The sequence below is a fragment of the Scardinius erythrophthalmus genome (assembly GCF_964197995.2).
Source record: "Scardinius erythrophthalmus genome assembly, chromosome: 15".
NCBI lineage: Eukaryota > Metazoa > Chordata > Actinopteri > Cypriniformes > Leuciscidae > Scardinius > Scardinius erythrophthalmus.
The window spans coordinates 13,145,497-13,217,585 of NC_138235.1; the positions used below are offsets into that span (position 1 = coordinate 13,145,497).

Consider the following 72,089-nt stretch of genomic DNA (forward strand, 5'->3'; position numbering starts at 1 on the left):
AGTCCAACGCCGTGGTACAACGAGCACACTCGGGCCCTTAAGAGAGCAGCCAGAAAAATGGAGCGCAACTGGAAGAAAACAAAACTAGAGGTATTTCGCATTTCATGGAAAGAGAGCTCAATTACTTACAGAGAGGCTTTAAAAGCTGCTAGATCTGCTTATTTTTCAACCCTATTAGAAGAAAATAAACATAATCCTAGGTATTTATTTGAAACGGTGGCTAAACTAACAAAAAATAAAGCTTCAAGCACCGAAGTTTCCAAGCAACACAGCAGTAATGACTTTATGAACTTCTTCACTTATAAGATTGATAATATCAGGGACAAAATTATAACTATGCAACCGTCTACTACAGTATCGCATCAGGCAGTGCATTGTAGTCTCCCTGAGGAAAAATTTGATTCATTCGTTGTTATAGGAGAGGAAGAATTTACTAAACTCATTAAATCATCTAAATCTACAACATGTATGTTAGACCCTATACCGACTAAGCTACTGAAAGAGATGCTTCCAGAGGTCATAGATCCTCTTCTTAATATCATTAATTCGTCTTTGTCTCTAGGATACGTACCAAAAAACTTTAAGCTGGCTATGATTAAACCGCTTGTTAAAAAAACGCAACTTGATCCTTCAGAATTAGTCAATTACAGGCCGATCTCGAATCTACCTTTTCTGTCAAAGATATTACAAAAGGCAGTATCCTCACAACTGTGTTCCTTTCTTGAAAGAAATGATATCTGCGAGGATTTCCAGTCAGGATTTAGACCGTACCATAGTACCGAAACAGCTCTCGTTAGAGTCACAAATGATTTGCTCTTATCATCCGATCGTGGTTGTATCTCGCTATTAGTGTTACTCGATCTTAGTGCTGCATTTGACACCATCGACCACAACGTTCTTTTAAATAGATTAGAACATTATGTTGGCATTACGGGAAATGCACTAGCATGGTTTAAATCATACTTATGTGACCGTTATCAATTTGTAGCAGTAAATGATGAGATGTCTCATCGATCACAAGTTTAGTATGGCGTACCAAGGCTCAGTACTAGGACCGCTGCTGTTCACTCTGTACATGCTACCCTTAGGAGATATCATTAGGAAACATGGCATTAGCTTTCACTGTTATGCCGATGATACTCAGCTCTATATTTCTTCAAAACCTAACGAAACTTATCAATTCACAAAATTAACGGAATGCATAGCGGATATAAAAAATTGGATGACTTGTAATTACCTACTTCTAAATTCTGAAAAAACAGAGTTTCTAATTATTGGACAAAAAACTTCCTCACGTAATAATCAAGAATACTGTCTAACACTCGATGGCTGCTCTGTTAAGTCTTCGTCGTCGGTTAGGAACCTGGGTGTGCTCTTTGATACCAATCTTTCATTTGAAAGTCACGTGTCTAGTATCTGTAAAACTGCATTTTTCCATCTTAAAAATATATCTAAATTACGTCATATGCTCTCATTGACAAATGCGGAACAATTGGTTCATGCGTTCATGACCTCAAGGCTAGATTACTATGCTCTACTGGGTGGTTGCCCTGCACGCTTAATAAACAAACTACAGCTGGTTCAAAACGCAGCAGCTCGAGTTCTTACCAGAACCAGGAAGTATGACCATATTAGCCCAGTTCTGTCAAAACTGCATTGGCTCCCTATTAAACATCACATCAATTTTAAAATATTGCTGATTACTTACAAAGCACTGAATGGTTTAGCTCCGCAGTACTTGAGCGAGCTCTTAACGCATTATAGTCCTTCACGTCTATTACGATCTCAAAATTCCGGCCTGTTGATAATACCTAGAATATCAAAATCGACTGCTGGCGGTAGATCCTTTTCCTATTTAGCACCAAAACTCTGGAACAGTCTTCCTACCATTGTCCGGGAAGCAGACACACTCTGTCAGTTCAAAGCCAGATTAAAGACAAATCTCTTTGACCTAGCATTCACATAATACATTATAGACTTCAATAATTTAATGTTAGGCTGCATATAGTAGGTCAGCCGGAACCGGGAACACTTCCCAAAAATCCTGATGTACTCGTTACATCATGAGAAGAATGGCATCAACGCTAATTTTAGTGTCTGTGTTTATCCCGAGGTTTTTTTGCAGCCTGCCGGATCCAGGCCGTATCCAGATCTGACGAAGGACCTTCGCCTGGACCGATGACAACGCAGTGCTGAAATGCCAACTAGTCTCTCCCTATGGAGGATCCCTCTACCACTATACAGATAAGGCGTTGTCGGGAAAACTCGTCTCGCGGTCCTACCCCAAAGCAACAAATAAAATATAATTCCTTATCAAAATTTATAAGGAAAGACAAGTATTTTGTTTAGGCTTGGCTTGTAGGGAATTCCAAACCTGCGTATATTCAAACGCACATAACTATAGAACCCATTCTAAATGCGCATGTGAACGCCATCAGCGTTTCTCACAGGTTCGCGTTTAAAGTCTGTGTAGAGGGAATGGTGTTGTCTTAGCGGCCCCTAATTTGATAACAAATGATCATTGTGACAGAAGCAAATCAATTAAAACTAACTTTAGATGGAAATAACTTAACTCTGCAATAAAGCCAAAACAATCTCTGTTACCTTAAATTATACGCTTATCTCTGTAAAGCTGCTTTGAAACAATCTACATTGTTAAAAGCGCTATATAAATGAAGATGATATGCTTCCCAGTGTACCTTGGTATTCCTGTGTTAAGTAGGACTCCTTCGTTCGTGCTAGTCTCACAACAGGGAGCTCAGACTTAAGGCCCTTTCACACTGGACGCGATTTTGACGCACGAATAATTCGCGCGATAGGTTTATTTTTTGATCAGCTGTTTGTGTAATGAGTGCTTCCACACCGAACGCGAATGTGCTGCGGCGAAAAAACGACTTTTATTTTTTTCGCTTCGATGTCGATTTTTTTTTACTTTTGCTGCGACAGAAAAGGCTTCGGCCAATCACATACTACAAGGACAACGATTTGAAAGACAATGTGTGGCGTAGCATTGCCAACCAACTCGGTTATCTTGACTGTGAGTATACTGTGTGATAGTTTTAGTCGTTGTATAGTCCTGACTCCTGTGCTGTGTAGGCTAGCAGGCTAAACTACATTTGGGATAGAAAGCTAACACTATTATCGTCAAAGATAGAGACAGAGACCGTGTTTACTTTGAACACGTAACAAAATGTAGTGAGACTATTTAGGGCTGTTTTTACATTCTTTGATATCTACAGTTTCTAGTCGAATGATTTTTAACTTATGATGTTTTATAAACAAAGTTCGGGAGGAGCACATTCAAATAATCAATCCAATCTACTCGTCATCAAACAATTATGTCTACCCTAATCAGCATGACAAGAAGTATATATATATCCACTCTGTCAACTCACCTAATACTCCGTGACAGTTTTCCAGCATCCCTCCACCACCCCGACTCCTCACTCTTGGCTCAATCTTTTACAGCCAGGAATACGGGGGGAGTACTCTGGGTTCGGGCCGAATACCGAGCCCGGAGCCCTCTCCTCGGACAGCACGCCAAATACGCATCTATTTCTATCTGACTTATTTGTAAGTGTGAACTAGTGAAACTTACGTCGTGTGTTACATGTAATGTGTATTTACATTACAAAACGAACTGTGTTTAGTTGAAGACGCAAAAAAAACTGTGCACATAAGCATACTCCCCTTCAGACTCTCTGTTCTGTAAGATTGGCTGCACCCAAAACCTTCTTTTCTGTCTTTTAAATAAAATGAAAAGCTCGTCTTCACTGGATGCTATGACTATGACTGGATGATGATGATGAAGTGTCCATGTTTTCTCAGCTGTCGGCGCGATTCGCGCGAAAGTTTTGGAATGTTGAAGCTCTCTGAACGTCACAAACATCGCAAATTCGCGTCGCGGCTGATGTGAATGGTTTTGATGCGAACTATTCGCACACGAACTATTCGCTTTTTCGTTTCGCTTTTTCGTTACGCATCCGGTGTGAAAGGGCCTTTACGCAGGGCACTGGATGACAGCCGAGGTGGCGTGATTAGACTGGAACCCCAATCGTCGGCATCCGACGTAACTCGGAGTGACCACGAAAGGGAACGTCTCGGTTACGGATGTAACCCTCGTTCCCTGAGTAGGGAACGGAGACGTTACGTCTTCCTGCCACTTCCGCTGTATCGCTGAAAAACGCCTGAGTTCAGTCTCGGCTCCTCAGCGAAGACATATCTGCATATTGCAGCGGTACTTCCTTATATACCCCCTGCGGTGGGCGGAGATACGCTATGCAAATTCCGCAGACCCATGGCACTTCATACTCAGGGAACGAGGGTTACATCCGTAACCGAGACGTTTTCCTGCAAAATGTCTGATACACTTTGTTTTGTTAACGGACCTTAGTATGAGGCTGGATTGAACCTGGTTAAGTGGCACTTTAAAGCTAGCACTAGATTATGTGAATTGTTGTCAGCTTAGTGTCAGGGTGCAGTGCAGGCAGAAGAAGATGAGGAGTCAAAAGTTCCAATGCAAAATGTTTATTAATAATATAATTCAAACAGGTACAGACAGGCTGAAGGTTCACACACACCTAAATACAACGGAGAACGGACAAAGACTGACTGAACGGGATGACGAACTAAACCCAGGTGATACAGATGAACTGATAATGATGATACGTGACATGGAGACAGGCAGACAAGTCCAATGAATACAAACTAAACAGAACACAGCTGTGACATTACTCTGTCCTCGCACCATAGATATACCAACTGCGGAGGGAGGGGAGCAGGTGGCCAGGGCGGAACCGGCTCTGGCGACTGAGGTGCAGGCAGGGACACAGAAGGGCACGGTGGAGACAGAGGGAGTGAGGACCAAGGTGGAACTGTTGGGAGTGATTCGCACACGAACTATTCGCTTTTTTGTTTCGCTTTTTCGTTACGCATCCGGTGTGAAAGGGCCTTTACGCAGGGCACTGGATGACAGCCGAGGTGGCGTGATTAGACTGGAACCCCAATCGGGGGGGGGGGGGGGGGGATGACAGGGTACATCGGTGTCTATTAAGTCTATTTTCTCTGGATTCTGGACAAGGACAGGAACAGTGGACTCTGGACAGGCAGTCTCGGCAGGACGAGACTCTGGTTTGGCAGGCATGACATGAGGATTTCCCGGGTCTAGCTGTGTTTCGGATCAAGGCACAGCACTCTCCAGACACTGGATGACGGTCTCCCTCCAGTCCGGTGGTGTCTGGGAGGTCGATTTGATGGTTAAATGTGGCCCCGATCCGGAACAAGGTGCACAGGCTCTCGTCGTGATGTAGATGATGATGATGAACTAAACCCAGGTGATACAGATGAACTGATAATGATGATGATACGTGAGATGAAGACAGGAAGACAAGTCCAATGAAAACAAACTAAACAGAACACAACTGTGACACTTAGTGGTTAAAACACCAGAAGAAAACAAGACGTGGCGCTGAGAGTCACAACAAAAAATGTATCTACACTGACACAAAACCTAAAACCTGAGCTTACATTAACATCAACACTATTAAACAGTAGAAAACAGTAGAATCTTTGAAGACCCTCGTTCCATTTGTCCTGAACTCAGCATCGCTGATCATCCAATATTCTGTATCAATATTTTTGATTGAAGTTTTCACTCAGATCTTGTTTTCAAAAAATCTGCTACACTTCTTAAGATAACTGTTTCCTTTGCATTAGGTCAGGTCTGGAAATTTTTGCTAGTTGGCAGAACCTGTTGTCCAGATTGATAAGCATCTCTGGATGAAAGTCATTCTCTGGAATAGAAAGTGCATCCAGTTCAGCATTGTCCATAGCTTGTCCTTCATCCGCGTAGCAGTGCGGCTCATAAACAACAAACTCCTCATCACGGGTTTGGAGAGCAAGTAGTTTCTGAAGAGAAGAGAGAGGGGGGGGGGGATGAAATGAAAATGGTTGACCATCCTGTCAAACATTTGGACGTGTTTCTTATGATCTAAAGGTTCTAAATGCTTCTAAATGATTAATGATAAAGAATGAGTAGATATGTTCAATCCTCTGATTAGTAGTCTATGTTGAAAGAAGCATAAAATCACCTTGTTGATGATAACAGCAAGGCTGTTGCTCAGGTAAGCCGCATTGCCGTAAGAAGCACTTGATCTGATACTCGAACGCTGCTTAAAAAAAAACACAGATTATGATGTAAGAAAGGCTGAGCTGAGCCAATGTTTGCATATGTTATTAATTATTACTGTCACTTCATTCTTACTTTGAAATTTTCTCTGTATAATCTTGTGGAACTCTAGAAAACACACATAGCAGAAACAGTCCATCACAAAACCAATGAAATGACCAAAACATTGGTAACTTGCTGTGGTTGTAATACTCACCCTATGCATTGAGCGTTTGAACATCTGGTCGGGGAAGTCTAGCTTTGGAGCCTCCAGTGTTTTATGTATCACCTGGATATTTTGAAGCAAAAAGATAATTTAAAAAAAAAGTTACATCTCCTGTATATGATAGCAAACAAGATGCAGAATTTCACTTGAAAGGAGTAGAAATAAAATTGAACTATTTTTTAAATAAAACATTTAATTTTTCAGTTTGAATTACTCATGAACAATTACTCATACACATAACATACAGAAACATTTCCAGAAATGTTAGATGATATTATTTATGTTTGAAATAATTTTGAAACAAAGATTATTTCCCAGAATGCTCTAATTAACCCCAAAGACAAACATGAAGAGTTTTATTGTTACTCACGGTTTGTGATGTGAGCTTGTGGCTTGAATTTACATTTGCAGACAACTTTAAGCTGGTATTTACGTTAGAGGAATCTGTTTTCTGAATGCCTATACTGGAAGGAACCTTTCTGAAGACATCCTGATGATTTAAATTAAAACAATCATTCAAGGCAACAATGAATGTTTTATATAAATATGAGTTACACTTATCAATACTTTATACTTTACAATAAGGTTTGGTTAATTATTATTTGCTAATGAATTAGGTAGCATGTACTACTGTATGAACAATAGTTTTTACAGCATTTACAAATCTATAAAGTTAATGTGGTAACATGTTATTTTACAGTGTTTCTTACACATATCACATTACTGTAAGTATATTCTTCAAATAACAAGAACTATGCATCATTTCAGTCTTGTCAAAAAATGTCACATCAAGTACTTTTCAAAAGTTTTGGGTTCATTTGAAAGAAATTACTACTTTTATTCAGCAAGGACATATTAAATTGACCAAAATTGACAAAGCCCTTTACAATGTTACAAAATCTTTCTATTTCAAATAAATGTTTTCTTTTCATTAATAAATAAAATGTAAATATGTCTCATAATGCATTGATGTTTATTGAGCATTAAATCAGCATATTAGAATGATTTCTGAAGGATCATGTGACACTGAAGACTGGAGTAATGATGCTGAAAATTCAGCTTTGATCACAGGAAAAAAATACATTGTAAAGTATAACAATAGTCATAACTATTAAATGAACAAATGCTGTAAAAGAACTGTTCATTATTTCATGTTATTACATAATGTTGACATATAGAACCTTGTTGTAAAGTGTTGCCAAAAACTGAATAAAATGCACCAATTCAAATATTACTGAAGGGCCGCTACTGTGGGTTGTGTTATGAAATTACCACGCAGTCTGTTCCTGGAATTTCCGTATTTGTTTTGATGAGATGACCAATGTCATCGTCCATTTCAATCATTTTTTTTTCTGCCTTGCAGGAGATCAGAAGGACCATCAAGCACATTGCTGAAAAAAGAGAGAAATTTCTGTCTACCTTGGTGCAACCATGGTTCGATTAACAGTGGAAGACCGCCAGAAATGGTTAGTCATAGTGGGAATGTTGAGTGTTTATGTACCATACAGAGAATCTTGCATTGATTCAGTCAGTACTGGAGCTCCAGGGTCCAGACACACAACTTCAATCTCTCCCGGAAATGGATACTAGCTTGTTTTTTCATAATGGATATTAGCTTGTATTGGAGATCTGACCACACGTGAGCTAGGTCTTGTACTTGAACAAGTATTTGATTCTGCTCAACCAAAGGGAACAATGTGTTAATGTCCTGCTGGCAAAGAGGTCCACTGACACCATCCCATATCTCTCCCAAATTGATCAAGCCACTGGTCTGTGGAGACACCTATCCACTGAGCTCAGGCTGCAGCAAGAAAGGGAATCCGCCACACTCTTGCTCTGACCAGGAATGTGCATTGCTCTAATTGACAGGAGGTGTCTGTCTGCAAGAAGCAAAAATGCTGAAGATCGATGAGAAACACTAATGTGGTATTGTCTGTTTTCATTAGTATCTGCTTCCTGCAGGTCCCTGTCTGAAAAGATGAAGGGTAAGAAATACCACCCATAACTCAAACAGATTGATATGACATACCCTCAGCCATGAACTAAACCTCCCCTGTATGCCACAATTCTGCCACAGTTCTCCCCATCCTGTCAGAAAAGCATCCGTGGTTTCCACTTTTCTGCATGTGGGAGGCAGCCTCATCTACACACCATGCCAGAGAAACCGCAACTGTGAACAGCTGACAATCACCTGGCTATTAACCAGCATTAAAATGGCTGCAGGTGTAACCACAGTAGATGAATGACTGCTGAGGTAGCAGTTCAGTAACAATAATTCAATGTAGGGTTTCTGGAAAATTGGAACCTTGCTACCACTGCTTGAGTTCTCTCATTGATATTGAATTCAGGTGCATACCCAGAAAACACATTGACTGATGAAGAACAAACAGCTTTTCTGCAGATTCATCTTCAGCCCTGAAGCTGCAACATGCTTCAGTAGGTGCAGTGTGTTGTTGTTGACTGCTTGTCGATGTGTAGAATCAACAGGCCGTCCCACTTCAATGATAACTTCCAATGCTACCTGAATACATTGTGTGATCACACATGGGAATAGAGAAAGTCCAAAGGGAAGGACACAGTATTGGTCTGTTCTGCCCTGGAATGTCTGAATGTAATCTGGATGTGCAAATATGCATCATTTAGGTTTACGAAGGTGAACCACATGCCGGGTTCAACAGCACACAATACATCTACCACATTTACATTTTTAGTCACATGACATAACATGCAGAAAGGTAGATGTTTGAGGTGACTGTTCAAGCATCTGAGTCCGAGGATTGGTCTGAAATTCCCATCCTTTTACTGAACAAGAAAGTATTTTGAATGGAAGCCCCTGGGGTCAGGGCCGGTTCTAGACATTTGGAGGCCCTAGGCAAAATTCATGTTGGAGGCCCCCCACCCCCAATAAAAAACACTTGAAACAAATATGATTCCTAACCTTTTTATTTATACAACATTTAATTTTAAATTTAGTATATTTTTACTTACACAGTACACAAGTTTGGACAAATGACTATTTTTAATGTTTTTGAAAGAAGTCTCTTATGCTCATCAAGCCTGGATTTATTTGATCAAAAATACAGAAAAATAATATAGTGAAATATTATTACAATTTAAAATAATGGTTTTCTATTTTACTATACTTTAAAATATATTTCTGTGATGCAAAGCTGAATTTAGTGTCACGTGATCCTTCAGAAAACTTTATAATATTCTGATTTATTATCAAATGTTAGAAATGGTGCTTAATATTTATTTTATAACATGTGATACTTTTTTTCAGGATTTTTTGATTATTAAAAAGTTGTTTTAAAAAAGTCTTCACTATCACTTTTATATATTTAACACATCCTTGCTGAATATTCCTGTTTTTCTGTATTTTTGATCCAATAAATGCAGGCTTGAAGAGCATAATAGGAAACTTCTTTCAGAAACATTAAAAATAGTAATGGGTCCAGACTTTTTACTGGTAGCCTACTACATCAAACTTTATCTAAGGTAATCTCTTTTTTGTTTAATGAAGATGTTATTGTTCTTCTTGTTATTTTGCTGTTTTATTCAGTTTATTCACAGTTCCAGAATAGCACTTCAGTAGATGAACATGAACGTGCTTTTATAAATGTTTTCATAGCTACGTTATGGGCAGGATGTTTCCCTCCCATTTAATCAATATTGACTGCAGATATTGTCATATTATTAATATCAGTAATATGATATTATGTATTGCATTGCTACCTTAAATATGCTATACACAAATCAAGTGGAAGAGAAAGATACGATCGCTACTGAGCAGAAAAAAAAATCTAAACTAATATTCGTATAGGCTAGGATGTCAGGGTATTATCTAATCATCAGCATCAGAATATAGAAGATAGACCCATAGATATGAGATCTTTTATTTGAAACATTTAAAAATGTTGCAGTGTGTTGGTTTTTTAACTTTGAATACAAACGTCTTGTCTTTTACTTTTGTAGCTTTTTTATTAGTCAGCTCCCAACGCGATGTTATTCATTGTACGCGCAAATTCAAAGCGTCGCGTCTGGGCACGTTAATGACGCTCGCGCTCTTTTAAACTCGTAGACTAACAAAGCGATGAATTATTTTTCCAGAAATGACGCTGATCTACAGTAGCCCACAAGTTTATATTTAAAATACATTGCAATCACTCCAAAATCGATGACCTGCATTACGAAATGTGCTTCTTTGCGTGCCTATTTAGGCTTTTGCTTCGCACTCGCAGCACCTGATGGATGCGTTCGTTGACCGCCCCTGACCGCCGCTGACGTCCCCTCGGACTTAACTGGCTGGCGCCTCGCGTTAATGTGATATAATGTAACAGTCTATGGTTTAGATAAACATCGTCACTATTTTTAGTTATTTAATAAATTTTGAAATAAATTGTAGATAGGAAATTTGAACATTTATTTATTTTATTTTTTTTATTTTTTTTGTCCCTCTGTCTGGGCCCCATCCCGCCAATCGGGCCCTAGGCACGTGCCTAGTTTGCCTTTGCGTTAATCCGGCTCTGCCTGGGGTGGATCTGAAGCAAGAGCCTGGCAGAGGTCCCAAACTACTGTGGGCCAATACAGGTACATATATGGATTCCGGTATTGTCACAATTATGTTCTGTCTTGTCTGCACCTGTTCTTGTTAGTCCCTGATTAGTTAACCTTCATCCACCTGTGTAGTAAGTTCCCTCGTTTACCCTGTGTTTATATTCTCTCCGTTCAGTTTAGTCCCTTGTCGGTTATTGTTCGTGTCCATGTTATAAATGCTGTTGCATCCTGTTCACCTGCCTGTGTACATTAAAGCTTTGTCATATTTTGGATATGTATTTTCAAGCTTTATCTGTCTGCTTCGTCAGCCAAAGCGTGAGATTCTCATGAGTGTACGCTAGTGCACAAACTTTTCCACTCTGATTCACCATCTTTGGCGGTCTGGAACAATAAAATAAAAATGTAATTCTCAAAAACATATGTCATTCCAAAACCGGTCTCAATAGGTTTCCACAGAATTTTTTGTTGTTGTTTTACCACACCTTTAAAGGGGTCATATAATGTAATTTTTGCACAAGCTAATATGATTCTTTAGGGTCTAAATTAAAAGTTTGTAATATACTTTAATTTAAAATTCTCATTAGTATTGTAAGAAAACACTAATTTTACCTGGTCAAAAACAGCTGTTTTCAGCACGCCGTTTAAGTGCATGTGTCTTTAAATGATAATGAGCTTTGCTCACCCCGCCCCTCTGTTCTGTGCGCACACCGTTTGTAACACAATAACACAATAACCATAACGCGTTGTTCATTATAAACATGGGATTATGGATTATATTGAGAACGTCATACATAGAAAACATGTCGTAATGTACCCTGAGTGTAAAAATAGCCTCATTCATCGTGAAGCGTGCAAGCGATTTGCAAAGATTAATATAAAGATTAAACGAACAAAATCGAACAGCTTGATTTGAGATGGGAGGAAACATATAAGAAGATTAAAAAAAAAAAAACACTGGATGTATTTTTATCATTTTATGATGGTTGTGTACAGGCACCGCCAACACACATTTCAGTACAATCAACTTGTAAAAGTGCATGTACCATTATATGACCCCTTTAATGGTTGGATTGACTTGTAAAGAAGGATGGGTTTTTATTATTATGAAACTGTTTGCAAAATCCTTCATCATCTATTAGGACTGTAAATACCATCAAAACATAGTAAATCACTGCATTACCTATGAAGATCAGAACTGTAAGAACAACGATCCAGGCTGCAGCAGGTCCCATTTGAGCCATCCGAGTCATCCTGACATGGCAGTTGGGAGCGATAGAGCAGTCACACACTGTGACCGACAGGTTTTGGATGGAGGACAATCCCTGCAGGTCTGATATTTTGATCTGGAGGAGGTGATGACCTGAATACACACTGTGTTCTTTTACAAGACTCACCGTTGTGCCTTCAAGAGAAAAAGATGTGTTAGTATTACTGCTAAAAGATACAGAAACACAACCTCAAAGAGGTGGTGGAAGAGTGTTGTCTTTCTAAGAGATCTCTGGCATTATTTGACATTAAATGAGGAATTGTGTAGGGGGGACTGGGATGAGTGAAGTAGAAGGTGACATTACCATGGGTTGGTTCAACTCTCCATTTGTCCTTAACATCTCCTAAAAGCTCATAGTGGAAAGGTGAACTGTATGGAGGAAGGTCCAGGTCTACAGCTGTGATATTGGCCACTGTGGGCTCTGTATCCAGGCATATGCTGACTGTGTTCACTTCCAGCATTGGTTCGTTATCATTTTGATCATTCAGGTGAATAAATAGAGTTCCGGTGCCTGTCAGCGGTGGGACACCTGCCAATCGGAAACATGGGGTAAACAGAAATTCATTTGGAGTACAAAACATGATAATGCCATCCATGATCATTCATGAGTTTAGCTTTCTTCATTATGATAAGAGGACAGTTGTATCACCATAACATTTCTGACACTGACTTTATGCCATTATCGTAAGTCTGGTTACATAAGACTAACTGGCTAGCTAATTTTCTAGCTATTTTTTTTTCATGCATTAGACAGATGTTAATGTTGGGCCCTGTGTGATTAATTACTTAATTAAATTTAATTTGTAAATAATTTTGTAAATAAAATAAAATAACTTCTTTGTCCAGGTATACTTCAGAATATGAGAATGTCTATAATAGTTAGAAGTACACTACTGTTGAAAAGTTTGTGGTCAGTCAGATTTCTGTTAAGTCTGTTATGCTCACCAACGCTACGTTTATTCGATCAGAAATACAGTAAAAGCAGTAGCATCGTGCAATAATATTCCAATTTATCCCTGTGATGCAATGCTGTAATTACAGCATCATTACTCCAGTCTTCAGTGTCACATGATCCTTCAGAAATCATTCTAATATGAAACATTTCTGATTATTATCAATGTTGAAAACTGTTGTGCTGCCTAATATTTTTGTGGAAACAGTGATAACTTTTTCAGGATTATTTGATGAAAAGTTCAAAAGAACAGCATTTATTTGAAATATAAATCTTTTGTCACTTTGGATCAATTAAATGCATCTTTGCTGAATAAAAGTATAAATTTCTTTAAAAACCATCATCTTACCATCATCCACAGCATATAGGGTTGCTCTATAGGTGCTGTTTATCCCAAATGGCGACTCTCTGTCCAGAATTTTATTTGTGGATACTCGTCCAGTCTTTGCATCAACAGTTATCCATCCATCAATATCTCCACCTTTAACAAATCTGAGAACCAAACAAACACCAGATGAATTCACCTGTGTTTATATGTGATCCTGTACCTCCAATAAACTACAGTGGCATTAGTTTTACACATATTATGAGCTTCTCATACTTAAATGTGTTTGTATGGCTTCCATCCATGTCTTTAGCAGTGAAGGTTGTAAGACTTGTTCCTGCTGCTATGTTCTCCATTATGTGAACGTGTTTAACAGGGGGTATAAATACCGGAGGGTCGTTGATATCTTCAACTAAAATGGTCACTGGAATGGTATTAAAGAGGTTTTCAATACTCATGCCAGAGTTTTGGGGTATAACGTCGACCTCCCACTTGGCATTCTCTCCTTGCTTTTTGACCTTACATGAAAAGTAAGGAAGTTCATTCTGCACACTGATGGATAGATTTTGGTATGTTTGCTCCTCGTAGTCCATTTGCTAGGTGTTTGGAATGAGATGAAAAATAAAGAGAGTTTAGAGAAGTGTCAACATGAATGTATGCATACATATTTTCATATCTTTTTTTATGTCAAAATAGCTCCAATCCCAGCAGAGGCAACAATATAACGACAAGGTATTTCAGTGCAAACTGGTTCTGGCGCAATCGAAACATTTTCTCTGTTTGTTTGAGCATAACCAGCCTAAACCAGCAACACTGACTCAACCTTTGGGCACGCTGACTTACACAATAAAAACGTCAACCATATGCCTACCTTAACGACCGTTAAAATCCCCTCGTTTGTTTTAGGGTCTGTTTCAATTTTGAACTGCTCTTTTTTATCTCCATGGATAGTGTATTTGGCTTTCCAGGCTTTTGAACCACGGGTGTCTTTGTCTGTTACTTGCAGTCGCAGAACTTCAACCCCAGTTTCTCGCTCCTTGACCTTCCCAGGTCCCTGAAACACAAGTCAAATATTTGGTTGGATTTTATAGAACAATATGCCTACCATTAGAAAGCATCACAACTTGGAAACTTCCAGTCCAATATGAAACCTACTGTTTTGCCAGAGAACTCTGGAAGATTGTTGTTTTTGTCCAAAATATTGATTATCACTGTACTTGTACTTGATAATTGTATCTTTTCCCCTTTGTCCTTTGCTTCAACCAGGATTGTATATTTCTGAGCTTTCTGGAAAAGATTAATTTAGATTTCTTGTGTAGGAATGGAGAAATATTTCTAAAGCACAAAAAGCAATACATGATGTTCCATCTGAATGGAATAACAGGTAAAGCTACAAAGGTAAGTAGCTTATTATTACCAATGAAATAAATTAGTTTCATACCTCATAGTTCAAACACCCATTAAAATAAATGTTCCCGTATTGTAGCTGTTGCTGATTTACATCTTTTTGCTGCTGAATATAAAATGTAACATTATCTGGTATTGGTGTGACAGACTTGATTGTTAAATCAAATGTTCCATTGTTTGTTGTTGAATCATCTTCATCAGATGCCAGTACTGTCATTACTGTTTTACCTAGAAAAAAAGTGCTAGATGAATGTAAAGTAATTTCTTCACCCTCAAAGAATTTATTCAATATTTAAGAATATTTCACCCAGTCCTTATTTATTCACCCTTATGTTGTTTCAAACCTGTAAGCTGTTTTTACTGCTGTATTACAGAATCCAATCCTATCTGTTTAATAACCATGGTCATTGCACTTAGGAAATAGAACTTTACACTTTATAAAAAGTATCTTTAACAATAGTTGGGCGTGAGAAACCGACCAAAATAAGTTGTTTAGGGGCTATTCATTAAAAATCTTGCTCTCATATCTTGTAGTAACTTAAATAAAAAGTTACAATGCCTCAAATTATTTTGAACTTTGATTGTATAAAAAAAAAAAAAATTGTTGTGTCGTGTGTAACAATTCTAATAATTTATAAATGTTTGCTTTTGTAAATATAGAAAATATATATAGTGGTCTGCAACGACATTAAAAAAAATGTCAAATGCCTTGTCGGTGAACTAATCATTTAATTTGACAATTTCATAAATAAATTAGTTAAGGGCAAACTAAACTGGGTTACCTTGAGAGTGTGACTCATCCACAGTCACTTCATAGACCGACTGCTGAAATTTTGGAGCATGATCATTTATGTCCAATATTCGGATATGAACCCCAAGCCTTGTCTCCACTTCATTGGTTGATTTGTCTTTTGCTTCAAATGTCAACTGTAATTGAGTCCAGCGTATGTCAATATACAAGCCTTTTTTGCAGTGTATTTACATGAATTTCAATGCGATTTGTTTATTAGGGAGTACTTACTCTGAGAACTTTAATTCCTTGTTTATTTTCAAAGTCCACCTTTCCACGTACTACAACATTACCTTCTGTATCAATACTAAGAATATCCTTTGGCTCTAAATCCACACCCTGACCTTTTAGCTGGAATCCGACTAAATAAGACCTTTCAAGTTCAATCTGAAACACAAACAACATGCACACTTAAATGTTCACATAATCATGCTAGTCCAGTACTTGTACACATATGTAATGTGAAAAACGCCATAAAAATGAAATGGAATTGAATGACAAAAAAGGTAACTGTTTCTAACTCCGCTCACCTTGCCTAGGATATATGGAAATGGTCCAGGGTTTTCTTCCTCGATAGTGAAAGAGTCAATGATCCATGCACGCTTCTGTCTTCCCCTGTCAGCCCACGCACACACGGTCCAGGTAAACTGAGTTAAAACGAAGAGAATAAAGAAGTTATAAATAATGTTATGAAAGTTGTTATAAAGGTTATGTCAATAAGTGAATCTCACGAATTCCGGCCATAACATGTCCTATTTTACCTACATTTTAATTATCTTCAGTGCTGGGTAGATTACTTACAAATTGTAGTCCATCACTGAATACAAATGACATGAAATTTGTTTTTTAGTTAGTAACAATATAATACACGTAATATAATCTGATTACTTTTAAATTACTTTGAACCTAACTCATTATCACATTGATTTAAGTAAAATCTTTTATCATGCTGATAAAAAAAAAGTACAAAGAGAAAGAAAAAGAAAAATTATTACATTTTCTGTTTTCAACAACATTAGGTGCATTAAACATTACATTATTTCAGGGTTTCCCAAACTAGGGTTTGTGAAGAAACTACAGGGTTTACTTTCGTAAACTGATGAAAAGTTAATAACAAATTAAATCTTAATCTTAAAATTAAAACAATCAAAATGAAGCACTAACTAAATTTTAACTTAATTTTTTTTTATTTATTTTTTTTATTTTTTTTCGGTCTCTCAAAAGTCCACTTAATTATATTCGCCTAACTAGTGGCCGGTCTGTGTTTATTTGGTAAAACTGAAAGACTTTCTGAACATAGGAAATGTTTAGTGTATAGGCTTTTTTGGATAGGAAAAAATAAAAGATAAAAAGAATAATTAAGGAGAATAATGCATTTTTACTGCCATTTTGTGAATATTAAGTAATCATGTAATCAATAAAAAAGTAACTAGTATTTTAAAATGCCATATAATCTAATCCTCTACAAGGATTTCATTTTTGGAATCTGATCAGTCCACATAACCATAGTTTCAAACACAAGATTATTGTAATATGTAATGAGAACATTTGGTTTAATCACCAAAACACAACAGTATGATCTTCTTTCAGTTTAGTACTTTAAACAATCAGTTCATTCAACAGCAAACATTTCAAGATGCATGTTTCCATTCACCCTTGTTGCTGAAATAATTACAGTAATACAGGCTACAGTTGCCACATTAGAAAATACACTTACACCACATAACTTATGTAGTGTAAGTAAAAAGTTCTCAAAAGTTTGATAGTAATGGCTTTATGAAAGGCAGCTACTGTGAATGAAACATTTAGATGAAACAGTTATTTTGTGTTGTGAAAAGGATACGTGCGGGCCCGGCAAAAGTGCTTGTGTATCGAGCGAGCACCCTTCTGAGACCTAAAATGACAAATGGGACACTACGGTCTCGCGGACTTAAAGGAGGCGCGCACGCGGCAGCCATTGTAAGTCCACAAGACCGAAAGTGCATATGAAGTGTGCCATTTGGGATAGGGCCTTAGTTTGTCTTTCTTCAGTTATCTGTTTCCTTTGTGGATTACTTGAGTTTGTTTTATTTTATAATTAATATTTTAATTTCAACCTTTTGGGAATCTTATTCATCTTCACCAGACTAGACATTATTGTTATTTTACATGTAGGAGATTCTCATTTTAGTAGTAAGTCAGCGTGATTCTTAATAGAGGGGTGATTTAGTCTAGCAGCTAAAAATATGGGTTACTGCCCAAAAATGGCTTGGTTTGAAAAGGTTTAAATGCCCTCAAGAAACAAACCTTGAACTACCTGTTCTTCTCCTTGAAAAAAAGCCAATAACCCAAGGTTGCTCGAGGAGGATTGTTCCTGTGACTTAAGGTCGTAATGTCAAAGAAACAAATTCAAATGTTTTTGTGGAATAGAAACACTGTAATAAATTGGTGAGGATTTACTTTGCAACAATATTCACTCATAATCATACATTGTTCGCTCGTTGGCCAGAGGAGAACTGGCCCCCGACTGAGCTTGGGTTCTCCCAAAGTTTTTTTTCTCCATTCTGTCACTGATGGAGATTTGGTTCCTTGCCACTGTCGCCTTGGCTTTTGGCTTGCTTAGTTGGGGACATTTAATATTCAACAATATTACTGATCTGCCTTACTTAGGGTGGACGATGAAGCAATTTTCTTCTAGAAACAAACTTTGTTGTATTATTTTCATGTTATCAATGTGAAGCTGCTTTGATACAATCTGTATTGTTAAAAGCGCTATATAAATAAAGGTGACTTGACTTGACTCCAAAATTGCAAAAAGATTTTGACAAGCTTATTAAAATCATTTAATTTGTTGCCATAGTCAGGATAATTAAAATATAATTTGCACCAAAGGAGAACTTCTGAAGAGTAAATTATGTTGCATAAATGATTCTTTATTATGTCCTTTATTATGTTATTTATAATTTCACTTTTTTTGGGCCAGCATTTACATTAATAAATCAAACTTTCTGTGATGTTTCCCTTTCTAACATTGCTTGAGGACATATACGCTTGCACTACTTGACATTCCCTTAATGACAAACAATGTCAAACCTTCAAAATTAAGCTCGCAACTGAACATATAATATAGAATACTATATTTAAGAGAGACAGCCAATGCACATTTGACTGAATTCACATAATTATTAGTTTTACTAATAAGCATATTTGAGAGTACCTTAAGGCATGAACTTACAATTTAAACCATTCTTAAAGTGCATGTTCATGTGTCATGATCTCGTAGACATACAGGAATGAAAGACACTTTTCATCCACACCCAATAGTGGTAACATGTATCCAGTCAACAGAACTAATTAAATAAGCATGCTCTACCTACAGTTTTTACTATAGGACACATAACAAATAATCACATCAGCTAATCATTCGATGGAAATCAAACATTATTCAGCTCATTGTACATAAACCTGGATTTCACCTGACTTTATACAGTGTGCTAGACTTAGTTTCTGCAACATAAACACATAGCTAAAGCTGTATCACATCACACAGACTTTGAACTCACCAGCACTAGGAGCAAACTGACAGGAAGGGTCTTCATGTTGAAGCAGATCGTCAAGCAATCCAGTGTGAAGGAGTCTGAGTTTCCTTCTTTCTCATAGAGCAATAGTGTTCACCGCTGCTCATATAACTGATGGGAGAGGGGAGGGGATATTCAAATCAGGGAGAGCAGGGACTGGCTCAGTGCCATTTTACTATCATTGATATACTATTATAGTTTTAGTTCATATTTTGAATTATTTGTGTGTGTGTTTATATGTCTATAGTTTTATTGTTTTAGTTTATTTAGTTTGAGTTATTTTTGTAGGCTACTTTAACTTAAACTAAACCAAAATGAGAAATATTACTTTGGCAACTATAGCTGAAATTAAATATGTTTAAAACATTCAGCAAATGTTTTGTACTTTATACAGTAATCAACATTTGAATTGAAAGTGACACGTGATGGCAAAGTATGGTAACCCATATTTGGAATTTGACCTCTGCATTTAACCCATCCAAGTTAGTGTGCACACATTAGGAGCAGAATAGTGAGTAGTGAACACACACCCATGCAGCGGGCAGTGATTGAGGGTTAGGTGAGTGATTGGGGGTTTGAGTCAGAGAAGACCCTGACTACTGTACCTTAGTCAGAAAAGTATGAATAATGACTTCAAAATTAAATGCAAATTCGACCAAATAAAAAGAACAAATATTTGTCATACTGATTATCCAATAGGTGAGAAACAGGTTTATTGACAATATGAAGCAAATGTAGCAGTAGAGGGAACCTTTAAAGGTAAATGTCTATGAGTAATGATGAACAGAGATACTGACAGTCTTTTCTGTTTAGATGGTTGAGGAGGTCATGGATGATGGAGCGGAGAATGGTGGAAGCACACACAGGTGTGGGAAGAGGAAGAGGACTAGAAGACTAGTAGACTTTGCCAAAGATGCATGGAAGGTAGGACAGGACAATGAAGTGAGTCCTTACTCATGAAACCAGACAAAGTTCCAGAGTGAGGTGTGTGCTTATAAGTGTAGGTGGTGATGAGCAGATGGCGTGCAGGAGCTGATGATTAATACTCACCTGATAGTGATTGTTGTGATTGAATGGTGATGGAGCCTGACCATCCTTGACAACATCATAGCCATAAATTAAAAATCCCTTCCATCGTTTCAAGTTGAATCATTGCCACATTGTACTAATTCATTCCCTCATTTTAATTTTGCTAAACATCAAAAAAAAAAAAAAAAAAAAAAAAACCCAACAACAATAATGGACACAGTTTAACTAAATTAAAATTAGAAGAAAAATTAGTACAATGTGGCAGATTACAAATTCATAATTCATGCTTCGTAATCCAACAACAATCTAGAAACAATTACTAAAGCAAAGCATGCATGTGAAATGCCTATATTAATGTTTTACCCCTTGGTGTGGAGGTCTTAATTTCTTAATTTCACCATAAACAAAAGCTAAATTAGCTATAATATGAAAGTAGACTTTTCACTGAAGTGAAAATTTACAAAAGCCCTGAACCGCAAGGTGAGAAAAAAAAGAAAGAAAACTTCTCTCGTTATTTCGAGATATTAAGTCGTTATATCGGCAAAATTTCTCATTATTTTGACATAAGTCGTTATTTCAACATAATATCATTATTTTGAAATAAATATCTTGTTCCAACATAAGTCGTTATTTCGAGATATTAAGTCATTATATCGACAGAATTTCTCATTATTTTGACATAAGTCGTTATTTCAACATAATATCTCGTTATTTCGAAATAAATATCTTGTTATTTCGAGATATTAAGTCATTATATCAACATAATATCTTGTTATTTCAAAATAATAAGTCGTTATTTCGACATAATATCTTGTTATTTCGACATATGTTGTTATTTCTACATATCTCGTTATTTCGACATAATATTAATTATTTTGACATAATATTTCGTTATTTTGACATTATAACTTGTTATTTTGACATTATAACTCATTATTTCGACATGTCGTTATTTCGACAAAAGTCGTTATTGCGACAAAATATCTTGTTATTTCGACATAACTCGTTAGTCATTAATTTAAGCAATTAGGACTTATCGCACGTTTATATTCAATCATTGTTTATATTCAATCCTAGGTGCATGTAGGCTACAGCCTATTCTGCGCTCAAGCGCATCCATAGATCTTGCCGCAAAGCATGCACTGTAAAAAATAATTCTGTGGCTTAGTAAATATTACAGAAATTTTTAACTTTGTTAACTTAATAAAATCTCTGTATATCGTTTACTTGATTGTTTGAGTTAAACATACCAAAATAATTGAGTAAAAATCCAACAGTTAATTTTATCTAAAATTTACAGATATATTTAAGTTTTTTTCAATAAAATAATTTAGTATTTGACTAACCAATTATTTCTTTATAATATACTTAATATATATGTGAAATTTCTATCAAAATATTTGAGAATGTTTAATTAAACTGATCTGTTTCAAGAAACAAAAAAATTACTTAATTCAAATCAATATTATTAATATATTTAACACGCTCTTAAAATTGAGTAAGTTTACTCAATTAAAACAATGCCCCCCTCCCCCACCCTCTGACGTGACGAAAACTCGACGGTTGGAGTGAGCGTGGCTGTTTGAACTCTCCAGTCTCCAGAACAACAGCTCTCTTCTCAGCGTCGCAGATTTGGTGCATTTTCACTGTGAAATTCAGGTTGGTGTATGTTTTATTTTATCTATAAAATCATTACTGTGCTTTAAATCATATTTAATGCAAAACAACATACAGAGGCGTAATTCGACACCTAAACGAGACGAGAGCCGCGTTTGTCTTTTTGCGTGATTGAAACGCTTTGCATAAACACATGACTTTCATAATGATAATGAATATAATTATTATCATTTGGATGATAAAATGTCCTCAGAACTATCACTTTTTGTTTATTGGCAGGTTGTGTCAGTCGCTCGCAGTATATTTCGGCTGTGCCTCAGACAGTGACTGTGAGTGAAACGCAGGACGGCGGTATGAAGTTCAAAGTTCACCCGCAGAGCGCGAGTCTGTCTCCGGCATGAGGACCAGCGCAGATTCGGTGGATATTGGATAACAGAGTGGTTGATTACACTTGAATTAGGCTACCTGAATGTTTAAATATTTCATTTTTACTTGTTAAATAAGTTTAAATGCAGGCAATATTGTATACATGAAAAAACAGTCTAAAATGTGCTGTATTGCTGTACTCATTGAAAATAAAGGCCAATGTAATGTATAATGGTGGTTGTCTGGAGTACTATTTTACAAAGGTTTAGAGAAAATAAAAAAGTTAATTTTACTCATTAATAAAAACAGTTAATATTACTCATAAATATTGTTTTTTTTTAATGTTTAAATGTTAAATTATTTCTACTCAATTTTATTTGTTAATGTACCAGATGCAGTTACTCAGATTTACTTAATTTTTTTACTTGCATTTACTCAATTCATACAGTATATTTCATTGATTTCACAGCTTTAAAATTTACTCAATTTTTTTGAGTGTAAAAATGTTTCACCAATAAAATTGAGTAAATAATAGTTAAACTTTTTACAGTGCACCGGCAAAAGTTGGTTAATGATGATAAATGTGTCTGAAAAAATAACAAAGCATTTTAATTCGTAAGCTATATTTCTCATGTCTGAGAGTTTGTTTACACAAATAAAGGTAGTTGAATGATGTATTATTCTTTTCTATTTGACCAGAACAATTGGGCTCATCTGCTTTTCTGTAGGATAGTATGGTTTATTAATAAGGTGTGTACAGCATTTGATCTTTATCACTGTAGTAGCCTATTAAGCCACATTGAGCTTTTTCTTTATAATAAGGGTTTTCTATGGGAGGAAAACGCTTAGCCTAATGTGCAATTAAACGCAATGTTCGTATTCTGTGCTCATCTGCTAATCTGTAGGCTACACATGCTTTATTAATAAGGTATGTACAGAATTTGATCTTTTAACATGAATGTCCATTGGGGGCTGCTGCTTCAGCTTTTTATGTGGATAAACTAAAGGCATATTTTGTACATGACTACAAATGTCCTTATAAGGCCTAGAACATTTGTTGTTTTAACGAAATAACATCTATCGTTATTACGATAACATCGTTATTACGAGAAAAAGATGTAGTTTTAATGACATTACATCTCGTTATTACGAGTATTAATTACGTATTAATATGCATGTGGCAGCAATGTGTCACCGTTGTTACCTTGAGGAGCTGCTTAATTTGAATTCTTTGGAAACACTGCTTATTACGAGAAAAAGATGTTGTTTTAATGACAATACATCTCGTTATTACGAGTATTAATTACGTATTAATATGCATGTGGCAGCAATGCGTCACCGTTGTTACCTTGAGGAGCTGCTTAATTTGAATTCTTTGGAAACACTGCTCAACAGTAATTAATAAAAAATTATCTGACACAAGGCACACCTAATTCCCAGCTAATTTCCTAAAAGCAGACATATGAGCAATGCTATCAGAGGGTGTAATCAGAGCACATGCCTGCACTTTGGTTATTGGCATTGTACATTCGTTGGAACATGGAACAGTCTTGGCAAGTTAGTACACACTAAGTGAGTCTATGTTAGTCCATTATTTGTATTTTACAAATTTGACCTTAGCAGTCCTTATTTGTGTGATGTTACAGTATGTCAATTGTTGAGATGTAACATGAATAAAAAAATAATGGATATTGATAAGTTACATTTTGTATTATTTTTATACCGACCTCCATCAACCCTTTAAGACTTGAGAAATTAGATAAATGCCAGGCAGTCTGCTTGAGGAACAACCACTCCCTGAGAGGACAAAATACATTTTTTGGAAATTAACATTTGAACTCTCTCTTGTGAAACTAGCACCATCATTCGAGACGCAAGTCTCACCTAAGCAATCCTAATATACATTTCTTCCCCTCTTCCCCCATCCCTCATTCTGAGATCACCAAAATTTACCCAAGAATCTATAATGTGAATAATTATCATACAGTATTACACATTTTGTATCGTATGAAATGTCTCAGTGCGACTGGTACAAAGGTCTCATTCCCAAAGAAATAAAACAAAAGGTAATAAGGTTTTTAAGAGTTTAGAAATAACTTGCAAACAGAGGAGGGTGGGTCTCTAGACAAATGGTCTCCTACTCCCAAAAGGTGTCAACTCTGAATGTAAATTCCCATTGTTAGCAGATGTTTCCATGTGAAAGAAGTTTCTGTCTATATAATGAAATGCAACTGGAGGATCAGTGCGATTCTGTACCTCAGATCAGCCCGTGAATGCTGAGAGCGGCCGAGACTCTCAGCGTCCTGTACTTCGCATCTCTTCTCTTTATTCCAAAGCATTTGATGTTTTTTATTGATTATCTTTGAACTGATTATGAAATTGGCATGATAAATTTACCTGACATAATAAATTAGGGCTGTCACTTTTATGAAAAAATCCTGTTCGATTTTTGAGACATAAGTGTTCATTGAATCGATTGTAAAATCGAAAATTGAAAAATAAAACCCCATATATGGGCAAATCCACGGACAACTAACAGGCATTAGGACGAACGTAAAAAGGGCGCGCCGCGCCTGACGCGCACAAGTCAGCAATATTTCTGATGATTTATTGGCGTGAAGTTTCGCGCACAATGACTAGTGCAACATTCTCGAAAAGCAATAAGCATAGTGGACTGCCATAGCACGCAGCATATGAAAAACATTACCTCATTCTTCAACATGGCTGTGTTTACGATTAGAAATGCCAAACAAATTTCGCCTATGTAGGCGATAGACCGTTGCCCGAATCTGTATCTGAATGCATGAGACTGTCTGAATACCGGGAAAATTCACAGTTTTGTAGTAAAAAGAGGCACATTATGCAGAAGGATCATTGCTGTTGTGCGTGTTTGTCAGAGCTGGCAGTTGCAAATGACGCGTGTTCGCTGCGGGCATAACATGACGAGCTGGACGCGCTCCGAGAAAAGACCGTTAAAATCGATTCCCTATTTTCGTTTTCGAAACTTGCGTTGGTTGGTCCGATCGATTGTGCAATCGATTTTCGAACGTAAAGTGACAGCCCTATAATAAATTGTAAACATTTGATAGAGTTGGGGTACTCGAACTCGGACTCGGACTCGAGTCCAATTTTGAATGAACTCGGACTTGTTACGAACTCGGGTGAATTTGTACTCGGACTTGACACGGACTCTGACATTTTAGACTCGGAAAATTTGCCGAGTCCAGTCGAGTCCGGGCACTGGAGGACACAATATTTTATTATTCAAAAGCGAAACGAAGCTAACGTTACTTACATTGTGTTGTTTCAGCGTTGAGCATTGTAGCCAATCACAGACATGTATGTTATGCGCATGAACGCAGTGGCAAATCAGAGGCGTTTTATTCACCATGCGGAGAATTCACTCAAAATGTTCAGAATCAGCGCAAGCTTTATCCTTTCGCAAATCTCCTCATAAACAACAAAGTCTAGACACGATGTAAATAAGAGATTCACTGCAGTGCGGACAACTTCGGTGTTTATGACGAGAGTTTTAGGGAGAGTGCCGTGGGTAGGCTACGTGATGGCTTAAAGTGTAAGTTGCAGGTTAACCACCACAGCCAATTAATGTGTTAATTAAACTGCTCTATATTTAATTATTTCTGTCTTAAAATGCATTAAAATAACATTTATTGGGGTTTCTTTAAAGGTAGCGTGTTTTTTCAGTTACTTGCTGATGACGTCACAAGAGGAACTCGCAACCCATACTCTGCTAGATTCTTACTGTATTATGGCTATTTGGAGAACGACTGAGGATGTGGGAAACCATCAAATTCTTTATGGACCACAGCCCTAAACTTTTTAACCGGTCAGGCGTGAGAGAGGGGAGCCATGGCACTCAAAGAGTTATTAATGCTTGGTGTGAGGAGAATGAGTGGAGGGTTAGCCAGGTGTCCCGGTGAGTAACGTTAGCTATGTTAGAGCAAGTAGCCTGGTGCAAACTTAACCCGGATAATATAACGGAACAAGCAAGTCTTTTCAAAATATTGCCATCATGTAGAATAGCAAGGAGGGACAACGACTGAAGACATTATTTACTTACAGTAAGTCAGTCCAAATCAGAGCTGTAACGTTAGAGATGCACACACTGCACAGGCATCAATCGCTAGTCCCATCGACGCCTCAAACGTCATGTAATACCCTTCCTCAATCCACGCTTTAGCAATTTCTCACGATTTAATTAGCAATGTTTATTCTCAGAAAAGAAAAAGAGAGATCGATGTCCCCATCACTGTGTTTGTGTGGGCTATCAGCAGTGGAGAGTATGTGCTGCCGTGAGGTGAACGCGTTTTTTTAGTGGAACAGCTTGACCTGCGACCGGCTGATCTGGCGTGCCTGAACCCGTTTGTTTTGCGAATAGCTTATTCTCATTTCAGGCAGGATCACGGTCCCCTTGAAGTCAGCACACACGAGTATGTTTACAATTGAGTTATTTTATCCATAATTTTTTTTATCAAATAAAACATACAACCAACTTTTCTGTAGTTATGTAAGGCATCTATGGCTATGACTATGCCGGTAACTCTACTAGTGAGTTCCTCTTATGACGTCACGCCCCATCTAGTGGAAGGGAGCGGGAGCGGTTAAAACCACTGTTAAAAGTGCCAACTTTTCATATTATATCAGCATTTTGGTATAAAAAACAATGGTAGGCGGTTCTTATCTTTATGTTTAATAAACACATTGCATTATCTTCATGAAAAATTTAACCTGCAACTTACACTTTAAGGGGGCGTGGCGGCGGCCATCTCTGCTGAGGGCTCAGGTTCAGGCGTGGCGGCAACCATCTTGTCCGGAGACACTGGCTTAGCTGCAGACGTGGCATGAACAGACTCAGACTTGGCAGACATGACGTGAAGAGATTTAGGCTTGGCAGGCATGACGTGAAGAGATTCAGGCTTGGCAGGCATTGTTACAACCCTATGGTTTGTATTTTGTTATATCTCTGTTGTTTTGTGAGTCTCTGTGTGTGTCTGTCTAGGAACGCCATCTGATTGGTTCCTGCAAGCTGAGTGATGCCTTGTCCTGACTGGTGCAGGGTACTTTAAAAGACACGTCATCACTTCCTCTACAAAGACATCTTGTGTTTGAGCAGAGAGAGTTGGTGATTATAAAGTGCTGAGTATTTTGAGAGTGTTAAGAGTATTTTCAGAGTTTGAGAGTGTTAAGAGTATTTGAGACTGTGAGTATTGTTTGTTTGTTTGTTTGAATTGAAAGATGTTTGTATCTGAATATCTTTGTTGGTATATTTGACCCTTTGCCTATTTCTGACACTGATTTGGACTGCCCTTTTCAGTTTGTTTGCCTGAATGTAAATATATTGTAAATACAGATTTTTTGGGAAAGTAGGGAGTCTGATGCTATATTGTTTATTGTAAACTGATTGATCTCTGTTTTTGGTAAGGAAGTCAGGTTTACAGATTGTATTCTTATTTTCTTTTCTTTTGGGTTAGGGTTTAGGGAAGAGGTTTAAAGACAAGGTTGTTTTGTTTGTTATTTTGGCCTAGTCAGCTCTTGAATCAAAAGTCCCAAAATAAGTAAATAAATTGACCTTTGTTCAAATACCCTGCATATTTCTGAGTCTTTCATGTTGCACCCTTTTCACTTAGACGTAACATGAAATTGGGGTCTCGTCCGTTGGCTAGATATGTTATTAACAGATTTATTTTGCTAGTTTATTTTTGTCTGTGTTTGCCTGGGTTTTTTTCTTTTTGTGTGGGAGGAAATATAGAGATTGGCATGGCATCAAAATTCGAATTTGATAAATTCAGAGGAGAAATTTGGAAAATGTAGTAAAGACGATTTGTTGTTAATTGTGGATTTTTAATATAGTCGTACCTCGAAATGTGCTTAACAGCGAGATTAAAGAGGCACTGCACATGGAACTTGTATAGCAAAAGATCTTGCCTGGTGGTGAGAGTGTGTTTACGGGTGTTGCATCTCCAGCACTATCTGAGGATTTGAATGCTGTGGAGGCAGAGTTCAAATTTGACGACGGGGCTCGCATGGATCCCGTTAATCCTTCTGCATCGAAAGACCAATTGTTGGGGATCTGGTTGAAAGAACTGGAAGTGGAATTAAGCCGACAACAATACCAGAGTCAGTTGTTACATGTCCGAGCTGTTGAGCTCGAGACGAAACGAGATATCCAGCTCTTATCTAAAGATCTTGCTGTGTGTGCAAAAGGGAAATATCTTGGTCATTTTATAACTGAGCACATGAAAGATGATGAGGACATTGAACGGCAATGTCGCATGTTGTATATGTAGGCTAATATACTTTTGCGTAAGTTTGGTTCTTGTTCAGATAAAGTAAAGACATCACTGTTTAAAGCATACTGTACACCACTTTATTCCAACCCTGTATCACATGAAATACGTTCTGAGGAAACTATTTTGCAAATCGCAATTATGTTACATGCCAACATATAAGCAGTGCTATTACGTTGGTCCTTAACCTAATATAAGTAGTGCTATTACATTGGTCCTTAACCTAATATAGCCAATCTATTTCAGTGCTATTACGTTTGTCCTGAACATAATACATTCAAAGCAGGTTTCTTTTCACACGTAGCAGATAATGCTGTTCATTTTGTTTAAATTATTTACTCCCTTTTTTCTCATTGGGCTACAAAATATTATCTATGCCAGGGCGAGTCAAATGGCGGCAGCCAGATAATTTTTATCTGGCCCTCCAACTGGTTTTTGATGTTTAAAACCCCTCGCAATCTGATATCAAAGTCCCCGCAAAGGTTTAGCGCGTTCAGCGGTGAGTTTAACAACGCACGTGATCATTCAGCGGTGAATTTAACAACACTCAACTGCAGGTAAAGCTGCATTCAGAGGTGAGTTTGACCAAAGCAACCCTCAACTGCAGGCAAAACGACATTAAAAGGTGAGTTTAACAACGCTCTAAGACGCTTGCAAGTAATTGCAGTTTTAGCGTTTTCTTGTCATAGGAAGGACACTGCTTTAAGAAGCTGGATAACGTATTTTTATCGGAGGTTTGATTAAAAACTGTTGAGTCAGGACAATAAGTTGTGTTTAGAAACTTTAGATTTGTAAGTTGGCCATTTCTTATGACGATAAATGATAGAAGAAATTATAAAAATATAGCTTTCTGCACATTTGGTGCAGAAAGCTATATTTTTATAATTTCTTCTATCATTTTTCGAGAAGAGAAGCTGTTTAATTAACATTTATTCACGAGATCATATGTATTTTTATATATATTTTTTAATGTTATTATTTCGGTCTTATTGCCAGGGAAGATGGATTGCTTTGCTGTTTATTGATTTTAAAATTATATTTTATCAGTAGGAAATCGCGCTGAAGAAGTCTCGTTCCGAACACATCGCGATATTTGGCGTCAGTTCACGTGTGTCAGATGTTGGTAAGTAAATACCAGAGCCCGTCTACGGATAGCCTACCCACTCCCTATTAAGTCCTATTGTACCGAGTTTTGGTTATAGTTCCACCAGAGTTCCACTGGGGGCGATCGTCCATGAGTGCAGAATGAATGGGAGTCTATGGGGCTAGACGGCTAAATGTGTCTCTTTCACCCGATTGCTGTTGAGAAATGTCAGATTTGATTGTAGGTTTTGCAAGTTCAACATGGGTTATAGGTCGAAAGTTGAATGAACGAGTACTTAAGTCCTTTTGATTTCTTACAGGTTGAGTTGTTGTTGCCCATAACATGCTAGCATTCTGCTAATGAACGCTGATTGGTCAGTGAAGGACTGATTACGACCAGAGATCCCGCTTGATGGCATCGTGTCATCCGAAGCAGGACCAGAAACAAACAAAACAAAAACTCTTCTAGCACGTGTATTTCCCTGTGTCAGCTGTGTTGTCGATGCCTCGAGTGAAAAGAAAGTGCAGAGCGCGAACACTCCAGAGTGACTGAAGGATTGCCGTTAAGCAGTATCTCTGGTCGTACGATGTGTATGACGTCATTGACACTTTAAAAGACTTTTTAAAGAAAATAAGTGACTCTAAAAAATCTAACACCCCGCAATGTGTAATTTCTTTGCATCTCCTTTCGAATACAACATTCAAATTACTAGACAAAAAATTATATCCTGAGAAAAGTGGATTTTGATGTGTATAGCGCCATAGACCTCCATTCCTTCTGCACTCGTCCTGTGAGCGCCCTCATATGGAATCATAGTGGAACTGCAACCAGTTCAGAAGCCGGAAGTGTAGTGAGAGTGAAACTTCTCGCCTTATTAGACATTCTCTGTAAATACCTAAATACGCTGTCCTACTAATGTGTGATATAATGTCTTTTCTGTTTGTCGATATTAAAGGTATAGCGGAGGATTTTTTTACTTCAGGGTGGAATGCCTATACTATTGGTCCTCCTAATTGTCAATCATTCTGGTGAATCAATCAAACTTTTCAAAAAGTGGAGAGGGCGGATCTTGTCTAAAATTCGGAAAGATCCTCTGCTATACCTTTAATCTGCCATTATATCTGCCATCTCCACGAAGACTTTTTGTTTCATTGCTTTCTAATTCAAAACAGGGTGATTAACACTGCCTGTCACGTGACGTGCTATAGGCCTAGATATTCATATCAGATTAAAAATAGTACAATTAGTTCCAAAGTTGTATTTGTAGTAGAAGCACAGTAAAAACAACACTTACCATGCTTTTACCACAGTAAAATTAGTTTTACTGTGATAAGTGTAGTAAAAAGACAGTAATCACAAAACTTGCCATGCTTTTACCACATTATTTGTAGTTTTAATGTGGTACTTATTGTAAATGCACAGTAACCACAACACTTACCATGCTTTTACCACAGTAACCATAGTTTTACTGTGATTGGTTTAGTAAAGGACAGTAATCACAAAACTTACCATGCTTTTACCTCAGTATTGATTGATAGTTTTAAAGTGATATTTGTTGTAAATGCATATTAACCACAACACTTGCCATGCTTGTAAGGCTTTATAATGTAACATCCAATATTTGTATATCAGGTATATCAGTACTTTTTCCTTTAAATAATCCTATATATTATACATAATGATATTTTCTTTTCTCTTTTTTCAGCTGAAAAGACCAAAAGGGCCTTTCGGACTCAGTCAGCCCATTATTGTTGGAGGAGAAGTAAACGGAGGAGACAGACAGCTGCAAAGGCAAATATTCGCAATGGTATGTATGTGTTGGTTTTAACCCTAAATCAAACATTTTATCAAGCATTTGTTGTTTCTTAAAACTTTTCTCACAAAACCCATAGCCCAATCAATACAAACATAGACTGAAAGTCTTAATAATTCACAAGATTTAACAAGTTGTCAAATTCGTACGATACTCGCACATATTTGTACACTCGTACACAATCCTGCAGCTTTTACTCCTAGTGCTGTCATTGGCTACTGCCTCAATTCCTGTACATATTTATCGCGATATTTGTAAATCAGTTGCGCCCCTTCTTGGAAAGTTGTCGGATGTCACACACACTGTCAGAAAGTTTATATTAATTGCAAATTGGTCCCCGTCTGTTTATGTTCCAGTGATACATGATGTCTCTCCACACCTCATAACCTACCTCTGTTTGCAAGAGTGGAAAAGCTTATCTGACTTGTCACATGACATCAGATACTCGATTATTTTGTCATAATCAGATCAGTTACACTGCTGATAACTGTCCCGTTTGCATGTAAATCATTTTCATGATTATTGCTTGCTATTAAAGACATACTTTTATTCATAGAAATGCCCACATATCAGTGAACTTAATACATAAAAATGCTTTTAACATTTAATTATGCAACACTCTTTACAGAAAACATATCCTACAGTTATAAACTGACTATTTGCAAGTAATGTATTAAAATTACCTTCCTTTCTGTTTTGCAGGATTACTTAGTCCTTTTTTTTAAAGCTCTACCAATATCAAACTCAAACCTCAAAAGAGCTACTAGTGAGTCGCAGCGAATCTTGCCGTGATCAGCCCTTCCCAGGTGAAGTTTCTTAATATATCAGTATTTACTCATCAAATGTTCTCTCCTGAATCATATGGTAAATTAACTTATTTATAACTGTCTTAATTTGTGTTTCAAGAACAATAGTAATTGCACATAGAGTAAGTCAAGACTTTCTTATTTTACAACAGAGAAGGAAGACCAGTCCTTATGTCAACGCAAGCTAATCGAATAAGTCTTTTGTTTCGGGTGAGGAAGGAACATCTGGTGCCCAAAGACGACAGAAAAGTGCGTGAGTCCATTGGTATGTCTTGTATTGAAACAATGCTGTAATATGTAGTACATAATTTGATGTTCACAATTTTACATTGTACAGGTTATCACTTGGTTTTTGACCAAGTGAAGCTCTTGAAACAATTGACAGAAGAGTATGTTGTCTGGAAAGAAATCAAGCATCACTGGCAAAGGCTCAAAAGAGACCATGCCTTTCTTAAAAATCTTTTAAAATATGTTGCTGTTGATATGGGTAAAACTGTTTTTGTTCAGTACTTAGCTTATATTATGTGCTGCAATATTATATATACTGTATATACTTCAATGTGTATATTATATAATGTACTGACTGCTGCTTTGTAAATTTATGTAAGGAACAGGCAACTCTGGCCCTTTGCATTCTACTTTTTGAGGTTAGTTAAGAGTTAACCTCCAACCCTAATCAAGCACATCTGAAAATTTTAACCAAAGTCTTCAAGTTTACTTCTAGACAATAGGCAGGAGGGTTTGAGGTCAGAGCTAAATGTGCAGGACAGTGGACGCTGAGGGCCAGAGTAAACCATCACTGCTTTAAATAACGCAGAACATAAGCTGACTTGACTTTCCATTAAACAACTTTATTTGAATGGTTTGTGTTTTTTGTTTTACTTTCAGACCAGGACTGGAGAACGCCTGACAATGGGATGTTGAGACTTCTTCTTCTGGTTGAGAAAAAGCTACACCACATCAGTGATCACATCTTCTGTTTTTCAAATGAACAAACTGTTTAGACGAGGAAGAAGAACACGATAGAGACATACAGGGAAGAGCAAGAAACCAGTTTAGCTGTGATAATGAATCATTATTTTCCAACACAATATCAAATCTGTTTTCTGTAGGTGACTGAATATGATTATCTGGCACTCGTTTTGTGGCTTCAGCAGCTGTGAATGGATTCATATGATATTAATGTATTTTTGAAGACACATTTTTATTTATCTTGAATCTCATTTGTCTTTATGCTACTTTATCAACTTTATGCTTTGTTCTCCAATAAAGTGTTGTTTAATAAAGTATGGTGACTATTGTGTTTTGAAAGTGGTGTTTGGTACAGTAAATATACATTTTTATTTGAGAAATTTTAATTTTTTATTTCTTTAAAAATAACTACATATAATTAATAACATATAAATAATTACATATAATTAATGACCATGATTCTTTTTCTTGGGACATAAAAATTTAGATCTGGTTAATGATATATGGGACAACAATGCAACGAAAGTTGCACATACTTGCATGTATGCCAGTTTGCAGTGAAATAAAAGGAAGCGATGTGAATAACAAGAGGCTACAGTGGGCTATCTTGCTATAAATACTTAAAGCTTAATTGAAGATGATCCATGTTGATCATTCTAGTATACTCTATATAGTATACTCTATATATCACTGATGTGTGATGTCAGGAATATAAGCAGCAAGAAGGGGTGAAAAGGAAATGTTGGCACTGTTTTTTTGTTGTTTTACTGAATGGTGCATTATCCTTGTGTAATAGTAATAGTATGTGTAGATCTGTGTAGATTATACTGTCCTTCCACCCCCAGGGCCCCAGCAATGGCCCCCAGAAGAGCAAACAAATGCACATTTCAAATGGCTGTAACTCAAAGTCCGGTTAGTGTATCAAAGAGAAAATTGGCTGGACAACTGCTTATACTATGTTTAATAAATAATGTTGGCCACAGTTTTCAGACATATATGGAAAGCTGGCATAAAGGTTATTTTTAAAGTGCTCACAGTAAAATATCAAATTTCAGCCTGTCCCTCATATATGTCATAAAGGTTTGCACAATGAACAAATTTAGATATCCAGTTTTCCATTAAATATATTATTTATTTAACATTTATTGTTTTATTATTAAACGTTTTAAACTACATTACCCACATCTGTGTCATTCTATCAGTGGAGCAGGAAGCATTGTACTGTAGTTCATTGAAATGTGCAGACATGCTTAGGGTTAGGATCTCGGTAAAGGAGTAATTTCTCATAACATAGAGACACTTTATAGTTAGCTTAATGTATAACTAACGTAATAATAACACCAAAACATACTTTGTAACATGAAGCGCCGTTTTATATGGGTTAAACGATTGTCCAATCACAGCGAGTTCTGCGATAAAGTCACAGCCAATACAAACCCAGCTGAACAGATGCGTCACACTTACATGCCCATTTATGGTAAACGATGACAGATCTCTTCTGGTTCCGGCTGCAGGGATAGATACCTTAAATACACAGGAGCTACACCATTTAGGGCCTTATAGGTCAGTAGTAATACTTTATTGTTATGTGGATGTGTGGAGATGAACCCAATTGCAGACAGTAGTCACAGCAACACAGTTTATTGTACAAATAACAGGAAAAACAAAGCCCACGAGGGGGCAAAACAAGACAAGACAGGATTACAGGTAATTAAACTAGACTATGACTGACAAACTAGACTATAACAGAAACAGGATCAAACTACTACTTAGACAAGACTTTCAACAGACTTTCTCACAGACAGATCTCACATTGATTAACACGCAAAGTTTGACAATGTACCGACACAGGACAGAAAACATGAGGGGATTAAATAGGGAGAAACTAATGAGGGAAACGGGTGACACAGGTGAAGCAATAATGACAAAACGAGGATAACAAGGGGGCGGGACTAGGTGACGAGACAACACAAGCACATGGCCCAAACAAATGGCCATGTGCTTGCACATAAAACATGGGCCTGTCATGATCCTGCCTCAAGACCAGGGAAAATCAGAGACAGGAAGGCAGGATCATGACAGAACCCCTCCCTTAAGGAGCGGCTTCCAGACGCTCCCTAAGGGAACACTAAACACGTGACATGACGGACTGAGACATGGACACAAACCAACAAAACATGACAAAAACCAACAACGGCAGACTCGAAAACACGACAACAGGGTTGGGATGAAACAATAAAAATAACAAACACGGGATGGGGGGCGGAGGAACAACAAAGTTCATGGGGGAATGTCCAGGGTAGGTGGGTGGGACTGTGGTCTTGGGTCTTCTGGACGAGGGCTGTGGACAAGGAATCCGGGCAGGTTTGGATGAGGACACATGAGGAACAGTCTTGGGAGAAACAGTCCGGGGTGATGTGGTAACAGGGGTGACCGGGGAAACACACAGGGGTACAGAGGGTGAAGAAACAGGAAACCAGACCGGGGGAACAGCAGGGGACACAACAGGACACATGACTGGGGGTGAAGCAGGCGGCTGAGGAGCGGAGAGAGGAATGGAGCTCACAGAATCTGACACAGATCCCACGCTCCACATCTCCGCCTTGGAAACAGCGTTGTCTGTGGCCGTCTCTGTAACGGCGCTCACGGCAGCTGACTGGGGTACGGCGCTCACGGCAGCTGACTGGGGTACGGCGCTCACGGCAGCTGACTGGGGTACGGCGCTCACGGCAGCTGACTGGGGTACGGCGCTCACGGCAGCTGACTGGGGTACGGCGCTCACGGCAGCTGACTGGGGTACGGCGCTCATGGACTCAGTGGACTTAGGACTAGACATGACCGACTTGACGGGGGCTTCTAGAATCTGGACAAGACGTTTTAGATATTCAGCCAATGTTTCAGCAGCGACGAGGACAGGCATCTCTTGATGAGCTGAAACAGAGCGCAAGACAGCTTCAGCAGCTGAATCAGCCGCGACCCTCTCTGCAGTGCTCACAACAGCAGACTCTGGATCCGTGCCTTCAATAGCTGGTTCCGGGACAGTACTTGCAGTAGCGGGCTCTGGGACAGCGCGTGCAGTAGCGGGCTCTGGGACAGCGCTTGCAGTAGCGGGCTCTGGGACAGCGCTTGCAGTAGCGGGCTCTGGGACAGCGCTTGCAGTAGCGGGCTCTGGGACAGCGCTTGCAGTAGCGGGCTCTGGGACAGCGCTTGCAGTAGCGGGCTCTGGGACAGCGCTTGCAGTAGCGGGCTCTGGGACAGCGCTTGCAGTAGCGGGCTCTGCGACAGCGCTTGCAGTAGCGGGCTCTGGGACAGCGCTTGCAGTAGCGGGCTCTGGGACAGCGCTTGCAGTAGCGGGCTCTGGGACAGCGCTTGCAGTAGCGGGCTCTGGGACAGCGCTTGCAGTAGCGGGCTCTGGGACAGCGCTTGCAGTAGCGGGCTCTGGGACAGCGCTTGCAGTAGCGGGCTCTGGGACAGCGCTTGCAGTAGCGGGCTCTGGGACAGCGCTTGCAGTAGCGGGCTCTGGGACAGCGCTTGCAGTAGCGGGCTCTGCGACAGCGCTTGCAGTAGCGGGCTCTGGGACAGCGCTTGCAGTAGCGGGCTCTGGGACAGCGCTTGCAGTAGCGGGCTCTGGGACAGCGCTTGCAGTAGCGGGCTCTGGGACAGCGCTTGCAGTAGCGGGCTCTGGGACAGCGCTTGCAGTAGCGGGCTCTGGGACAGCGCTTGCAGTAGCGGGCTCTGCGACAGCGCTTGCAGTAGCGGGCTCTGGGACAGCGCTTGCAGTAGCGGGCTCTGGGACAGCGCTTGCAGTAGCGGGCTCTGGGACAGCGCTTGCAGTAGCGGGCTCTGGGACAGCGCTTGCAGTAGCGGGCTCTGGGACAGCGCTTGCAGTAGCGGGCTCTGGGACAGCGCTTGCAGTACAGGGTTTTTCCTACATTGAAAATTTTTTGGCGGCCGCCAAAACGATTTTTTGTCCCGCCAAAGCCTTATTTGATCTGTAATTGGGTTTTGTGAGTGAAGCAGGCTACTGACGGAGTGACGGAGAGAACGATCACAGCGCCCCACCCCCGCGCGCGCACTCTCCGTCTTCTTTGCTCTCTCCCTCGCATCAAAATCAACTGATCCTAAAGGTCGGAAGACCGAATCCATGTTTCACGTGGTGTATTCGGAGAATATTTTTGCTGAATTAGCACTGGGTGTGAATTGCAGTCAAAAAAAAGTTGCCTTATCTTCTCTTACAACTTGTGACAAGCATTCTGCACATGCAGCTGACATAACTTTAAATAAACGCAAAAAATCTATCCAGTTTGAAGTGGTTTAGGGTTTTTGATCGTGGATGATTATAATGTCTCCACGATCTGCTTTTAAAGAAATATCGTAGAATCGTGCATTATATCTGTTCTGGCGCCTCTGTCCCTGTATTTTTTTTTACAGTCTATGGTCCCAACATACTGAACAACGCGACGTATATTCACATAAAATGTTAACGCAGCGGAACGGAACGGGACACTGCAGTTCATAATTTGCATGTGCTTTAATGCCTTGTCGGTTAAACATTTAGGCTAATTTGCGTGCTGATGCACTGTTACGTGTGAGTTCCTCAGCGCGTACATGTGAAGCTCACATGCACTAAAAGCCTGTCTACCAGCGCCTGGATACTTGACTAAGTTATCTTTCGAGTCTTATTGTGCTTATACTGTTAAATACACACAAGGTTTACATAAACAAAGTCGGTTATGTCTAAAGTGAAAGCAAACTTGAGAAAATTGAGAGAAAATCTGCTTGTCAAATGCGTGTATAGTAGACGCGTCGCGCACAACTCTTAAAGAGACAGTAGTTATAGTAAACACGCTGCCGCTTGTCCTTAAAGGGATAGTTCACCCAAAAATAAAAATTATCTCATAGTTTACGCACTCTAATGTTATTCCAATCCTCTATTAATTTCCTTCTAATATTTTTCTAATATTAATATTTTGAAAAATGTGGCTATCCAAACAGTAGCTGGTCCCCATTGACTTCCATAGGAGAAAAATATACTATACTATACTAAATATACTACCCTTTTTTTAATTTGTATATTAAGTTGTGTATGTGTAATGTGTATCTTTGATCTTAATTTTTAATAACAAAGAAAATAATGACAAATATTTTTATCTTCGCCCCTGTCTGCCTTTTTTTATTTTTTTATTTTGTTACCTAAGGCTTTGTTTTTAAAATATGGACATTAGTTTGGCTGTAATGCTAAGTCACAAAATAGTAAAACCAACATAAAAAGAATCGTGATAAAATTGTGAATCGTGATTTCCCTGAAAAAAATCATGATATGATATTTTTGCCATATCGCCCACCATCTTTCAAAACAATGAAAGCCAGTCGTGGAAAAATCACAGCTTTTTTTGCAAAGAGGGCAAGAAAGGATGACAGTGAGAGTGACAGGTAATATCTGTGTCTGATAATTGCAGTCTATATATAATTTGGAAGAGGTTTAAAATTGAATTATCAGCCACAGTCTGGAAGAAAATGGCCCCCAAAATAAATAAAATAAAAGAATGAACAACCAAATATTAACAACGAGGAACAAAAGAAACAAACGTCAAGGTATAGATATAAAATAAGTTGTAATCGCTTTCTTTTACTATCTAGCCTGACAGTGATCGTTTTTTCCTGAATAAATAGGTTAAGAAAAAAATCACAAACTGTTTCTTTGTATTTATTTTAAATTTAACATGTATTGTCAATATTGGGCTTGCGGATCATGTGGGTACTAGGGTACTCTTTGCTGTGTGTGGATGACCATGTCGGTCAGCCACCACCGAAGACCAATTTTGACCCAGGAAAAACCCTGCAGTAGCGGGCTCTGGGACAGCGCTTGCAGTAGCGGGCTCTGGGACAGCGCTTGCAGTAGCGGGCTCTGGGACAGCGCTTGCAGTAGCGGGCTCTGGGACAGCGCTTGCAGTAGCGGGCTCTGGGACAGCGCTTGCAGTAGCGGGCTCTGGGACAGCGCTTGCAGTAGCGGGCTCTGGGACAGCGCTTGCAGTAGCGGGCTCTGGGACAGCGCTTGAAGTAGCGGGCTCTGGGACAGGCTGAGACGAAGGACAAGAGGCTCCCTTTCTCCTCTTCTTTCTCTTAGGTCGTGGTGTGGAAGTCATAGCCGGACTTGTGACCGGTTGAAGAAGCTCAGCGGGATCTGTGACTTGAGTTGGAAGGGCAGTCTCAGGCAGCGCTGACTCGGTCGAGGATGACTCCGACGGAGAATCCCACGAAGTCCTCCTCCCTCGTTTGCCACGAAGATCAACGGGAGTGGCTGGGACCTCGGGAGAAGTGGAGTGAGCCTGGTCCCCTTGAGAAACAACAGCCAGGACCCGACCCTCCAGGATCACGGGCAGCTTGGCTGGTGGCGACAACACGGTGGGACTCTGCGGCTCCTCCCGAGAGAAACGATCCCAGAGTTGGGCATAATTCTTCAGGATCCACTCACCCTGGGACGAGGATGGAAGGTTGACCCTCCTTCTGTCAGTGGGAGCTGACAACCAGCATTGTTCTCTGAATCTCATTTGTCGCTGGAGCTGGGAGGACATACTGTCTGCTGGGTTCTTTGCTGGTCGGTACATTCTGTTATGTGGATGTGTGGAGATGAACCCAATTGCAGACAGTAGTCACAGCAACACAGTTTATTGTACAAATAACAGGAAAAACAAAGCCCACGAGGGGGCAAAACAAGACAAGACAGGATTACAGGTAACTAAACTAGACTATGACTGACAAACTAGACTATAACAGAAACAGGATCAAACTACTACTTAGACAAGACTTTCAACAGACTTTCTCACGGACAGATCTCACATTGATTAACACGCAAAGTTAGACAATGTACCGACACAGGACAGAAAACATGAGGGGATTAAATAGGGAGAAACTAATGAGGGAAACGGGTGACACAGGTGAAGCAATAATGACAAAACGAGGATAACAAGGGGGCGGGACTAGGTGACGAGACAACACAAGCACATGGGCCAAACAAATGGCCATGTGCTTGCACATAAAACATGGGCCTGTCATGATCCTGCCTCAAGACCAGGGAAAATCAGAGACAGGAAGGCAGGATCATGACATTTATATTGATATGTAACCTAAAAGGTAACCAATGTAGAGATTATACAATTGATGTTATACAGTATGATCATATTTTCTTGACCTATAGTAAGAACTCTAGCAGCTGCATTTTGTACTAATTGTAGCTTGTTTATCAAGGATGCAGGACAACCAGCTGAAAAAACTTTATTAAGGCCCCAATTAAATTAAGCATAATGAAATTTTGCTCATTGAAATCATTTAAATTTAGTTGTTGTACCACGAGTTACATCGTGACGACGAATGGGGTTTCGCTTAGAATGGGATTTCTCAAACTGTATAATTCTGAATGTACTTCGGGTTCAGAATTACAAAAAACTTTTTTGGATAATTTGGAGTTACCTAGTATACCAGAAGAACATAAAGATGAAATAGGAAAAGACATTAGTTTACAAGAGGTGGTAGAGGCGATCGATCTGATGAAAGCGGGGAAGGCGGCGGGACCTGATGGTCTCCCCATAGATATATATAAAAAATTTAAAGATAAATTAGTAAGACCTATGTTAGACATGCTAGTAGAAGCCTTTGCGGAGAATAAACTTCCTATGTCTTTGAATGAAGCTATAATTACCTTATTGCCTAAACCAGGAAAACCTAACAATAAATGCGGAAATTTTCGACCTATAAGTTTACTCAACTCAGACACTAAAATCCTGAGCAAAATATTGGCAAGAAGATTAGAAACTGTAGCACATTATGTCATAGGGATGGACCAGAATGGTTTTATGATAAATAGACAAGGATGTCATAATGTAAGAAGAGTGCTAAATATTCTGCATCAACAAAAGGGGGAAAAAGATACTGCATTATTAGCACTAGATGCAGAAAAGGCATTCGACAGGGTGGAATGGGATTTTCTGTTTGATGTTTTAATTCGGTTTGGATTTGGAGAAAAATACTGCAAATGGGTTAAATTGTTGTACCAGAATCCTTCGACAGAGGTCTTAACTAATAATTTTATATCAAAATCATTTAATATTTCTAGGGGATGTAGACAGGGATCGCCTCTTTCCCCTCTCCTTTTTCTTATGGCTATTGAACCCTTGGCAATTGCTATCAGAAAAGAAAGTAATATAAAAGGTATAGAAATGTTTGGCAGTGAACATAAAATAGCGTTATTTGCTGATGACGTTATATTATTTTTAAAGAAATTAGACTCAACCATTCCGGCTTTAATTCAAATTATAGAGACATTTGGGAAAATCTCAGGGTATCGGATCAATAATTCCAGAGGTGTAAAGTCCAGGTTCAGAAAGTAAAAGTCCTCCTCAGTATTTTGTTCCAATCACCTGGATTTGCTAATTCAGACAGGAGATAGAACTAATCAGTGAAATCAGCTGGCTGAGTTCATGGGTGGAATAAACATATGGCAGGACTTCTACTTTCTGACCCCTGGACTATACACCTCTGAATAATTCAAAATCTTCAGTTATGTTGCTGAATGAAGAAGAAAGGAAAAGTCCTATCAGTAAGGTAGATATGTTTAATAATGTGGAAATTTTCACATATTTGGGAATTAAAATTACTCCAAAACTGGAAGACATAGTAACAAAAAATTATAATTCAATTTTTGAGAATACAGTGACGCTGGTTGAAAGATGGGCTTCTTTACCGTTGTCTTTAATAGGAAGAATTAATATTTTAAAAATGAATATCTTACCTAAATTTTTGTACCTATTTCAGAATATACTGATCACACCTCCTAGTAATCTGTTTTCTAGACTTAAAAAGTTAATTATTAAATTCATATGGAACAATAGAAGATCCAGAATTAGATTATCTCTTTTATATTTGCCATTTGATAGGGGGGGGGCTTCAATGCCCTAATTTTAAAGAGTATTATACTGCTGCCCAGTTAAGATCTATCATGTTTTTCTTCTCAACATCTAATGAACAACCCGTATGGGTAGAAATGGAAAAAAACTCTATTCCGAATAAAATACCCTTGGAATCATACTTATATGATTTAGACCGTAAAATCTTACTGAAAATGAAGGGTAATGTTACGAATCCAATGGTTTTAACCCTCTGGAGTCTGAGGTGTTTTCTGGGCACTGGAGGTGTTCTGACATGCTCTGACATTTGTGCTTTTTTCAGTTATTTATAAACATGTTAATGGCAAAGGTGTAAATTCACTCTATATAGCACAAACAGGGCTACCAAAATATGTGATCACCATGCATGTATATTTTTTTATTTTTAAGAGAATAATGCTTATGCGTGGTTATTGAAAAAATTTAAAATTAAAGTTGCTGAAAGAAGACCTCAAAACTCATAATAAATATGCATGAATAAGACTTTTGAGAAATGGATGTTCTTCCTTCGAGTTCTGGCTTCAAAATTATGTGAAAATAGTCTTGCTTTATCGTTCAGATAAAACAGTACGTTGATTTAAATTGATGTAAAACAGGTTTTGCTTGGAAAGCCATTATGCGAGTGGGCGTGAACGAGGAGTGGTTTACACCTTGGAATACAAAATGTCCCACCCATTATGCATAATGACTCTGCATAATTAGCCATTCATTCAGGTGTGACACTGACTGAGCCACAATGCAAGGACAAAAAATTAGAAGAAGACTTATATTGACCATTTAAGATTTTGCTTACATCTATCTTGTAAATATGTTTTGCTATTTTATTAAAAAGGTTACAATTACAACAATAATTAAAATTTCAACAATATTTCAAGTGTACTCTTTCTTTGTAAAAAAAAAAAAGATTATAGGCCTACATTTTAGGCCTATCTATGTATTCATTAGTTTGAATATAGCCAAAATTGGAACAGCTAACATCTTAGTTGATGACTTTATTTTATATATATATATAAAAATTGCTAAACAAAAGCTTATTTGATATATATATTCAGTATATTCTACAGTAAAAACTGTACTCAAATCTAGTCAACAAAATGTTGTCTTTCATATTTCGCCTGACTGTAACGTTGTTTTTATGAAATATTAGGGCATATAAATGTTAATTTGCAGTTTAATACGTATTGCTTATACAAATAGCCTACATTTTATTTCAACATATTTCAGTCGATTTTTACTCATCTCATTATAGTAATACAGTTTGCTAAAACATCATCATTCATTCACACACGCGATTTAAATTTAAACTGTCTTTTTGCGAGCTGTGGTAAACAGCGCGCATCTCTGCCGTTCATTCATCAAAAACAGAAACCCGATTCACGTGAGAAGAAAAAAAAACTTACAGTATTCCTCAGCTCGCTCCTCGATATACCCGCACTTAGGCTACTTTTTTCATCAAAAGCTTATGTGGCAGTATATTCTACAGTAAAAACTGTACTCAAATCTAGTCAACAAAATGTTGTCTTTCATATTTCGCCTGACTGTAACGTTGTTTTTATGAAATATTAGGGCATATAAAATTGCAGTTTAATACGTATTGCTACGTACAAATACGTACAAATAGCCTACATTTTATTTCAACATATTTCAGTCGATTTTTACTCATAGTAATACAGTTTGCTAAAACATCCTCATTCATTCACACACGCGATTTAAATTTAAACTGTCTTTTTGCGAGCTGTGGTAAACAGCGCGCACCTCTGCCGTTCATTCATCAAAAACAGAAACCCGATTCACGTGAGAAGAAAAAAAAACTTACAGTATTCCTCAGCTCGCTCCTCGATATACCCGCACTTCTGAGGTACTTTTTTCATTATTGTTATTGCTCTCAGCGCTGCTGAGGCGGTGTTAAAGTAATGATCTGAATAAACTGATATGTGGGCGTTCACAGGTTTGCTTGGATTGCCTCATTCATTTGCGTTTGAATAGCGCACACTCTCCGTGGGCGGAGTCACATTACATTTGAATTAGCTCTAATGAGGTCGACTGGAATCGCTCTCTTTTAATACAGATTTCACAACATGAGAATATTTGTTTTTTATATAAATTACTTCATTTAAGAGAAGAGAATTCAAGCTTCATGCCTGTATGTCTGTTTGCCTGTTTGACTGAGTATTCGCTGAGTTATTGTTCATTTTCGGACGCGTTTCAGAATGGACGACACTGGCAGATAGAAGGCAGAACTCGCATCACGTTTATTTTTCTTTATTTGGCAAAAAGCACAACACTTTGTTTTTATTGTGAGTATACACAAAAATAATACACATTTAACAGAATCGATTGATGTATGAAACTTGTTTTGTAAAATCAAAGTCAAAAGAGTATTTTGGGTCTCAATTCAACTCATAAGGAAAAAAGCGAGCAGATCACGCCGGCGTGATCTCCGACCTCTGAGGGTTAAACCCCAGGGGTGGCAAGGTGGCTTGCCAAGGGAAAAACACACGCTCAAAAGAGACTTACAGTGGAATACACATGTGGGGTTCGCCCAAAGGGGGGACCATGCACATGGAGGCACCTAGTCAAGCGCAAAAGCTGTGTTATGGCAGATTGGCATAACTCAGGCGTTGACGTAACCAGTGCTGGAGGAACTCAGAGCTTATCAGACTCACCTGAGAAGATGATCGCACGTATCCCGTCCGTGGAGAGGAATGGCGAGCAAGCGAAGACACCTGAGCAGAATCTAGTACCGGCTGGTTGAAGCGAGTACATGAGAAGAAACTGGCTCTACTCGGAGATTATAGAATCTTGCGAATGTGTTGGGTGTCGCCCAGCCTGCAGCTCTACAAATGTCTGTTAGCGAGGCGCCATGCGCTAGAGCCCAAGAAGAAGCCACACTATGAGTGGAGTGGGCTTTCACACCAAGGGGGCATTGACGACCTTGCTGCTGTGTAACGCAAAGAAGATGGTCAGATTACCAGCTCTCTCTCTATATATATTTAAAATTACTGAAATTACCAACAAACGGACTCTGTCCTTCTTGAACTGTCTACAAACAACAGATGGCATCTATCAGCTCAAGTAACTCATTGATGGCTGTCTATAGACACCTCTTTTATGAGTTTACACGGGAAGCCACGAGCGCAAGGCGCCCCGATGTCTGAGATTACGCAGATCCCCTAGGGGTATTCTTAGACACTGATTTATACGTCAGAAAACAACAAGACTTTGTCCGGCCAGATGTGCTGGCTAATGATCTCATCAAACCAAACACACACACACATAGGCAAGAGAGCAAAAGTTCAGCGGCAGCATGAACTCTCAGTCCTGGTCACACACACACGCACACACACACAGAAACACACATGGATCCTACCACGCGTGATCAAAATCATTTGGTACAATGTTTAAAATGTATTTTCTTGATGTGTGCATGATCCCTTGTCCCAAATATTATGCCTATATAACTTTATTGGTTTATAATCAATGTGATGTGACTATAATCGTGTATTTGTGTGTAATTATGTCATAGCAGTGCCATTCATGGTATCGTCTTGTTCCAGATATCCCAACGGTCTCGAATGTTTAACGCAACATATCAGAGGATGCATTGTTTTATTAATACCAGTGATATTAATGTTACGAACGAATCTATCGTTCCAATTTCTAAGAGGAAGGGGGGTATAGATTTTGAAACGTCAGGAGGTGTGCCCAATCCGTTGTTAAAGACGGTTGGCCCACGTCCGTGAGAGGGCGTGAGTTTTGGCCCCTTCAAAATATCATGCTTCCCTTCTCTCTTCCTTCTTCGCTCTCTCTCTTCGCTCACCTCTTCTCCCATCGATCCCGCAGACCTCCTCCTCCTCCACGTGCAGCGCTGCTCCAGATGAACGGGCCTTGCCTTGGCCTCTGGGACACATGGCCCGCACCATGAAAAAGCCTGCCGTTCTTTGCAACTAAGCTCATCCGTGCCTTTCCCCTCAAAAAGGGAAATGATCTAACTTTCTCGGTAACTTAAATTCAAGTAAGCCTTTACATCGTCTTGCGAAACGACCCAGAAGACGAACTGAACCTTCTCAGTAATGTTACATGCAGTGAGCCTTTAAACTTCGCGGCACCTGAAGACACAGCAGAAACAGGATCGACATCGTCACGCTGCCCTGCCTCAGCCTCACGCCGAACAGAGAACAAACGTGCAAGTAAAACATTATTCTGATAAAACTGCTTTCCAGGTTGTCTCGTGAACTTAGGTTCTATTTGTATGTAATAATTACTAGCTTCCCCATTCTCTGCCTTTCTTTCTATCTTTCTTTCATTTCATGTTACTTCTGATCACGTATTTTTATTGTTTGGTTATCTGTTTGTTTGTTTATTGTGTGCATTTTTACGTACGTTTATGTTCGTAGATCATATAATCATAGTTTTGCATTTATTAAAATTCATAAATACTTTTCACTGCCTCTGTGTTTGAAGAATCCACCTTTTAAGTCAATGAATCTAAAAAGATCTTAAGCTACAAGCTCGATATTAGACTACATTCAGTAGTTTTAATTAATAAACTCAGAAGGTTTGATGTCCGTGGCCAGGAGATCAAACTTTCTTGGAGTTTGTAAAGAGATAACCCTTCTTAACTGTGATAATCTCACCTTTATTCGCTGGACGAATAACGATTAGACCAGTTACAGAACCAGTTAATCTCTATAATTGATAAAATAAATGTACATGCGACTTATGAATTATGACCATGAGTCATAATTATTAATATTTCCAAAATTCCCTATATTCTTGAGCTAATTCAAATTTACCCAGAGTCGCAAACGCTACAGTTTTGGTGGAAGAACGCTTGGCAGTTTCAAACGTTATTTGGTGGAACAGATTCAGTTTCAGTGAATGTGTATTAATGGTATTGATAAATTGTAAAATTATTTTGAATTTGTGAGGTAAGTCGCTATAAGGCGAACTCACCCAGCTGATGGTATAGGCACAAAGCCAGCTCAGCTTTATATATAAAAAAAAAAAACTGCAGTTCATATTACAATTGTCTATGGACATGTAATTTGATTTAAACCGACTAAATAAGACGAAGAAATCGCTTTTTAGTGCGAAGGCGCAAATCTGACCTGGGCAGTGCCTCAGTTTCAGTCGTAATAGGCCTTATGATAATACGTTAACGATAAACTCCTGGTCAGAAATTGGCGTCGTGAACCAATTTTGAAAAACCTATGCATAAAATCATAAAAGGGCTATTTTGATTAATGCTTATGGGAGATGAGTAGATGATAATTCCTGCTCATAGCTGTTTGATGCATGTGTGCTCACGGCTTAAGTTCACAGATGTCTAATTCCTGTCGTGCTCATAGCTCTATTGATTAAAACAAGAAGTTTTAATACCTGTTTTATTGTAAACCGTCTCAATGTGTAATGCATAATGTGTAATCCCTGTAGTCACATGTTGTAAAACTCGCTCATTCTCCGCATGCAACAGAGCGCGAAATACTCGTGATTTCCACAGATAAAAAAATCTGCTGTCTAAATTGCTGAATCACGTCACCGACACTAGAGGGCAGCCTCTAGGTGCGTGGCAGTTCTCAAATCACGCGCGCCCCACCGACGTCATCCTGCGTGAGTGTCGCCTCCCACTGACGTCAGCCTGCGCGAGCGCAACTACGCCATCTCGTGGCGTTCTAAGATAATACCTGCTTTCAATTTCATTTTCTCTCTGCATTCATTTTCTCTCTCAAATACTTAACTGCATTCAAGCTTAGCTTATGCTGATATTATTTGGAGTTAGACAACTCCTTTTTCTGTTTTTGACTGTCACACTTTAATTTAAGTTCAGAAAAAAAGAAAACTTTTCGAATTAAAAACTTAGATTTGATTCACTCAGTTCATTGATAGGTCCACCTAGGAAGAAGCACGCCACCGTGTGGCCATCTTGGGTCGACTTATCAATATCTGTTTAACCCCCAGTCTGCAATTGAAGTGTCTCATTGCTACCCTTTTCGTTTGATTATTTTTTTTTAATCAATACTAATAACTTCAGTGTTATTGTAAGGATTATGGGAAGTCATTCTGAATTTCAGTTTAATTAATTTTAGTATTGATACATCACTGTCATCATTCTAATTTTCTTTCCTTCCTTATTTTTATTATTTTGAACCTCCCCTTGCATGCTTAGTTGAATTTCAATTCAAACTAGTTTGAATTTTAATTCAAAATTGTGTCTAATCAGCCAGGGAAGACCACTGAGAAGACATACGGCCCTCACCCTAGTGGCACAAACCCACTGCCGGGGCCTATCCCTCTGCCTGCGTCTCAAGCCTGTGTTGTTATTCACCTTTTATTTCATTAATAATTTTTGTTTCTCTTCCCTCTTTTCTCCAAAGGGTGGGGGGTGGGGTAGGTTATTCTGATAAATCACCATCAGTTATCATAAGTTCTTTTTTTTGTTGTATCACTATTTTAGTAAAGCCTTTGCCTCTGACTCCTGCATACATATTTACCCCATTTGATGAAACCAGAAAGCCTTAATTCACATTAAGTCCAACCTCTTAATCCCTTATTGTGTATCTATGGGCAGGACTCAGCCAGTGCACTGGGGTGATTGAGACGTCATCACTGGTTTCCACCTGGATGACCTCTATTCACCCCAGGTAACTAAAATTTGATAGAACCCATCCACTTATTATGAACCACAGAATACTAGATATTCCCCCTGGTGTATTTTAAGTGCTCGGCCCACCTTTTTCTCTCTAAGACACACCTTCTTTCGAGGTCCTGTCCCGATAACTCTAGCAGTGTTAATAGGCTTAGGCCTCTTTAATTTTTTTTTTACTTTACTATATAACACTCTCCGTGTTATTGTTTGTGACGTTTCATTGCAGACCAATTCACTTCCTTGTGTTGTGTTTCCCCTTTTCTTCCCTACCTCTAACTTTGTCTTTCTCTATTCTGTTGTGATTTGTTTCTCTCATTTCATTACATACAGAACCTAAGAGAGACCCCAGGAAAGCTGAATAAGGCCCCGATCACACCTGACGCGTTTTTTGCAGTGAGAGGCGCCTGTTTTCAATTGGTTTCCTATGGCAGCGAGCGTTCTGCGCGCTGTTTATGCGCCTTCTGCGCCTCGCGTTTTACCGCCTGCTGCGCCTCGCGTTTTTGAAGTTGAAAAAAAAGCAACTCCGAGCGGAAAAAGCGCCCGACGTCATCGCGTTTTTTTCCACTGTCCAATCGAGTGAATGGAGAGGCGGGCCTTCCGTTTTAGTGATGAAAGCTACAGTTGATTGAACGCCCGGAGAGTGCGATGATGGAGGATAAACTTGTGGTGCTCTCGCGGGTTACCAGGAGCTTAACGACTCCACGAACCGTAACTATCACAATGTTAACAGAAAGTAAATAAAAGTAATAAAAGGCAGATTTGACGTTTACTTGACTGACAGGACAGCAGTTTCAGTGGTTGCCTAGCAACATAAAAAAACGCAGCACACTGCTCGTTCTGTGTGATGGTGCAGTGCACCTCGCGTTTTCGAACCTGAAAAACGCGTCAGGTGTGATCAGGGCCTAATAGAGTAAACAATCCAAGCGGGCGTCTTTAGACGACTCCCAGGCTACCACCTGTCAAAATCTCTATTGTGGGTTTAGCCATACCTACGAAATTGGCTCCGCTAACTGTCGGCATCAGTTAGCCCGAAATTCTCATAAACGGCCTAGCCCGTATGAGTATAGCTCATTTGACCCTAAAACAAACTTGCATTTTGTCTCTTTTTGTGTGTGCTGTGCTTCTCTCGCCAACAGTAAGCCGAGATGTCGAGCTCACCCTGTCCTGCAGTCCGCTGGGACGACCTTGAGGCATGGCTGAGGGACATAACAAAGACCGTGCTGCCCCAGGACCCACATCGCTCGAGCCAAGAGCAACGGGACACAGACCTGAGCCAGTTCGAGTCCCATGATCCAGCCCAGACATACAGCCACGAGCAGCTGTCCAAAATCTTCGGAAACCTCGCACTCAAACTCGTCGCCAGGGCCCGGGACAGTGAAAGAACCAACCTCGATCTGGAGCAGAAGGTAGCCGCACTACAGCTCCAGGCCACAGAGGCCCTGGAGGACCGAGCACACACACAGAGCCGTCTAGACCAGCTACTCTCCCTGACCGAGGAAGAGGACGAGACGGACACAACGCTACAACAGGAAGTTGAAAGACTTCAAAATGCCCTAGACGACCTTCATCGGCACACAGACCAAAGACAACAGTCGGAGGAACTCACCCGGAAGGAACTCAACGAAAGGCTCCAACAGGCTGAAGCTCTCCTTGAGAGAGCAGAGACTAAAATCCATGAGCTCGCTCAACAGAGACACAATCTCGAAGACGAACTAGACATGGTTCGCAGAGAACTGAGACATGCTTACAGACTTAACAGTGACAGGGAAGGGGAAGAACACCTCACACCATTTCCCCCTTCCCACGAGTCCACGCCTTTCAGTTTCACACCCAGAGCTGGAAAGGGGGGTGAAAGCCCACTGCACAACACCTCGCCTGTCAGCCAAACACCAAGAGCTGTAAAGGGTCAGAATCCTCTCCAGACGGATTGGGCCCCCAGCAACAGCTCTCGTCCAACCAGCCTTGACAAGCTGGCCAGAAACATTCCTACGTTTGCCGGAGACCACAGTGTTCATTCTTACCTTCAAGACATTGATTTTCACCTGCAAACTGTCGCTAACGTGACAGCTTGGGACAAGTTGTACTTGTTACGAATAACCGCAAATAGAGAAGTGCATAGCTTCCTGGATCGACAACCAGAGGCTGTCAAAGCAGATTACAAGCAACTGCGACAAGCTTTGATCCGAGAATTCTCTGACCCAGAATCAGACCAAGGGTTTATCAAGGCCTTTGACGTCAAACAGGCCCGACTTGAACACCCCCAGTCCTACTATGGCCGACTCCGACAAACGTTCTTCGGAGCAACCAACGCTCCACATTTGGAAGAAGATGTAACTTTTAGAATTTTGTTTCTGTGGAATCTGCATAGCACCGTGAGTAAACATCTTGATGTGCTCGTCTGCCCACGAACCATGTCTATTCGAAGACTCAGAGACTTAGCCCACAAGGCTTACACCAAGCAAAGGGCTATGGATGAAAAGACTGTCGAAACACACACCATTTACTCCGTCTCTGAGCACTGCTCAGAGCCAGACAGCAGGTGGCAGCACGACTGTGACGGTGCTCATCCAAAGCGTCGGACAAAGCGCTCAGAAAGATTTTGGAACCAGCATCACCCGCCGTCCAGAACTCCAAGCCCTGACCGTCAAACCTATAGCCACTCTCTCCAGAACCCTGATGAGCCCGAGTCTTCTTACACAACAGATGAAGACAGTGCAGCCACGTCTGACACCGACACCGAAAACGAACACTGACACCTGCTGTTTCAAGGTCATCTCTGACCTGCAGCTGTGCAACCAGACCAATGTCTGCGCCACATACCTACCACCATCACGATTGCAGTGACTACACAGCACAATCAAACTTTATCAACTACACTGCACGCCTCAGAGCCGCTTACGCCACCTCCGCTGTGTACAAAGAAAGGTCATGCGGACCTCTGATGAACAGACCTTTCCTATGCCAAGGGTGCCCATGTGTTGAACACCGCAGCACGAAAGCCACGCATGGCACATCGAAGCACGTGGCATACCAACCTCAGCGAAGCAACTAGACTGTCCTAGCCAACCAAGGACATCCATCGCTGAAATTTTTCCTCCCTTTCTCTCTCTCTCCCTTTTTCCTCTAACAGGATGCTGTGGTGGTTCGCGAGGAAGCAGCCACAATCGGACATCACCAGGCCCGGCATCCGGCATCGCATTAAGAGAGAACACCCCCGACTCCTGATCACCAAGGCAAGACTCACACTCAGGAAGTCTAACATGGTGATGGGCATCTCCACGGTCACCGACCATGCCCCGACACTCGTCTTGGCTTTCATCCTGCACCAGACTCAACCTCACTTGAGCTGAGTCATCAGCCTAGCAACCACCTGCCATCTGACCATCGCTACCGTGATGAGTCGACTAAGCACATACACGCCCGTCAACTCCTCAAGGGGGGAATGTAACGCAAAGAAGATGGTCAGATTACCAGCTCTCTCTCTATATATATTTAAAATTACTGAAATTACCAACAAACGGACTCTGTCCTTCTTGAACTGTCTACAAACAACAGATGGCATCTATCAGCTCAAGTAACTCATTGATGGCTGTCTATAGACACCTCTTTTATGAGTTTACACAGGAAGCCACGAGCGCAAGGCGCCCCGATGTCTGAGATTACGCAGATCCCCTAGGGGTATTCTTAGACACTGATTTATACGTCAGAAAACAACAAGACTTTGTCCGGCCAGATGTGCTGGCTAATGATCTCATCAAACCAAACACACACACACATAGGCAAGAGAGCAAAAGTTCAGCGGCAGCATGAACTCTCAGTCCTGGTCACACACACACGCACACACACACAGAAACACACATGGATCCTACCACGCGTGATCAAAATCATTTGGTACAATGTTTAAAATGTATTTTCTTGATGTGTGCATGATCCCTTGTCCCAAATATTATGCCTATATAACTTTATTGGTTTGTAATCAATGTGATGTGACTATAATCGTGTATTTGTGTGTAATTATGTCATAGCAGTGCCATTCATGGTATCGTCTTGTTCCAGATATCCCAACGGTCTCGAATGTTTAACGCAACATATCAGAGGATGCATTGTTTTATTAATACCAGTGATATTAATGTTACGAACGAATCTATTGTTCCAATTTCTAAGAGGAAGGGGGGTATAGATCTCGAAACGTCAGGAGGTGTGCCCGATCCGTTGTTAAAGACGGTTGGCCCACGTCCGTGAGAGGGCGTGAGTTTTGGCCCCTTCAAAATATCATGCTTCCCTTCTCTCTTCCTTCTTCGCTCTCTCTCTTCGCTCACCTCTTCTCCCATCGATCCCGCTGACCTCCTCCTCCTCCACGTGCAGCGCTGCTCCAGATGAACGGGCCTTGCCTTGGCCTCTGGGACACATGGCCCACACCATGAAAAAGCCTGCCGTTCTTTGCAACTAAGCTCATCCGTGCCTTTCCCCTCAAAAAGGGAAATGATCTAACTTTCTCGGTAACTTAAATTCAAGTAAGCCTTTACATCGTCTTGCGAAACGACCCAGAAGACGAACTGAACCTTCTCGGTAATGTTACATGCAGTGAGCCTTTAAACTTCGCGGCACCTGAAGACACAGCAGAAACAGGATCGACATCGTCACGCTGCCCTGCCTCAGCCTCACGCCGAACAGAGAACAAACGTGCAAGTAAAACATTATTCTGATAAAACTGCTTTCCAGGTTGTCTCGTGAACTTAGGTTCTATTTGTATGTAATAATTACTAGCTTCCCCATTCTCTGCCTTTCTTTCTATCTTTCTTTCATTTCATGTTACTTCTGATCACGTATTTTTATTGTTTGGTTATCTGTTTGTTTGTTTATTGTGTGCATTTTTACGTACGTTTATGTTCGTAGATCATATAATCATAGTTTTGCATTTATTAAAATTCATAAATACTTTTCACTGCCTCTGTGTTTGAAGAATCCACCTTTTAAGTCAATGAATCTAAAAAGATCTTAAGCTACAAGCTCGATATTAGACTACATTCAGTAGTTTTAATTAATAAACTCAGAAGGTTTGATGTCCGTGGCCAGGAGATCAAACTTTCTTGGAGTTTGTAAAGAGATAACCCTTCTTAACTGTGATAATCTCACCTTTATTCGCTGGACGAATAACAATTAGACCAGTTACAGTACCAGTTAATCTCTATAATTGATAAAATAAATGTACATGTGACTTATGAATTATGACCATGAGTCATAATTATTAATATTTCCAAAATTCACTATATTCTTGAGCTAATTCAAATTTACCCAGAGTCGCAAACGCTACAGCTGGTATGCCAAAGCAATGGTATCCACTATCCAGTGAGATAACCTTTGCTTTGAGAGAGCCTTTCCCTTCAGCTTCCCACCATAACAGATAAAGAGCTGGTCTGAGGTCCTGAAACACCGCGTTCTGTCTACGTAAGCACGGAGGGCGCGTACTGGACAGAGCAGTGCCAAGGCTGGGTCTGCCTCCTCCAAGGGCAGCGCTTGCAGGTTCACTACCTGGTCTCGAAAGGGTGTGGTAGGAACCTTGGGCACGTATCCAAGCCGGGGTCTCAGGATCACGTGAGAGTTAGCCGGCCCGAATTCCAGGCACGCTTCGTCAACCGAAAATGCCTGCAGGTCCCCTACCCTCTTGATGGAGGCCAATGCAACCAGGAGCGCTGTCTTCATAGACAGGAACTTAAGCTCCACTGATTGCAGAGGCTCAAAGGGAGCACTCTGCAGGGCAGTTAAAACCACTGAGAGGTCCCAAGAGGGTGCGAGGGGAGGACGAGGAGGATTTAGTCTCCTTGCTCCCCTCAGGAACCTGACGATCAGGTCGTGCTTTCCCAGAGACTTACCATCTACTGCATCGTGATGTGCGGCAATGGCGGCAACATACACTTTCAGGGTGGAGGGAGACAGCCTTCGCTCCAGCCCTTCTTGCAGGAAGGAAAGCACGACACTGATCGGGCATTTCGTGGGTTCTTGATGTTTAGAAGAACACCAGTTGACGAAGAGGTTCCACTTCAACGCATAGAGATGTCTCGTGGACGATGCTCTAGCGGAAGTGATGGTAGCCACCACCGCAGGTGGTAGGGTACTCAAACCTGCTTCGTCCCGTCCAGGAGCCACACGTGGAGGTTCCAAAGATCGGGATGAGGGTGCCAAGGGGTGCCCCGTCCCTGAGAAAGGCCAGCCCATGGTGGAGGCATCTGTTGATACAACAACATGCCGGGAAACTCGTTCTAAGGGCACTCCGGCCCGCAGAAAATTGAGGTTCGTCCACGGGGTGAAGGTCTGACGGCAGGCTGGAGTCACTAGGACTCGGAGCGTGCCGTGTTGCCATGCCCACCTCGGGACTCGATCGCGAAGCCAAAGCTGAAGCGGTCTCATATGAAGCAATCCCAGCGGCGTTACTGCGGCTGCGGATGCCATATGCCCCAGGAGCCTCTGAAATAATTTCAGTGGAACCGCACTCTTGCCCTCGAACTGACGAAGACAAGTCAGCAGTGACAACGCACGCTCGCTCGTGAGCTGCGCGCACATTGTGACCGAGTCGATCTCCATAACGAGAAAAGAGATCCTCTGCACGGGGCAAAGTTTGCTCTTCTCCCAGTTGACCCGAAGGCCCAGATGGACTAGGTGCCGGAGCACTAGGTCCCTGTGTGCGCAAACCTGGTCTCGAGAGTGAGCTAGGATTAGCCAGTCGTCGAGATAGTTCAGGATGCGAACCCCGTGTTCCCGGAGGGGAACAAGGGCTGCCTCGACGACCTTCGTAAAGACGCGAGGAGACAGGGCTAGCCCGAAAGGGAGAACTGCGTACTGGTATGCCTGCCCCTCGAAAGCAAACCGTAGAAACGGTCTGTGTCGAGGTAAAATGGAGACATGGAAGTAGGCGTCCTTCAGGTCGATCGCTGCAAACCAATCCTGCGGCCGCACACACTGGAGGATGTGTTTGGCCGTTAGCATCTTGAACGGCAGCCTGTGAAGGGAGCGGTTCAAGACGCGCAGGTCGAGGATTGGCCGTAACCCACAGGACTTCTTGGGTACAATGAAGTAAGGGCTGTAGAAGCCGGACTTCATCTCGGCTGGAGGGACAATCTCGATCGCACCCTTCGCCAGTAGGGTGGCGACCTCCGCTCTCATGACAGGGGCATTGCCACCGACCATAGTGAAGCGGACTCCCCTGAAGCGGGGAGGAGATCACACGAACTGAATCGCGTAGCCGAGCCTGATGGTTCTCGCGACCCAGCGGGACAGTCTGGGAAGCTCTAGCCAGGCCTCCAGAAAGTGCACCAGCGGGGTCATACGAACCACAGACGTACCGTCGGTGGGGCAGAGAGGCGGAATGACCGGCACCGACGAGGGTGGCATAGCGGCCCTGTGCGGGGGCACGGTCATTAACCGCGTCCTGCAAGAGGAGGCCAGGGGAGGGCGCGCGTGCCACGGGGGCGTGCTCTGGCAGGGGTCTGGCGACAGAGGGGGGATGAGAGGAGCGTGGCCCGTGGGCGGCGCGTGCTGTCATCCACTGCCTCTTAAAGCTCAGAGAAAGAGCAACAGTTCTTTTAGAACAAGATTCTCCCCCAGCCCTCCACTGGGGGAAGGAGTGGTCCTGCTCCTAACTCCCCGAAGAACTGAGCCCTAACTCCAAGCTGCCCATCTCAGGAGTGCTGCTTAGCCAGGTGTTAGCCGGCTAAGGGGCAGAGACAGTGCCAGCCTCCAGCGACCTCCTCGTGCTCGGACCGGTGAAGGCTCGAGGGAAGGAGCCACATGGAGGTGGCGTCGGCGGGAAGCGGACTAAGCAGACCACACCAACGGATGACCGTCAGTGCAGAGCCTCAGTCCGCTTCTGGAGTGATCGAAGACTGTTGGGCGCAGTCCTCAACCACACCGCCGACCAGGCTGCCCGCCTCAAGGGTGCTGCTTAGGCTGACGTGGCAGTCTAAGGGGCGGAGACGGGCAGCGCCACCCTCCTGCGACTTCCTCCTACTCAGAGCTGGTGAAGGCCCGAGGGGAGCAGCCGCATGGAGGGGGCCTTGGCGGGAAGTAGACTAAGGAGACCGCACGGGTGGATGACCATCGGTACAGAACCTGAGTCTGCTTCAGGTGGCCAAAGCCACACCGCCAAAGAGCTCAGCCTGGGACATGGGGGAGCTGAGAAAATGAATTCTCAGAACCTGCCACATCAACCTGGCTAAGCCCATGTCTGGACCACATAGTGGACATCACCTGACCCAGGATCACGCAGGTACCGATGTCGCCCGAGAGCGAGGTCAGTAGTGTGCGCGGCGGAACAACCAGGCCGGGCATGGGAGGCATAGCGTCCCAGCATAGGGGCGTGGTTAAAATTTTCCGCGTTCTACCAGGGTTGGCCAGGGAAGGACTAGCGTTCCACTGCGGCCGGTTCGACAGAACTCCCGGGACAGCACTGCATCGAAGGCGCAGGCGACACACAGTACTGCATGACCGTGCCACGATAGTGACAGGGAACATACAGACCATGATCGCCGTGCGATCGAAAGCAGCGAAGGCGGAGGACACCCGCGGGCCGCGAAAGTCACGTGGAGTCTCGCGCAGCGCAGGCGTCCTGATGCACGTCCGGGAGAAGCTTACAGTGCTCAGGGGAGGGCGGGGCCACTCCAGCCGATGCTTTCAGCTGCCCGGGAAAGCATGGCTGACAGCTCTGGATCGGTCCCGGCAACGATGGCACTCCCGTGGGAGGCAACGCAGTCGAAACTTCATTTCCAGAGGAATCAAGCCCGCCTTGTGATGCTGTGAGTGCATGGTCTGCGATGTGGAGGTGGGTGTGGCCCGAGGAATTGACTCGTCGGTTGTTGTGCCACACCAAACCCTCAGATCACCCTGGCCACCAGCCAAAGAATCCCTTCTCGAGGAAGAGATAAATTGGGGTGTGGCAGAGGGGACTCTACTCACATGGAGATCATTGAGTCTTGATCTATAAACATCGCGATGGTCATGTTCCCGCAATGAAAACATGACTCATCAACGAGCGCTGCCAAGCGTGATTAAGCCCAACACGCAAAACAGCGCTCGCGACCGTTAGGCAGATGACAGTACACAAATCCAGAAAATACACGGGCGAACCGTCTTGAAAAAGACGTGCCGCGTGCAGCTCTTTTAGAGAGTGGAAAAGCTCAGCAGAGTGCTGAAGCGCCCAGGGAGAAACACACTCACTGTCGGCAGATTACTGCACAAATCAGCAGCAGGAAATGCGATCTCGCTGGAAAGCGCCGTCACACCAACACACTGAAGAGCCGCTCGTCTCGAAGAGATTTGAGATGACACTCAAAAGTCTTGTGGAGTGAAGTACTGAACTTGGCTCCGAAGCAACAAACATATCTGCATATTGCAGCGTACTTCCTTATATACCCCCTGCGGTGGGCGGAGATACGCTATGCAAATTCCGCAGACCCATGGCATTTCATTGCCATTGGCTCGTTTTATATACTCGAAGGTGAGAGGCTTTCTAAGCGAAACCCCAATCGTCGTCATCCGACGTAACTCGGAGTGACCACGAAAGGGAACAAAACAGGCATGGGTTAAAATCATGCCAATGAAAACATAAACCTGAATGAAAAAAATAAAATAAAAAACTGCTGGATATACAGTGCTGTGAAAAGTGTTTGTATCTGAATTTCTGTGGGGTTTTTTTCTTATGAATGTCATAACATCTTCAATTAAAACCTATGAAATGGTCTCACTTTATATTACGTATTTTAAATTGTTAGTTGGAATGACCAAATACAAAGTATTTAAAGGTGGTCATCGATTAATCCCTCTCCCTAATCCGAACAAGTTTAAACTGTGACACTTTAACAGACTTGTTACGCTAATTACAGTGGTTACGGTTAACAAAATATAATAATATTTGTATTTTTGTATTCACACTAATGTTCTTTATCAGTACCTCATTTGCACAATATAGGTAGAAATATATTACATAATGATTTGCTTACAGAATTATTTATTTATTTATTTATTTATTTATTTATTTTATTTTTTTTGGAAATGTTTCCATCTGAATATCCTCGTTAATATCCATTCTCCAGGCTTCCAGTTTGTAGTTTAAAGAGTCCTTTGATCCTGACACCAGCATATTGTATAATGTTGAAATTAAGCCTTTACTTGAACAATTTCTTGTAATTTCTTTTTCTAAGATAGACAATGTTGGCATATCCAGATAATTATTTTGTGATTTGAGTATGACATTTTTTTATTTGTAAATACTTAAAGAAATGTTTTTTAGGAATATTATATGTATTGACTATTTCCTCAAATGACATAAGAGTGTTGTTAACATAGATCTGCTATTTTACGCATGCCCTTGTCTGCCCAAATCTTGAAACCTGCGTCTAATCTGCCTGGTTTAAACTTTGTATTGCCCCAAATGGAACTAAAACAAGATAAAGGTTAGGAGACACCTACAAAAAATTCACAACATACCATACGGCAATCATATTTATAACTATAGGATTGGAAACATTTTTTAGCGCAATTTTCCAACGGACAAAATTGCGATTGTTAACTCATGATTTCTGTTCTGTCTGTGCGCACCAATCTTGCACTTCTATCTCCTCCTCAACCAGACCACCTAGAGACTTCGGGTTTTCGGCATTATGTTAAGGAAGGTCTAATCTCGGGAACGCACACAAAAAAACAAACAAAAAAAAACAAAAAAAAACATAAAAAGATTTACTATCTCTTAGTGTTGTGATCCCATGACGTCAGAAAATTGCGCTAAAACACTCACTGAGTGCGGGCCCAAGCCGGTGGCACCGCCACCCTGGTGCCTTTAGTTACACTAAAGGCACCGGGGTGGCGGTGTCACCGGCTTGGGCCCTCCATCGCTGCTCGCAGCTATATTTATATATATATATATATATATATATATATATATATATATATATATATATATATATATATGTAACTATATATATATATGTAACTATATATATATATATATATATATATATATATATATATATATCAGACAAGTAATATTCTTTGTCTTGTCACTTAAAAAAAAAAAAAAAAAAAAAAATATATATATATATATATATATATATATATATATATAATTTTCCCCCTATTTTTAATATATACATATATATATATATATATATATATATATATATAAAATTACCTTTTTTTGGATGCTAAACTATTGTTTATTATATGCTTTGTACTTCACTCACGTTCCAATATCGAAGGGAAAAATTATCCTCTTCACATGCGCAAAAAAGGTGCTTACTGTGAATGTACGAATTGTACTACTGACTATTTAGAGCAGTGTAATCTTTATATGTTAGGTTGACCATTTTATTATTATATTTTATTAAGTCTATAATGAACAGGCTGCAATGTCAAGATTGCAATGCTGGAGTGTGTGTGTGTGTGTGTGTGTGTGTGTGTGTGTGTGTGTGTGTGTGTGTGTGTGTAGGTGTGTGTGTGTGTGTGTTCATGTTTTTCTGTCCCGGTGGGGACTTTAACCTGAATGCACACAGACTCATGGGGACTCGTATCACAGTGGGGACCTAAATAGAGGTCCCCATGGGTAAACAAGCTTCATACAGAATGAGTTTTTTTGGAAATGTAAAAATGCAGAAAGTTTTCTGTGATGGGTAGGTTTAGGGGTAGGGTTAGTGTAAGGAGATAAAATATACAGTTTGTACAGTATAAAAATCATTAAATCTATGGAGAGTCCCCACAAAGATAGTAAACCGTGTGTGTGTGGGTGGGTGTGTGTGTGTGGCGTGGGCGCGATTGAACAGTGGACACATAAAAACATACTCCGTCATTATACAGGACGACATTCAAACTGTAAAGTGTTAACTTATATTTGTGTACAGTCGCAATAAAACACAACATTGTGCTTTTGTAAAATAATTTCAAGCAATCCACCCCCAAAAGGTGCTAATTTTAAAATTAAACTAAAATGCTCATGGCTGCACGGGCATTCATAACGGTGCGCATCCACGGCGAGGAACGCGCAGAACAGAGTGAACGTTTTTCAGTTAATTCCTACTTCAATAGGAATTCATTTGAAACGCTCGCTCAACCACTATCAATGTCAGTGCGGACGAACATATTTTACTTTCGTTTTTAAGTTGGCGATTCAAAAGCCCCCAGCGGTGTCACACGTCGATTATCCGGTGGTAAAATATTCTCACCGTCACATACCTAGTATATTTTTATGTAGATACAATAGGCCTACCTGATTTTGAACACAAGAGGGCAGTATAGCCCTATGTATGACTTGACTTTTATGGGACTAAATAGTACAATTACTATTTTTAAACTTATAAATATTTATTAAATTGAAAAAAAAATAATAATAAAATGGGTTTAGTTGTGATATTTTTATACTTTTATATAGAAATAAATGGTGTTTAATTACATTTTTAGAAGATGAGGCTTTAAGTGTTACTTTACTTTAGTCCCTCACTATAGCAAAACCGTTTGAGATGTTTAATATCCGTTCACAATTTAGCATCTTTAATGTATCTTAATCATTTTGAAAAAGTTTGGTGTGAATAAAATAAACCAGTTAGGAAGAGTAGCTAAAAACTCAGAGTCTGAAATATCCAAAAAATCCACATTCAAACCAAAATATCTGACTTCCTTTTGCTCTGAGCTAATAACTGTAAATTAGAAAGTTGTCCGGCTCGGTGAGACCAATATATATACTGATTTTTGTAACTGTTGGTAAAATTAACCCACCCACTTTTGTCAAACGCATGTTGAAAGTGACACACTTCCTGCTGCCAGTTGGTGGCGCTATAACTTTGACTCACAATAGTTACATCCATCTGATCTGCCTCTTACCACGAACATACTGCTAAAGTTTCATCAAGATCAGTTAATGTATGCAGAAGTTATAACACTTCATCTCCTCTCTTTTCTCGCCATAAATTCGTGTCCTCGCCACGGCCAAACCGTTCGAGATATCAAAAATCCATCCGCAATTTAGCATTCTCGATGTCTTGGCTTCATGCTGACTGAGTTTGGAGGTGATTGAATGAATTCTCTAGGAGGAGTACATCACATTCCACAGCAAGCGTTTTCCAAACAACCCATAATAGCCGACTTCCTGTTGGGCTGTCGTGAAACTTGACAGAGGGAAAGTTGTTCGGCCCGATGAGATCTTTATGTGTAACGAGTTTCATATTAATTCATGCAAGCGTGTTTGATATATGGACCAAGTTTTCAGACCCTGTTCAAGAGGGCGCTGTTGAGCCCCCCTGCCACGCCCGTTTCTGAAACTTTTCACATGTCTACTGGCTAATAAGTGTTATGTGTCTGTCGAGTTTCATCCAATTTCAAGCATGCTAAGAGTCTCAAACACATCCGAAAAGAATATTAAAGTTTGATGCGTTGCCACGGCAACAGTATCTAAGATATCAATCATCTTTTCACAGGTCTACATCTGCCGTGTGTCTACATTATACACATAAAGTTTTAAGCAAATCGGGTAAAAATAAGAAAGTGATTTCAAAGCATTTTGAAAGTGACACACTTCCTGCTGCCAGTTGGTGGCACTATAACTTTGACTCACAAAGGTCACATCCATGTGATCGGCCTCTTACAACGAATACACAGCTGAAGTTTCAGCAAGATCAGATAATGTATGCAGAAGTTATAACACACTTCCTGTGTCCCATTATTCGCCATAAATTCGTTTCCTCGCCACGGCCAAACCGTTCGAGATATCAAAAATCTGTTCGCAAGAATTCATCCTCAATGTCTTGACTTCATTCACAACCAGTTTGGCGGCGATCGGATGAATTCCCTAGGAGGAGTATTTCACATTCCATTGTATGCATTTTCCAAACAACGTATAATAACCGACTTCCTGTTGGGCTTTTGTAAAACTTAGAGCACGAAAGTTGTGCGGCCCGATGAGATCTATATGTGTACTGAGTTTCATATTATTAGCCTACATGCAAGCATGTTTGATATATGGACCAAGATTTCGGACCCCATTCCAGGGGGCGCTGTCAAGCCCCCCTGCCACACCCGGGTACCAGCTTCAGTCCGGCCCTGATGGCCGCGGGTTCTGACCTGTGTGCAAAGTTTCAAGAGTTTTTGAGCATGTTAAGGGCCCCAAAAGTGGCAAAAAGGCAAAAAATATATGATGAAGAAAAAAAAAAAATAATAATCCTTACGAAAACAATAGGGCCTTCGCCATTTCAGGGCTTGGGCCCTAAATATAAAGGCAGGGCCGATTTGATAGCAGAAGATTCTATATCCACCTATGGTGGGCAGTCTTGAGTTAAACAAATAAAACATAATTGTTCTAAGTTGAACAGCCCAATGGTACCAAAGAAGGTTAGGACACTGTAGACCTCCTCTCTCATATGGCAAGTACAAAAGTGTCAGACGCAGTCTGGAACATCTGTTATTCAAGATTATTTTAGAGGATTTTTTTTCAAGATATTTATTCGGCCAATTAAAGATATGGGTAAGGACATCCATCTTTCTTTAGAGCTACTAACACTTTCAAGAAGTGGATATAATTTACTTTTTTATATTTTAATTTACCCAGGTATGTAAAACAATCAACGATATTAAAGGTTGCAGCACACTTACTAGGTTGCTGTCTGTTAATCTCATTTAGATATAGAATGGAACTTTTAGCATTATTATTTTTGTATCCAGAATTGTCTCCAAATGTATTAATAAGATCTAATAAAGCAGGTATTGATGCATCACAATGTTTTAGAAAAAGAATTACATCTTCAGCGAATAATGCTATTTTATGTTCTATCTGTCTAATCCTAATGCATGTTAATTCCACATGTCTTTTTACTGCTATTGCAAAAGGTTTGATGGAGATGGCAAAAAGAAGAGGAGAAAGGGGTGGACCTTGTCTGCACCCTCTTGATATGCTAAATGGTTTTGAAACCATAATATTTGTCAACACTTCTGCTGTAGGGCTACTATAAAGTAGCCTAACCCACTTGCAACAACCTTCACCAAACTCAAATCTAGGCAACAAATCAAACAAATAAGACCATTCAACCCTATCATATGCCTTTTCAGCATCCAATGATAGTAGAGCAGTATCACGTTCACTCCTCTGTTCATGAAGAATATTTAGGGCTCTTCGAACATTATGAAATCCTTGCCTGCGTTGTATGAAACCATTTTGATCCTCTCCTATTAAATTTGGTAGAAGACCCTCTAACCTCTTAGCTAGAACTACATAATATTTTTGTAACGGAATTTAACAAGCTAATTGGCACTTTATGTTTGATTTTCCTGGTTTTGGTAATAATGAGATTAAAGCTCCTCTCATTGATATAGGAAGAAGGCCTTGATGATAGGCCTCCACTATCATTTCCAAAAAGGGGGTTAATAACTTTTTTTTTAAAACTTCTTATACATTTCTGTAGGAAGCCCATCTAGGTTTTCCTGGTTTGATAGAATCAATGGCTTCTCCAATTTCTTGTAATGTGAGGTCTTCATCCAATTAGTTTTTTTTCTTCATATGAAATCTGTGGTAAATTTAGACTATCTAAAAATTGTGTCTGTGTATCCAAATTTAATGAGCACTCTGAAGTGTAGAGTTTTTTTAAAAATAAATTCTAAATGCTTCATTGATCTCTATAGGTCAACTATAGTTCCTGTTGATCTCTCAATTACTATGATGGTACACTCTGAAACAAATTTTGTTTCAAAACTCACTTGCCGGTGACAGTATCGGTCTGTTCAGGGCCCTGAAATAGCAAACTGGCAGGGACCGCCCCAACTAACAGAAGGAAGGATTCTCTATTGAGCGAAGGTGGCAGGATTTGTGGAGACACCCCCACAGATTCCCTCCTGGGTGGTAACACTTTGGGGAAGTCTCTGCTCTTGAGTAACCAGAAATGGCTACAATATGTCCTGGCCTAACCTGGGTCAGGCCGATGAAAACTCCATACTAGAATACACACATGGAAGTATGCATCTACGGACACAACCCCTATACTACTTTGGTCAGAAAGCCCCATAGTTTCTTCAGGTAAGGGAACTTACGCAAAGACCCCTACACCCAAAATGAAGTTTATTTCACAAATTTCGGGAGGAGCACATTCAGGTAATACAACCAATAAGCACAAGGGGAGGCCAGTATATAGCCGTGCCTCACCTCTGTCCCGCAACAGCTTCAGAGCATTTGGCCCTGCCCATTTATCATCATGTCCGAAATTGAGCTTTTCCCTTCCAACCATCCCTGCTATAGGAAAATGGACTGTCAAAGGGCTAAGACAGGCTCTGATGAACTCAGAAATCAATTTCTCTTGTAGATTAAATAAAGCAGTTGCACAATGTTATGTTCGATCTTCCTCCTCTCTGTCTGATTTTATGTAGGTGTGAACTGAAAAGAACTATTTACTTGTGAGCACACCATAGAATGAGGTGGACTAGTGCCAATCTGAGTTAAACCTCATTCCATGGCTTGCCAATTCCACAGGTACAAATAGCAGAAGTTACAACACTGCAAAGCGTTATGTAAGAGGCATCAACCTCTCATTATAGACTGCATATCATAGGGAAAAAGGTCTGGGCCGGGTTTCCCGATAAAGATGTATCTTAGCTCTTAAGAGCGCTCTCTACATGCAAGGTTACGCATGCTCGCCGCAATTCCACGCGCGTTTCCCAAAAATGCACTTAACATGAACGCGCGAGAACGCGTTCTATGTGCTACTTAAGAATCGCTGTCCATTTGTGAAGTGCTGAAATATAACCTTAAATGGAATCGTATTCTGAACATAATCGTCATCTGTTGTGGATTAACAATCAAGACAAATCTATAGGAAGCAACTAAAATTGCTGAACAAAAAAACAAGAAAAGATACCTTTCAAAAGGTCTTTTGTTTGCTCCACAAAAGTGCTGTGCAGTAATAATGGTAACAGCTACACTGCACAACATTGCAGCCAGTGCAGATGAGAGTGCCCTTACTTAACAGGGAGGAAGATGAAGAGGAGGTGGAAGGTGAAGATGGCTTGGGACCACATGATGGCCAACCAAGAAATGACCAATACATGGCTGGTTTTCGTGCATGTCAGCAAGTCATTGACAGATTTTTTTAAATTCATCCCTATTTTGCCCAGTCTTTGAAGCATATTTCCCACATTACTTTTTTTTTTTTTTTTTTTTTTTCATTCATTTAATTTAGATGTGTATTTCTATTTTTTCTTCCCTTTTTAATTATTTCATTTATAAATTCATTTAAACAAACAGAAAAAAAAGAGTACAATAAAGTAAAGTACAATCAAAACCTTATATTATACTCACTTTGCAGTGTAATCTGTTACATCTAGATAAAAGTGTAATCTGCCGGTTGTCCTGCAGCTGACCTCATAAATCTGTCTTTTTACGATGCACTTGGGGATGTACGATTACTCCAGAGCACTCGTAGTTCTACGAAGATTTTCAAGTGCTACTTAAGTTACAATGCTTTTGGGAAACAGACCATAATATTAAGATCAGTTGTACGATCGTTTTTACGAACTTCTTAGGCTTACGATGCTTTTGGGAAACGCAGCCCTGTTCGGTGCCCTAAAACAGCTACTGTAGCTGGCAGGGAACAACTGAATGCATTGACCAAGGGACTCGTTGCGAGGGTATACACAACACTGTTTAGGGAGGAGTGTTGCCCTCACAGCCTATGTCCCAATATCCTCTGTAGGTGGGTGCGGGTGCCATAATCTGGCAGCATAGGTGAACGGAGATAGGGCGAAATCTCTGATGGAAACTGGAAACATCCTCTAAGTATAACACAATCTGGGTGATAGACTGATTTTGCTATAAATATAACCAGTATCCAATTACTCAAAGTTAGACACCATCAGAAAATGTCCCATGTGTACCAAAAGAGTCAAACAAGGTTTTTGGGTAGCATGAGATCACCCACAGAGCGAGCTTCCAGAGTCAGGAGAAATAGCAAGAGAAAGGGGGACACCAGTCTCAAGCTCCACTTAACCAACTCAAACTGCAGTCCCCACGATCAAAGCCGCCATGTCACCTATAGGCAAACACAAGACTGGAACCACAGGGCGCCAACATTTCTAACAAGCATATATTGTGTGAGTCGTCCGCCGTAAAAAACGGGGGCATGGCATCACACACTTTCTATACTTTAGACCTGACATTTTTTCTATACTTTAGAGCTGACATACCAGGTCAACTCAACTCGCCTCATCTCGGCTCGCTTTTCGCTCTATTTTCCATTGCAGATCCTCCACAATAGTACCTGGTCTTCATAGCGACGCCGCAGGAAACTGCCGTGACGTAATCTTCTATGCGACACACACCCGCAACCCACACACACAGAACAATGGAGGAAATCACGTCTGGCGCGTGCAATGATGACGCAGTGAATAGTGACGATTTTCTCTGACCAATCAGCAGTCTGCCGTGTTTTCACGTCACATTTTAGTATCACTTCATCTCACTCAGAACCTCGCCGGAGGTGATACGAAAAAAAGTACCTGGAAGCAGGTACAGGTACAACTTTTACACAGTGGAAAACCAAACAAAGGCGAGTCGAGGCGAGGCGAGCTCTTACTGTGTAGTGGAAATGCGCCATTAGATACACTTTAAAAAAATCTAAACTGAAGTCATTGCGTTTGAAAACAAAGATGAAGTTCTCAAGGTGAACTCATACCTTCAATCTAGGGGTCAAACAGTAGTCATGTCAAAGCAGTTGTCATGTCATGTCAAAGCAGTAGTTTCAGTAGTCATGTCAAAGCAATAACTAAATCAGCATACTATCATCTGAAAAATATTGCAAGAATTAGATGCTTTGTTTCCAGACAAGACTTAGAGAAACTTGTGCATGCTTTCATCACCAGCAGGGTGGATTGTTGTAATGGACTCCTCACTGGCCTTCCCAAAAAGATCATAAGACAGTTGCAGCTCATACAGAACGCTGCTGCCAGGATTCTGAGCAGAACCAGAAAATATGAACATATCACCCCAGTCCTCAGGTCTTTACACTGGCTCCCAGTTAGATTTAGGATTGATTTTAAAGTATTATTACTGGTATATAAATCATTCAATGGCCTAGGACCTCAATACATTGCAGATATGCTCACTGAATATAAACCCAACAGATCACTCAGATCACTAGGATCATATCAGCTAGAAATACCAAGGGTTCACTCTAAGCATGGCGAGTCCGCTTTTAGCTATTATGCCAGCCGCAGCTGGACCCAGCTTCCAGAGGAGATCAGATGTGCCTGTAGTCACATTCAAATCCAGACTCAAAACACAGCTATGCATTTAATGAATGAGCACTGTGCCAATGTTCGTCCGACTGTTTGTACTGTACTGTATCTAATTTTATTTTTCTAAACTGTTTTAATCATTCTTATTTCTTTTTATTATTTTAATTTCTTCTATGTAAAGCACTTTGAATAGCCATTGTGTATTAAATGTGCTATATAAATAAACTTGCATTGCCTTGCCTTGCCTTTAAGAGAAGTTTAGACTTAAAGTACATTACGTCTGTGGGAGATGTGTGGGAGATGATTGTAACACATTTTGCTAAACCACAAATGGGAGTGTTTTGTTTCAGATCCAATACATTTCCAATTTGACACCTACGTTTCCAAGATCTGCCTACCACAATGTGAGTCATTTTAAGATTATGCAAGAATTTAGCATTTAGCATTTGCCAAGAAACACATTTTGTTTCACAATAATGTGGTATATTTGCTTTAATGTTCAAACAGAAGAAGAGCATGACTGTGTGTGAATGCGTCACAGTACGTTGTGACACTTAGTTGCAAGTTGCAATTCAGACAAGATAAAAAAGCGATTAAGGAGAACTAGTATTCTCTGTTATATTTCACAATGTTTCCTATCAACTGGGATTAGAATAAAAAACAACGTTACACAACGTGGACAGTCATTTGGGTATACCTGAACTGTTCACATTTGTGATGAATACTGAAATCACATTTTCTTTAATATAGCAATAAACCAAGAAAAGTTTAACATTCAGAATATTTTAAAGCAGTGAAATCCCTAGTAATAGTAAATGCTGCTAGGGATAAACCGATACATGTTTTACCTTTTTTATGGATAAATCGATACCGATACAGATATCTGTACTTTTTTGTTATGTGGCAGTTTTCCAAGTACAACACAGTGAGACTGATGATTTTAGGACAGCTTCCTATATATTCCTATTAAATTTTTTTTTTATCTGTCTGTCAAAGTTGTCCAAAAGCTCCAAACAAATATCACAAAAAAATGTTTATAGCTTAACACATTTACGAATGTGCTACTTAACACAGTACATTACATACAACACTGTTTAATCATGGTGAGCAACACTATAACTGTAGGAGTAGTGTTCATAAGAAATAAGCTAAGCTATGGATGTTCCTCACAGCATTTGTACAGTACATTTTTGAAGATGAAAATTATAAAAGACATTTGAGCCAGACCTGGTAATTGCAGATTATAAACTGCCTAGTACTAGAAACTTTTGTCTGAATAATGCACAGTGGCCTCTCCAAGGTATGTTTCTGTATAGCAGAGGCCATTGGAGCTCTGCTCTTACAGTTTCTTCAAAAACACTGTCCAGACTGGTTGCAAAACATTTTTTGTGCCTCCTCTTGATACTTTTGAAGTACAGCGTTTGCAGTATGCCATGCGTAGGTTGTCATCATTCATTTTGAAATATTTCCACACCACCGAGACATTTTGTCTGCTGTTGTGTTTCTGTGCACTGAAAGCTGTCAATTATGTCACGAGCTATCGGTCTTTGGTATCGGAGTATTTTTATGAGCAGGCTACGAGTACAAGTAATACGCTCAGTATCGGGCCATCCCTATATTCTGCATTTGGAACCACTGTCACAACTTACCCTGAAGAATCTGACACACTAGCAGTGGTATTCTTGGTTCCATCCGGACCGCGGGACATAATTGCACCATTTTACCATTTCTACAAATTAAAATAAGCAGCACGTCAAAACAACTGAGCAGTTCACACCACAAGCACTTGGGTTGTTTATAGTAATGATATTTCAGAGCTATATGTATAATATTTTTATCTAGAGCCAAAAGTGATATATTCAAGCCCTTCCCACTCCGTGCGTGTTGTTTCTCTCGCTCCCTTGCTAAAAAAGTAAAGCACCACATGAAGAGCTGCAGAGGATGCTTTTTTTTAACAACAGTAGCAGAAACGCGGTGAGCAGCAAAATAGATGCTTTCTCTAAAACACTGCAGCAAACGAGAATGCCGCAAATACAATTATTTTATGTATCCGACCGTTTAACTAAACTAGTTTTGAGACAAGTTAAGGTTAATATACATTTATCATTATTAATCAACATATAAATATCATTTCATAATAAACAATGTTAAAATTTGGAAAATTATTTAGAGATAGGGTGAGTTTTGATTATTAGATTATGTACATTGTTTGTTTTAGCAGTCTATTGGGTAACACTTTATAATAACTGCACGCTATTAATCATTAGTTAAGCATTAGTAAACAGTTAATTCGTCATTTATAAAGCATTAATAGACATTAATAAGCAGTTTATAAATACAGTGTATTGTCATACTTTATTAATGATCAATTTATCATTTCTAAATTAAGTATTGCATTATTTACAAACCGGTTATTTAGGAGTCGTCAGTGGTTCATAAGATCACTTAGAAAGTGTAAGTAAATGATTAATAAACTGTTTAAATACATATTATTTTTCAGACATATAGTAATAGTTACTTAGTGTGTTAATAAATGCTTTATTAACATGTATACTGTAATTTAGGGTTAATTCAGGTAGTTATAAAGCATTTAGTAGTGGTCAGTTCACTATTTTTGTGAGCTCATCTAAAGTGAGGACTAGTTATGCCTTGTAAATCATTTACAAAGGAGATTTAAAGGCTGTTAAATATTTTATGTTCTGTATCACTGTGTTGTGTTTGTTTCCTTTTTCTGTTTAGAAGATAACTGAGTCTTTAAATTTCATTTGTAAATGCTTTGCAAAGCATAACTAGTCCTCACTTTAGATGAGCTCACAAAATATTTAAATAACCAATAAATAATGCAACTGTATACTTCATTTAGAAATGATAAATTGATCACTAATAAAGTATGAAAATACAATTATTAAACACATTATAGATATGCTTATAAATCAAGAATAAAGCATCTGTAGCTGTATTTATAAACTGCTTATTAATGTCTATTAATGCTTTATAAATGAAGAATTAACTGTTTAGTAATGCTTAACTAATGATTAATAGCATGCAGTTATTATAAAGTGATACCGTTTATTGCTTTGAGCAAAATGTAAAAATGGTCCATACTTTTCTTATTATGTTTCCTCAGTCACACGGCCTTCTATGTGCCATACACAAATGTGTCTTAATGTAAAAAAAAAAAAAAAATAAATAGCCTGTTAAAACATCTAATCTAACCTTTTTGTGTTCATATCCAGTTGGAAAAAAAAATACTTTTTTGGGTAAGTTTTTGGCAAAATATGTCACTGTTTAGGCTCTCTGGGCCCAGGATTCTCAACTTTGATGACTATTTTAAGTGTTTAGATATTTATTCTTTTACAAAGTACTACTTTGTAAATGTATTACTGTTCCAAAAAAGTATTTTCCTACCTCCGCTGGGAAGGAAAAATACCTATGTCAAAAATGTAGTGAATGAAAAGTGAATGCTCTCCACACATAGTATACGCTCATCAAATACTTTCACTTCAAACTCACTAAATCCCAGCCTAAGCCCATTCAGAAATGTACTTAGGTAGAAACATATACATAGGAGCCTGATAAAAATGTTAATAATAAAGAAAAACTTTAGACAGACTTAGAGGCTTTTGCATCTGAAGTCTTCAAATTTAAATGTAATGTGTTTGCGTGTGTGTGCTTGTACACATTCATGGTTTACAAGGACAATTGCATGTAGGCTATAATTCCATGGCATTATTACTATGGAATAATACTAAATACATACTATGTAATTCAAACATCTTAAAAAACATACTAAAGAATGCTTTATGGAAATTAAAAAAATCCCTAAATTTTCCATGAAGGTTATGTTTAGGGGTTGTGTTAGGGTTAGGGGATAGAAAATATGTCAATATGTCACGTCAATGTTACGTGGTAGTTTAACATTGTTTCTTCTGCATATTTCTGAGTTTATGTTTGTGGATTATATTAAAGATTCCTTTATTTCTAATTTCCTGCATTGTGTGCTCTTCA

General features: G+C 39.9%; 1 protein-coding gene across 1 annotated transcript; it reads right to left on the reverse strand.

The window, feature by feature from the left end:
- Positions 1–5,688: 5,688 nt before the first annotated feature.
- On the reverse strand, positions 5,689–39,850 carry LOC308703179 (cadherin-like protein 26; the record flags this gene model as incomplete). Its single annotated transcript, XM_081386500.1, has 18 exons — positions 5,689–5,907; positions 6,090–6,167; positions 6,263–6,295; positions 6,384–6,455; positions 6,763–6,882; positions 7,665–7,783; positions 12,130–12,351; positions 12,521–12,745; positions 13,518–13,660; positions 13,770–14,089; positions 14,365–14,547; positions 14,649–14,780; positions 14,935–15,128; positions 15,683–15,827; positions 15,922–16,077; positions 16,221–16,305; positions 35,495–36,173; positions 39,397–39,850. The coding sequence occupies 18 exons, from the start codon at positions 39,848–39,850 to the stop codon at positions 5,689–5,691; spliced, it is 3,579 nt and encodes a 1,192-aa protein (XP_081242626.1).
- Between the last annotated feature and the right edge of the window lie 32,239 nt (positions 39,851–72,089).